The 60,850-nt window shown below is 34.5% G+C and overlaps 3 protein-coding genes across 3 annotated transcripts; all 3 read right to left on the reverse strand.

The window, feature by feature from the left end:
- Window positions 1–5,822: 5,822 nt before the first annotated feature.
- On the reverse strand, window positions 5,823–41,262 carry LOC117326619 (receptor-type tyrosine-protein phosphatase alpha-like). Its single transcript, XM_033883379.1, has 23 exons — window positions 41,167–41,262; window positions 38,818–39,018; window positions 35,660–35,905; window positions 20,214–20,303; window positions 19,895–20,023; window positions 18,842–18,959; window positions 18,294–18,436; window positions 15,685–15,872; window positions 15,109–15,196; window positions 14,601–14,677; window positions 14,114–14,150; window positions 13,722–13,819; window positions 12,411–12,539; window positions 12,158–12,303; window positions 11,398–11,533; window positions 10,530–10,676; window positions 9,803–9,902; window positions 9,317–9,390; window positions 8,651–8,776; window positions 8,017–8,133; window positions 7,579–7,736; window positions 7,271–7,406; window positions 5,823–6,475 (listed from the first exon to the last, which is right to left on the reverse strand). The coding sequence occupies exons 1-23, from the start codon at window positions 41,243–41,245 to the stop codon at window positions 6,407–6,409; spliced, it is 2,832 nt and encodes a 943-aa protein (XP_033739270.1). The 5' UTR covers window positions 41,246–41,262; the 3' UTR covers window positions 5,823–6,406.
- A 3,552-nt stretch (window positions 41,263–44,814) lies between these two features.
- On the reverse strand, window positions 44,815–47,956 carry LOC117326372 (receptor-type tyrosine-protein phosphatase-like). Its single transcript, XM_033883095.1, has 3 exons — window positions 47,805–47,956; window positions 47,509–47,644; window positions 44,815–47,096 (listed from the first exon to the last, which is right to left on the reverse strand). Exons 1-3 carry the CDS (start codon window positions 47,924–47,926, stop codon window positions 47,028–47,030), a joined length of 327 nt encoding a protein of 108 aa, XP_033738986.1. The 5' UTR covers window positions 47,927–47,956; the 3' UTR covers window positions 44,815–47,027.
- A 178-nt stretch (window positions 47,957–48,134) lies between these two features.
- Window positions 48,135–50,201, reverse strand: LOC117326620 (receptor-type tyrosine-protein phosphatase zeta-like). The gene is made up of 5 exons (XM_033883380.1): window positions 50,114–50,201; window positions 49,632–49,705; window positions 49,006–49,131; window positions 48,282–48,398; window positions 48,135–48,152 (listed from the first exon to the last, which is right to left on the reverse strand). The coding sequence occupies exons 1-5, from the start codon at window positions 50,199–50,201 to the stop codon at window positions 48,135–48,137; spliced, it is 423 nt and encodes a 140-aa protein (XP_033739271.1).
- Between the last annotated feature and the right edge of the window lie 10,649 nt (window positions 50,202–60,850).

A 60,850-nucleotide genomic window follows, 5' to 3' on the forward strand; every position in this document is an offset into this window, starting at 1 on the left:
CAGCGCGAAATATAAATAAACTTACTAAATACTAGTCACGAGTATTGTTGTGTTATATGATAGGAGAATAAATCATTTACCAAAGACGATCTATTAATAGGAATATCCTAATCTAAAAATAGAAAATCTTCCCTAATACATTGGAAATATGAACATTAGTGTTTAGATATGTTTTTTATATTTAGAGCTGTGTTTTTTGTTATTGTTTTTAAAATGTTATCAAAAATATTCATAAAAAGTAAACAAATGTAATACATTTGTATGTATTTAAATATATTATATGACAGATATACCTCAAAATATTGTGTTAATACTTATATGATAAATGCACCAGACAAAACATCAACATATTGAATCGCTCAATACTAACTTCTCTAATCAGGAAGTAATCTAATCTACTTCGCATTTTGTAGTATCAACTATCTACCTGTACGTCATTTTGTATTTACTACATTCAGTTCGTATTTTAAGTACTTACTTTCAGATCTGACAGTATTTAATACCATGAGAATGATCAGGATCACATCTCCTCCTAACAAAATCTTTCTCGTCGTCATTCTGAGTTTCATGGCGACTCCTCATTAACCAGGAAGTAAATTGAACATTGCTTAAGGTTCAATATTGCTATTTCAAATATATGTTTGACAATGTGTACCCTATAATAGCTACACGAACGGGTTCCGAAACAATGGGTTCAATAGCTGTATAAACATTGTACTTCCTTGTAATGCAACCATACGGGTATATACACACTCAGGCAGAATTCTCTTTACATTAGGCGTGCATAAAAAAACTACTGGTATTTAAATATCGGGACATTTATGTTTAGATTTCAATCTAGCCTGTCATTATCATGTCCTTCTTGATACTGACCTTGACAACTATTTAACATCTAACTGTATACGGTGATATTATATGCGGTCGGAATGTACAAACACAATATCTAACATTCAACTGAATACAGCAATGTTAATTTTATGAATTTACTACCGGATGGTACTCAATGATGAACGTGTGAGAAATAAACACTATCGATGGTTATAATAACGTATAGTACAGGTTTATATTCTAAATGTATCAAATGACAATTCTTATTTCAAATAAAGGGAGGCAACTCTTCATAATGTAGTCTTGTACTTTTAAAAGAGTGAAATAAAATTCGTTTTGATATTTACACTCTGTGTTGCGTTTTCCTATATGTCGTTAATTAAACAACTTAATGTAAATTTACCTTACAGAGTTATGTGATTACTGCCATCGTATTGGCGACAGTCTATCAATTCAGTATTATCATACTGCTTTTGTTATCGTATGATACTAACCTTCCGATTTTCAATTTTCAAAATCACATTTCTCGCGTAATATTTATTTCAAAAAGAAATTGTATACTTTTTTTTATCATTACTGTACATATTATATGGATGTATCAATTTAAACGGACGTGTAGAAGTATTATCAATGAGTTGAATGCCATTATTTGCACAGAAACGGTATAATATGATATACGGTTGTTTTACTTACAAGGATGTAAATCTTTGCAAGTATTTTATCACGTAACTATTTACATAAATGTTAACAAAAACAGTCCATACACATGTTTCTTAATGAATACAAGTACTATTTTCTGTCAAACGGCTCTTCAAATCTGTACTATGTGAACGAGATAAACGTAAACGAGATATCAGTAAAATACTAGAACGTTGAAGATGACTTCTTCAAACCCAGGAGCTGTTACCGTTAATCACTGCTAATTTCAAAGTATGATTGTTCTCTGGTGTTTTAAGAATGCATCCAACAGGGGCTAGTCAGAGAAGTTCAGGAAGAAAATATGTATTATTCGAGTCGAATGTTTTCAGCGTGTGATACCTGATTAAGTGCATAGAAACGAGGGAGTTTTTGTATTGAGAGTTATGAATTTTATTTGTTGATCCTGATTTTCACATACCTTTGCTTGTGAAGTAATTGTTTATCAACAATTTCTATTGTATAACATACGAACTATACAATTCCTTATTTCCCATATGATAAAAATGTGTCAGTGTCAATAAATACACAGAGTTCAGAGTATATTTGCGCCTTTTCATCTGTTAACTAACATTGAATTTTGTTCTAAATGCATTTGAATAAAGATAATAATAATCATAAACTAGATTTGATCAAGATCAAAACACGGGATTTCCAACTAGAAAATGATCGCAGACATGTTCTCATTCTGACGAACGCTTTTGTACGTTTTACCTACGAGTTCTCTTCGTTTTCTCTTCGCTTTCCTTCTTTAACCAATCTTTAAAATAACATTTTCTTTCACATACGAAGAAAATAAACCGTTTAAAATAATTTGAAATTTTCGATTTTGTATCATTTGACCTCCGTGAATCGTGTATCTCATACCTTGTATCGTGTTTACTGTACTGTGAATCGTGTATCCCGTACCTTGTATCGTGTTTACTGTACTGTGAATCGTGTATCTCGTACCGTGTTTCGTGTTTACTGTATTGTGAATCCCGTCCATGTATCATGTTTCCCGTATTGTATAATGTATCAAGTAACATGTATCGTGTATCACATACCGTGTATCCTGTAGTGTGTATACCGTACATTGTACCTTGTATCGTGTTTACTGAACCGTAAATCGTGTATCTCGTACCTTGTATCGTGATCATGTTTGTCATACCGTGTATCGTGTTTACTGAACCGTATATCGTGTATCCCTTACAACGTATCGTGTATCCCGTAACGTGTATTGTGTATACTGTACCGTGTATCTCGTACCAAGACCGTGTATCTCGTATCAAGTATCGTGTATACCGTACAGTGTATCGTGTATCTAGTACCATGTATCATGCATACCGTACCTTGTATCTCGTACCAAGTATTGTGTATACCGTTCCGTGTTTCGTGTGTACTGTACCGTATATAGTGTAGCTCACTCCGTGTATCGTGTTTACTGTATCGTATATCGAGTATCGAGCATTTTCTTCTATAGATGATCAAAATAAACAGATTTTAAAAGAATTTAAAATTTTCGTTTTTTGGTCATTTGACCTCGGTGACCTTGAATGAAGGTCAAGGTCAGTGAAAAGCAATCGACTTTGTAGCCCTTTATACAAGCTATCACTGTGCCAAATATCAAATCTGTATGTGTAAAGATAAAGGAGTAAACAGAAATTAAGTGCATTTTGGGACAAATTTGAATTTTGGCGGGAAAACCAACATTTTTCAAAGTGCCATTTCTACGTCATTTTTCATCGCACGACCATAAAACTTGCACCGTTTGTCTTCATTAATCATGCACTTCGTAATGCAATTAAAAAAATAACTCATTTTGAATTTTGAATTTTTGACCTTGACTTGACCTCGCGCTTAGACCTTGACCTTGACAAATTTTCTGATAACATATTTAAGAGAAAAGTGAGCCCCACCAATGTTCTACAAGAGGCATTGATTGTTCAAGGGAAAAAACGAACAGACAAAGAACCTGATTCAAAAGAAGTTTTGTTTTATTTTATTTTTTTGGCTTATTTGACCTTGAATGAAGTTCAAGGTCATTGAAAAATAACTTCTTTTGTAGCCACTCTTACGTTCTATGGTTGTGCCAAATATCAAGTCTGTATGTGTTTAAATGAAGGAGCTGAAAAAAATTTAGGCATTTTTGCTAGATTTTTGAATTTTGGCGGGGAAAACTTTGAAATTTTCAAAGTGCCATATCTCCGTCATTTTTCATTCGATCACTAAATTTTTTTCACATTCCAACTCAGTGGTCCATGCTCTTTCATTTGTTATTGTACAGTTAACTCGATTAGAGAATTTTATTTTTGACCTTACATTCAACCCATAGCGAGGTCATGACCTTGACACTTTTTCTGATAACATGGCTGAGAAAACGTTAGCCCCGACAACGATCTGCATGACACACCGAGCGAGAATGAAATAGAACGATCGTGTATGAAGTTATGGTCGTTCAAAGAAAAATCTGTGTTTTGACCTGTGACCTTGACCTTTGGACTAATGATCACCAAAATGGCAGACAAATCACCAGTTCGGTTGTTCGGTATCATGTACTGTAATACAAACGTTTTATCTGTGTGCGTTTTTGCTAGAAAGTGTTCACAGCAAGTGTTAAGAATAATAAGAATAATAAGAAAAAACATAACAATAACAATAGTGATTTCCATCCGAAATGGAAATCCCTAATAATAATAAAAAGAAAAAACATAACAATAACAATAGGAATTTCCATCCGAAATGGAAATCCCTAAAAAGAACAACAACAACAAGAACGAAAACAAACAAAAGAACAAACAAACAAAAACAAAAAACAACGGAAAATGCAATAATTCAGAATTGTCAACTTTATTAAATTGTAATAAAAAAAACAGCATCATTTATAACAAGAGGTTCATGGGCCTGAATGATCACCTGGGTTTTGATATATTTCAGTCTAGTTGATCCATTTTATCACTGACCATCAGGTCGTGGGGGTCGGTCGGGGTCAAAATGTAAATACCATAAAGGTGTCATCCCAAACTAGGTCGATTTATTTCCAATTACAAATCAACAAGTGATGCCGTTAAATGTGAGTTTCCTATATTAAATTACAGTAATTTATTGATAGTAACTATTTTACTCCCGTCCCAGGGGACACTATTTTTGACTCCGTAGGTCCTCGGGGGATCTGGACAACAACAATTCAAAACTTGGATGGTCTCTAGTCACGCGAAGTTTATTCAGAATTTCATTTCATGTGTTTCAGAAAGAACGGAAGACGTACGACGTATGGCGATGGACAAAAGGCGATAAGAATAGGTGAAAAATAACAACATTCCTCATGCTCCAGTAAGCTTCCAAATAGCGACTTATAGAGACCAACCAACCAATTGATTTCCCATAGACTTTAGTGTTAACATTTTCGAGTATTTCATTAAAATTCTTGAATTCAATATGACAATTATGGTTTATAACAAAAGTTTAGGGTCTGATATAACACCTAATCAAAAAAAAGTTGGGTCCTTCAGCTCAAATTTTCTCCAGGGTAGCCATTTTGAAAATGGGTGAATTTCGCAGTAAAAATTCTCAAAAATCTTAAATGTTTACCTATTAATTGTTATTACCTGAACTTTTGGGAAAAAAACCAATCGGACTTACGAAATTAATATCAACATTTCTAATTGATAGTTTCCTATCAGGCTACATATCTATTTTCTCGCTTCATAACATACAGGCCAATCAGTGGCTGCCAGACATTTTATCCTTGGCTCAACTTTCTATACACAGACGCTGTTTCAAAAATCTATTTTTTCAATTGGTTGGTTGTTCCCTATCAGTGCAATATCATGTTAGTCTTTTTGTAGAATATTAATATTGGATATTTTGATATTGTTGATAAGTACTCATTTTCATATTCTGCTTTATTAATAACAATAAACATGGGATGAAGCGATTGTCAGTCTCCGTATAAGTATCAATTCATTATTTTGAAAATTAAATATACTATAGGTACGTCAAAACCATTTTTCATACTATAAACACAGCGATGTATATGCCATTGTCACAAGACAAGATTTTCGTTTGTCTTGATAATAAGGCAACATGTCACAGACTTTGTCCTTGGTGAAAACTTCATGTTAAATAGATTCATATAACAATATATGGCACCCAGCAATTTATAATCAGAAAAATAGGTTTATGTAAGAAACAATCCATGAAATTCTTATTTCAGTGAGAGGGGGTATGAACAGCAAAATATTAGCACAAGAATACATAGAACATTCTTATTCAGAGCGATCCGCCGTATATATAGAGCTGGGTCGCTGCATATGGGGAAGAAAAGCAAAACAAAATAACAATAAAAATACACAAATTAACAATGTAACGCTGCAATAAACCTTCAATCTATTTAAAGCAAAATAAAGTATGTTTGCAATATACAAAAATATATATAACAATGTAAAATAATAAGAAAACGAATGAGATTCAATATCAGTCAAAAAATAACAAATAAAAACATCCCACAGAAAACAAAAAATTCCGTACACTGGTAAAAGTGATATGTAAAACATCAGTATGCATATATACAACATAATTACTTTCTAACGAAATGAGTGAAATCCATGATAGAAGAAAAAAAACATTGCTATTTGTTTTGATTAATTGTCGTCGCGTCATTGAAAAAAAATGCTAGCATATGGAAAGATTCAGGTATTCACAGGAAAATTGTCACGTTCTGCAAGCTATGGAAGCTAAAGTATATACACATCGGTAGTGGTATCCAGGTACTCATTAATCAGTTCATGTACACGTCGTTGGTATCCAGGTACCCATTAATTACTTCATGTGCATGTCGGCGTTATCCAGGTACTCATTAATTACTTCATGTTCACGTTGATGGTTTCCAGGTACTCATTAATCAGTTCATGTACACGTCGGTGGTATCCAAGTAGTCTTTGATCATGTTGTAGCAGGATTGGTACTGGTCCTGAAAGTTTAAATTTAATTTCATTTGATCGAAAATAAACAGTGAGTCATTCCGATGATGATGATAATAACACGCCAAAATGTTGGGATAGGTAAATACATTTTCCAGACCGACATAGCAACAAGGTTGGCAACAACAAAAAAGAAGAAAAAAATGGTTTGTCTTCATCCGATGCAAACGACTGAAATACCTTTTCTATAGTATAATATTTATCGCTGAACCTAATTACATCTTATGCTGATCAATGGAAATGGATACATGACATAACATTAACCATGATTTGACTAATATCCGAATTTAAGATTAACATAATATTTTTGAGGTAAATAGATTATAACTGTAGATACAGGTTGATAAATTATTTATTAATAGTAGTGAATTGTGCTAAATAAAATGTTCACAAAAAAACAACAAACAAAACAAGCAAAAAACAAACAGACGAACAACCAAAACAAAAACAATAATTATAAATTAAAAAAAGCCATACTAAAATTTGGATTATACCTTAATCAAGAAAACCGCCAGGAAAGCATAAGAACAATAGATGGAAATGTAATGGAAATAACGGAGTCTCTGCTCTGATGATTCTAGATCAGTTACTATGGGATGTAATATTCTCCAAGTTAGAATCTTGGTAGTAGAACAATTGCAGCATTTATTATTAGGTTTAAAAAAGGTTGACGTTCGTATTGAACAAGAAACAAATTCCTAACGTAATCATGATGGCGACGAACATATTATTGCTATCATCGACTAAAGCTCGTCTTTAAGCAGTGAACATGTCAATATACGTACAAAATTGGTCACAAATGCTGGACGTCGCACAAGCAGCTGACGTGAAATCTGAAAGATATCTACTTCTTCGTCGCTCTTCATTTGGTCTCGGGCATTACTGATACAACAGAACAGCCCACTCTGGGAATAGCCATCACTGAAACATCAAAGCAGCATGATTATATGACGTAGAAAACAAAATAAATGTCTCTCACATCCTTAACAGTCGTTGATAATGTTTGCTGACGTCTCACAAAGTATATAATACTAGGTATATTCACTGACGTATAAAGTATAGCATAGATAAGTATGAAGGTAAAACTACATACCGACACATGACTATTGTTGTCTTGGTATCGTCCGATTTGCGTCTGCTGTCAACAAGTTCCAGTAGGTGAAGCAACATGGACGAATCCTTGGGGGCTGATGATTCTCTACCCCATCCAGTCACGTGGAACACTCGAACAGTGGAATTAAAGCTGTTCACCTGTGAGGAATACATTCCAAATACCTATATTTACATGCAAAATATAATAAAACTGAAATGTGACACTACCAGGACTTAGAAATAGCACTGCTGACATAGAATATAACAAAACAACGTCTATTAAGATATTTCCAGGAAGTCATTTATATGAATGTAGGATAGAGATGACCTGGGCACCGAATGTTGTTAAAGACTGAGACTCACCCTTACGAAATATTTAAAGGAACATTTATTTATTTATTTTGTATCATATTATAATATTATAATATTTATACATTACCGCGTTTTCGATTGCAATTTCAAGCAAATCAACATTTGCTATCGTTGAAGATTTCCCCCTGTGTTCCAACGTAAAATCTCCGATAGATTTATCTTCGTCTTCACTTGGAAGCCAATTCTAGGATAGGTTAAACGTATGATGTTAAAATGTAATGTGATTATATCTTGATATATGGATTGTACAGTCCAACGAGTGCTCAACTATTTTATAGTTTATTCGCTTAAACACTAATTTACTGGACAACATGCCTCAATTTTATCGTAAAGAAAATTCTTTGAGTGTTACAAGACCATGGCACATGTCGTGTGTTGGACCTCTGTGATGTCACACATAAATGACATCACAGGTCACTGATGCAATACTACCACCGACTGAACAGTTTGGAATATAAAAGTTATACCAATATGAACATTCTCAGAGATAGACTTTTTAAAAATCCGTTTTCAGTTTAAAATTTAATGATAAGTTTTCTTTGATTTTGTGAATCAAACCGGCCACAGACTGGGGCCCATCAGAATATATGGCTTTACGGTAAATTATTGTGTTTGTTAAATCTCAATATCCTGATTTTGATAGATGAAATTAAAGATGAGAGTATCTACTTTGGGTAATATTTGTGTGGAAATACACGTACAATCTCTTCCGGCTGGATGATGACTATTGTCTGACAGCTGTGGTCCATTATCATCGTCAACAGATCCACCACGGTGTCCTCCAGAGGAGTCTGTGTGACGATGTACCCAGATTTGGATGTATAGGACTATGTGAAATGATAAACACATATCTTTGACATTATACATCAGAATGGCAATTTTGACAAATTTCTTGTAGGCAGAAAAAATGTGAATGAAAGGTTCACCCAATATAGACAGAAAGAAATTATAGAAAAAGCCCCAATAAACAGGTGTAATTTCAGCAACGAGATTCAATGGAAGAAAAGAAACCTTATATTGTTTGATATCATAGAACTTCAGTACGTTTAAATTAGCTGTAATACCATTCATATTAATCGCAATGTTTCCCCTATTGACAAGGAAAAGTAAGCATAATCCACCAAAAATTACGAATGCATGTCCTCATCTATATTATTGAATAATATTACAAAAGGTTACAATGACCTACATGCAATTATCAATATAGATTTTATTCAACGATGCTTTGTTATCAATTCAAATATTCACCTATCAATCATATATAGACATAAATTTAATTTTGCATCATTCTTATTAATTAACTATTAGTTAATCAATTAACACACATATGCTAATCAATCGATTAAAACCAGATGACAGATACTTACAGGCACTGACACTGCATTGATATAATCCGGTCTACCAGTAGCCTGTGATCGAAGGTACGCCCTGAACTTGTCAACTGAACAGAAGCATCATTTCATTGTCATTAACACAATTTTATACTACATATTAAGTACTCTCGTCGATTTTTCATTATACATGGTAGTCTATGACCGGTTGTGTAATGTGGAGAAAGGAATGTCACTTATCGCTTCAATTTTCGATAGAATTATATACAAACATGCCATAGTTCATTAAAAGTAAAATCATGAATACATGTAAAGTTCGTGTCACAAAACACGTTTGAGATTTGCTTCAGACTACAGGTAAAACACAAAAATATGAACTATCGTCAAATACAATGCTTACAGTGATTACATTGATAACTATCCGAAGATTCCGTCGTATGAGGGGATAACTTGATGAATTAGAGATTATCAGAGCTACATCAGTTATATACCTATATTGCGTCATGTTTGATGGATTTTTACCTGCTAGGACAGATAAGGTCCTGTTCTTCATCTTGTTGGATGGTAGTAAGGCGGCTTGGTAATCTGTCTCAGTGTAAGCTGGTTTCATAGACTGTGTCAGCTAAACACAATGTTTGTTGTAAGATTTATATAGTGGTAAATATATGTAATGACGCGAAGTAACACTCAATGTACGCGTTGGAAAAAGATGAACTAAAGAAAGAATTGCTTAAATGAACTGTTGGTTTAAAATCGTCAAGTTACTCAGGAGACGGAGATATATATAAACCTGTATTATGCATGGTGTAGGTACACCACACAAAACAACCTCTTTTTCAATGAGGTATTGTGTGTTGTAGAAAATTCTACGTTAAATCTCCTCAAAGTGGGTACATACATAATTTTCTTTCATATGAATAACATTCTTGTAAGACGTATCTATCAGTGAACATGTAGACTGAGACATGAGGTTAACCTTTCAAAAACGAATATCAAAAGACAGATCTCGGCAATGTTTTAAATAAAGTTTCTTTCTCAATTCAAAAACTCTCCCTCATACGATTCCTCTATATATAAGTTTATAAGCTCAGATATCAATAGTAATAATAACAAATTTCCGTTGTATTCAGTGTACTCCTTTAACAATAATGTACTCTTTTCAAATATTGCTATTTTGCAGTTCCCTTGGCTTTTTTAATGATATCGAATGGAAATCAAAATTATACATTAGTGGAAAATGTGATATTACCTGGAATTCCTTTCTTAGCTTTGTTTGGTTCGTTGGGCCGTCATTGGAGAGAGCAGTAAGTGTCGTGTGGTACTTCATTCTTGGAATCAGGGTGTCTGGCATATCGAAGGCTTCGATAAGGAGCTGGTGTACAGCTATGTATTGTTCCTGGATAAAAATATGTGTAGGCATTAAGGATATTTAATATCATCTCATAATTGCTAATAAGTGCTGTACATTACAAATGGGGTGTATTTCGCTAAACCTACGACACGCATGAAATGCGCCTCGGATGTAATCGCGAAATGATGAAGGATTTAATCGTGGGAATGATAAGATTTCTGTTTGTCAACATCGTTGTTTAGTTTGATAATATGACACTCTTGGAGACACTTGGATAATTTTTCTGTACAAGGCTGATTTTATGTAAGAACGTACCAGAAAAGGCACTAAAAACCTTGCGAAATGTTTAAATTTTACCTACAGATATGTTAAAGATGTCATATCTTTAAATAGACGAAAAAAATGTGTATGGCAGTTGTCGATGGTGAATTACAAGACACGCACTCTTTTAGGGCCCCTGGTCTTATTGTGTTTTTCAGGTGCATCAACGCAAATTTATATTTTGTTAATATTCCCCAATGTGGATTTGATGACAGATGCTCGTACGTTCTTTTGGGGCATTTTTGAGAGAGAGAAAATATTACCCCCCGCCTTTCTGAGTAATTACAACCTAACTTCGTGCTCCGGCCAGTACTGAACATATATATTAACATTACATAGAAATATGAATGGCTAGGAATATATAAGTATTGTTAAATAAGACATTGGCATATAATCTGAAAAGTATTAAAGCTATTTCATAAAAAAATAACAATGTGTTACTTACTGCAGTTTGAACCATATTGATCCTATCCTTCCGCATGGTTTTTATGTATTGCATGACGTCAATGTGTCCGAATTCCTTTCCGTATTCAAGGAGAGCATCCAGGGCAATGAATGTTCCAGTTCTACCGATACCAGCACTGTTAGATAATCATTTAATTTATTTATTAGCGTCGGTGCACATCAGATTTAAAACATGTGATACAATAAAAATAACAGTGAAATAATTTCCTCCTGACAACAACCTGGATAACTTGATAAACCCATTTTAAACAAGACATGATTCGCGACATATACTGGAAACCAATTTAGAGACCACAGAACCAAATCAAAAATAGATTGTGGGTTTTCCCTGTTTTGGCAGATGATTTGATAGGAAGTTGAAAGCATCGGGGCCTGCTGATTGCATATTTTCATGTGTGGGCTGGGCAATACATTAATTTTTTTCTTATTTTTAATTTTTTTTTTTTGTCAGTGGAGTTAATCAAGTGTGTATTTTTTTGCAAATTTAGGTGATTTTTTGGTGCTGCAATTCAATACAATATGTTGCCCCACATATAAAAAAAGTTCAAATTGGAAGAACTTTTAAATATTCTACTTTCAGGTTTGCGATATGACATTCTTCAAAAGTGGAGCTAGTGGACCAGTGCTGAAACTCCTTTTAAGCAGAACAGTGGTAAACGTTAACCTTATCGTCCATGAGAAAGCATTTGGTTCCGTGGTTCATTAAGAACGAACGGTTGATAAAGGTCTCTTCTTCTTACCTGCAGTGAACAACCATTTTCCCTGTCAAGACCGTCTGGTAGTTCATCACGCGGCGGTGGAAGACAACGAGTTCATTTGGGTCTGGAGTCCCGTGGTCGGGCCACGTGGTATAGTGGAACTGATGTATCTGACGTACTGACTTCGTCTGAATGAATAGTTAAGAACATTTAGAATAATAGTGATCAATGTGCATACATACATAAAAATGAAGTTTGACTTTTCTAACTGTTGGTATTTCAGCATTATCTATACCTTCTTTTCTGATACTGTAAGATCGCGGATGACGTAGAAGGCATACGATCTTTCTCTGTCCATAGTGATGCTGAAAGTTGCCGTGGTCAAAGGTTCTCCCTCATCTGGCCAATACTTGTCGCACTTCGGCTAAAATTTGGAGAGAGAAAATAAGATTGGCATTGATGATCAAATCGTTCAACTTAGGATTAATCTAGAATTTTTTATATCATATCTATCGACATTTCATCTTATTTGTGTTCTCTGCCCATTTTAAACAGAGCAGACCTAACGGTCTCCACTCCACGGTTGAAATATTCCTCTAGTCCCTCTATACTAGACAGTTATCATACCTGTCTCGTCAAAAATATAACACAACTATGATGTTTAATATGTATAGTTGCCAACAATATATTGTCTCAACAACTATCTGACTGCGCAAATGCTAACAATCAATTTGTTTTCACGTTCAGGGTTAGAAACGAAAGATAAAAATGATAAGGCATTGATTATATGAAACCTCTTAACAATGATCTACTGTGAAGTATAAATTATAAGGAAATATACAACAGTGGTTCGCTTCTCTCGATAAAGAATTTTAAAAAAGACCTCTAAAAATGTTTAATACTTGCGTCTTCTTAAAAAACATGACATTCAAAATATTGAAATAAACGTGTATGCTGTGAGCTCCGGGACTAGAATGAATACCTTACACATCCCCTTATCACTGACTCGAATATCTCGTGCATAAGACAAACATCTTATGCATATCCAAGAATATATGTAAATGCGACTGGTCGTATTTGGTCAACGCCAGCGCAGGAAATGATATTATGTTACCATCTCTGTTCCGAGATCGCATTTTTTAGTTCCTTTGGGTAGTTGATGTATCACTATTTTTAAAATAGCATTTTCATTCAATAATTCAATTTCAAAGATTGATTAAAGATTGGTCCCCACATTTGTTTGCTCATTACTTGTTCCCCGAGAAATTATTTAGTAAGTTTTAGTTTTCCTTGATTGTCTAAGATATAACCTTACCTTGATACCTTATTTGTAAGCTAATTAATTTTTTTATTTTTAAATATTAAAGCCTACCAACAAAAATCACCTCTAATTTTTTCGAATAAAATCATAACTTGGCAATCCGTTACGTATACTAGTAGAGTGAGCATGACAATACCCGAAATGACATTATCCGAAATAGGGTAATACAATCATTAATAGTGTACTGTCGTTGTAGAAAAACAATGTAGATATGACGGAAACTTTCTTTAAATGCAATCATTGTATATCATAAATACAATTAAAAGTGTTACAAAATGTCCATACCCTTCCTCCTTCTATGATATTTGTCAACATGACAATTTTACCGGTCTGCAGCTGCCATATCATCCGCCAGAAATCATTTACAGTACCGGGCCTTGGTCCTAAAAATTAAATATAAATATACAGATGTTTCTACAAGGACATACAGCGTGTCTTTATTGTTATTCCAGCTAGTTACATTAGATTTTTTGTATTTCTTAACGTAGATGGCTGTATGAGAGAAAACCATCTGCGATCGTGTGAACCTATTTTATGAAGAAATAAGAAAACAAGGTACATGATATTTTTTTGAATGGAATATTTTATTATAAACGACTTAATTTCAAAGGTTACTAAGCATTAACCGGTGTTACAACTATGTGTAATTAAGTATTCTCTGGTTCACACATGCTTACCTTGTGTTGCTACGTATTCCGCAGTTTTTCTAACACTCTGTAAGATATGAAAAAAAACCATTGTAATATCTAATAGTAGCCTTATCATAATATATAATTAAAACATATTATATTTCATCATTTGATACCTCCATAATAAGTTTCTGACGTTTTGACGTTTGACAAATCGTTAAGATAAGGAAAGTGGTGTCAATGATCTTAAAAAAACCGGGCGAATGATGTTTTATATAAACTTGTTCAGTGTATAAGATTTATTGCATAAGGAATTTACAATTATATATATGGGGCAGCCACATTTAGTTACAGGTTGGAAGGGAAGTTTTTCCTTCATTTGTGGTATTTAGTACAACCTATACGCTTAAGTATGAGCGATTTTACTATTTTCGTCACGACTAGATAGAAACAGACTCATATAATTGACAATCAATGTTTAGTAAGTATTAGTTTCCGAGTTGTGATTCTGTTATCTCTCATTAACTATACTAACATCGATGTAATTGGCGTTGATGTAATTGGAGTGTGGATCTTTGTCAACTGTATCAAGTATCACACGGGAATGATCATCTGTAAAAGATAGCATGGCGATCCTGTATGGCAGATTTACAATATACTTTAACATTGTATAGAAAAAAGGATCGTCTTTTTCAAGTCATGAGTGAGCGATTTGTATAATAAAAGTGTACAACGACCTAAGACGGTTCGTCTATTGATAGAGCGCGTGTATACACGCTTCATATGTAAGCTACAGGTTCAACTTAGTCATAGCTTGACAAAGGGCTAAATCGATCTTGTGACGTTGCGACACCTTGAACACGTTCATTGTCTTTTGTACAAAGTAACATTTTGATATAGGAAAAAACAGATCGATAATTTAAATACATTTTAGTTCCTAAACGGACAAAGTTTATAAAAGATACATTATTATCATTTAATAATTGCAATATTATTTTATTTTCATTTTCTCGTGGATAATAATTGAACAAAGATATACTTACAGGGAAATGTGGTTTTAAATCTGTTCTTTGCTTTGTTTTGTTGTAACATTCCAATGGTATGTGCATGTAAAGCTCCAGACGGTATAGACTATTAACAGGAAAGGAATGTACAAGTGGAATCTTGTTTTTGTTTTTGTTTTTAGAAACGCAACAAAATTCATAATATAAAAAGGATTGTCCTTTGGTTTTTATTCGTTGATATTGACTTTCTTTTTAAATTACATATATGTTACTTTTAAAAGATGTTTCAGGAAACATGTTATTTTAAAACGATTGCTTATTAACCCTACTTATGAAGGAGACAAAAATTGAGATGATGTCAAACCTTGAATACCAAAGTCTACAGTCTGTTTTCAATATAATTTGTTTGTTATCTGTTTGTAATGTATCTTTCCTTACACGCATACATGTCATACAGTATGCAATATACTATTAATAAAGTCAATCATTTTCATAACATAAGTATAGTTATCTATTTCTTTTTCTGACTTCATTGTCTCGTTTGAATACAGCGTACATTACCGTATATCCTGTAAACTGTTTACACTTTGTTTTTGTTTTTTTAGATTACTGTACCTTGTATTCGTTCTCGAAAGCCTTGGCCTTGTTTTTCAGTTTTGTTTGGACAAGAGATTTGAGGCTGGAGACAGGAAATCCAACAGGACCGGTATTATAGTAGACGCTACCACTAGATCCGGGCTCTCTTCCTACCTCCTCAGTGTTAACATAAACATTGACTGTGTCCTCGTGTGGCTCGTCTGGATCTGTTATGTACATCACACATATACATTAGTTTCTGTACCGTGCTATGCACTACCAAAAGTTGTATATACTTTCCGCAATTAAAAAGCCCAACAAGGTAAGCTTCTCTTTCTCCGTTAAGGTTTAAAGTGAATGAATAGGTTATAGCATCCAGAAGAAATTGAACCTCTATATTTTGTACGTAGATTTAGGTTTTATGTTTAGGACTCTGTCATTAGTTGATTATTTGATTGTGTTAGTAACAAAATGCTTGTAAAATCTTGGTGTAATTTTTATACATATTTTGGAAAAAAATAGAACATACAGTGACGGCGATGAAGCATCTATAACATTATTCATCATATCTATTCAGATATTCAGGTTTGCAAGAATATATAAGGTTTGTTTCTTTCACAGAACATTTAATCTTAATTACCCCTGAACTGTATTACATTTTTACCATTGAAATGTTCATTCTAAAAATAATATATTTTCACTAGTGAAAAATATCACTTTGATTTGACTGATCAATGGTATTACTTTAAAACTACCCGGTATATTTTGCTATATATGTAATCAACAGAATATCTAATATTCTCTCATATCTCGCCATGTTGGATAGAGTTTGCCCATGTAAGATAGCTATGTAAGATAAATCTATCTTACATAGCATTTCACGCGCGCGGATTAATCTGCGTTCAAGGGGGACAACTCTCACAACGTCGTCTGCTTGTGTTCACATCCGACAGTCCTTAACCTCGGTGTCGGTTTTGAAACGTTGGACTTAACTATGAAAATACATACATTCTTAGATAAATATATATCATATCAGCAGTAAATCAATAGGGCTACACGGTTAAACGATTAGACGTTTCATCTGAGCGAACATATAACTCTGTTACTGTAGACTAGGCTTACAGGCCTGTTGTAACAGTTAACAGTATTACAGACTGGCCTACCCGACAGATTTGTCATTTGTCATTAAAAACATGTAAACACACACAATCACCTGGCAATGACAGGAAGTAAAATAAAAGCCATACATAAAAAAAAAGAAAAAAGAAAATGTCAAACGTCACAACCTATGAAACGGTTCTGTTTGCGTCAGCCGCTGAGGGGGCCCTGGAATTTGTTTACTCTACTGTACTGTCAGCAACTGTTAGGCCTACTCAGTAACCTGTGTATTTGGAAGTTGGGAATTGGCTCTTAAATGAACGAACATTCGGTAAAAATGACACCCCTCGATGTTCATATAAAAATATTTATTTTAATTGTAACTCAGAGTCTATATTTGTGTAGAGTAACCATGAAAACTAACTGCCATCCTAGCCTTTCAATATGATCATCGTTAGCCTATCGACTGACCTACCTTCGTCATTCCATCAAGACAACCGGTTAAACACATATAATCCTATGTCACAGAAAAGATCGAATACTCGTATAGAGTCACTGTTCGCTGGTTCACACACGAAGTTGCCAAAATCACAGTGAATTTAAAATTACCAGCCACGAAACATCGCCGCGTCATGGCGATCGAGATCGACATCACTCTCAATATCCTTGAACTATGAATGGAATTCCAATGACAGTCGTGACGTCATGCAGTGACGTAGTATTTTATAAAAAAAAAAATGACTTGACATTTTAAAGTACAGTGTGTCCTGTGAAATGATTAAATATGTCGAGGTGCAAATCAAATTAAATGTGAAGTTGGAAAACTCATTTCAGCGTTGGCTTTCAGTATTGTTGATAGAACTTCTTTTTCTCGGATGTTGACAATTTGATCACGGCCACGTAAAAGTCGGTCAAGTTACGGTAATTTTTATCGGCGAATTGTTCATTCGTTCATCACTTAACCACAAAATGAATGAAATTTGTGTGCAAACATAGTTTGTCAAAATAGGGTATGATCTTTCAGAATATCACAAGTATATTTAGTAAAAAGTCAAATAAAGAAATTAAAAAATGGAAGAAAATGGATGGCTGAGGGACACTTTCGCCAGAAATTCGGTAATGATATGAGAGAAAAAGACTCTTTCATTATGTGTGTATGAAGGATAGGGATATTCCACCCTCGGGATCACAAAATGTGGTAAAACCCTCGGCAAGCCTCGGGTTTCACCACATTTTGTGACCCCTCGGGTGGAATATCCCTATCCTACATATACACATATGAAAGAGTCTTATAGTATATTTTGAAAAATCAAAATATTAGCCTAACTCGTGAAATATATTTGCTATTACTGAAGACACTGTTAGATATTCTCTATGTCTATCATAGCAATATCGAAACATGTTTTTATGATGTCGATCGTGAGCATTGGTATTTGCTGCGCATATTTTTTGCAGGTGGGTATGTGAGACGAAGGGATTTGAGGCCAGGATAATAGTCTCCCTTTATTATTTTTTCTATGTTTTGTTTCTCAAGATGAAACCTGGATCACCTAATGGATTACTGTAGTCGTTTCTCTCTGCAACTCCAGATTTGCCAGATGGGTCTAGCGGTTCGTTGTAAATGGTCTTCTTGTGTACATTGGAACGGCCGATATCAGTAAAGGATTCCTGTTTACCATCACTCTGGCGACGTCTGTGGAAATATGGCACGAATACATCGAATATCACAAATGTATAAGTATGAGGCTCCTCGTGCAAGATGAACTTGTTGAATAGTGTGTTTTAACAATGCACTTTCATCAATGAAATATTTTCAATAAAACTGTGACTCTCGAAATCGATTAAAAGGGGAGAGGGTCAACACATTGATGGGTGGAATGAAACACAGGAGGGTGAGTCTTTTTCGCTTCTTGGAAGTGTCACGTCATCAAAAGAGGAATCGATGTATAGGTTATGTGTATTGTATATAAATATATTCTGCTATGCAACCATATTTGTAGAACAATTTAAAAACTCTCATATAAATTATTAATTATGTGTAAATTGTACATCTTAGCTACATGTTTTCTACATCTCTATAAACATTGATATATATTACCTTCTGACGATGATGACAATAACAATAGCGATGACAGCTACAGCAATCACCCCTGCTATAGCTCCTACTATTGGCCCAACGTCTACTGGAGGTTGACTTTCGGATTGTTGGGCTTGTTCTGTTACAGAGAAAAATAGCATTAAAGAATTTTGAACGATTTCAAACACCTAACAAAAATGGAAATACAGTACAAAACTTCATTGTCGAACTATTTATATATTAAAACAGCCGTTTGCAAGCTGGAATATATATCATTCTACAAACATTTGTATTCGACCTAGCACTGATTTTGCCTATTCAGCGTACAAGAAGTCAATTGCATTTGTGATAAATAAAATTTTACATTGGTCTTCTCCGTATTCAGCGATATTACAACCCCGAGTGTAAAAGTTTTGCTGGTCAATAGGAATCTTTCCGAGTGTTGCCGAGCCGTACTCTTCTACGAGAGTTGTAATATCCTTCGGACAGAGCGATGTTTTATTAGTCTAGCGTTCTTTAAGATATGTTGATGTGAAACCTATTCACCGCATAATTGTCAGTGTCCTATGAAATCAGTCGGGACATTGTTACAATACATACAATGACGACGCTATCCCACTGTAAATAGCGGCATACCGTGTACTCGATGTTTCCCCCTATGCCGTCTGGGATAGAGTTTTCGTATCCTTAAGAACCACAGAATCGCCCTAAGGAAATTAATTTGTTTGCTGCATAAAATTGTCTTCTTCCTGTGTGGTTTGGTTTTGTTTGGCTTATTTTGTTTAACGTCCTATTGGCAGCTAAGGTCATTTAAGGACGGCCTCCCGTGCTTGCGACATGCATGCGTGTGTCGAGTGCGTATGTGTGTTGTGGAAGGCTGCGGTATTTTCGTGTTAAAGTCTCCTTGTGATAGGCCGGAACTTTTGCCGATTTAAGTTCCTGTGTGGAGCTGTGCTATTATTTAACTATACATTTTGTACTAATGATGCATTTTTGCTGTCGTTCAGGAGTTGCACGTGTTTATCTTTACTTAACTGAGAAGAAACGCATAGGTAGAAATAAAAATACCAGTACTTGTATTGCAGAATTGCCCTTTGTAGCCAGGCTCACATTCGGTCGCGCAAGCACCAGTGTCCTGCATACAACTACTACAATGGCCGCAGGTCATGTTGCATTTCACTCCGTATAAACCCGCCTTACATTCTGTAGAAAGTCAAAGAAAACATGATTAAAGCTTTGCGACCTTTAAGTAGCATGCAGTCATAATGTTTTTTCATTATAAGATATGTGTAACGTAACAACAGCACTATCATAACTATGGTTTAAATGATTTGCTCATCATTTGTTCATTTCAATATATATTTTTCTACCAACACTGCTATAATACACTTACCCGTGCATTCCCCGCTCAGCTGATCACACTCAACACAACTGCTATTGCATTTCATCGAACAGTTTGTACCGTGAAATCCTCCAGAACAACCTGGCAATTAAATAACGTAATATAGTGACGAAGATGACAATAATTTTTTTGTAGTTGTATGTATTAGTTTCTTAAGACGTTCAATTGCCTCTCATTCCCTTCACGCCATAAAATGAAAGCTCTCCAATGATCTCGAGTACATAATGTAACAACATTAAACACCCAGCAGTGTTGTAATCAATCGTTATAACGTAAATTAGGATATTTGGATTGTGGTTTTCGAGTTAGGGGAAAGCCGGAGTATCGGATGAAAAACCATCGACATACGGTCAGTACCAAACAACGCCCCACGTAGATTTCAAACCAACAACCCAGAGGTGGAGTGCTAGTGGTAAAGCGTTGGGATACCTTAATTCGGCCATCGCATCCCGTCTGACATGAAAGCGTCAAAATTTAACAAACCATGTAAAAACGTCGTCGGTTTTGAAATAATAAATGTTCCGGGCGCACCGTTTTTCGGCTTGGTCCGTCTGATATGAAAGCGTCAAAATTTAAATCACCAAATTATAACGTCGTCGGCTTTAACATACCGAATATTCCGGATGCACCGTTTTTGACTTTGTAATTGGGTAATTATATATAATTTGACTTTACTTCCGTGAACACAGCAGAGGATATCTATCGTCCTTTTGCATAAAGTGTGCCGTTTTATCATTCTTCAGTAAGGTATGGTTCGTAAAATTCGTATTTGTAAAGTTTCTACTAGTGACATTTCATTTGCTGCTTGTATAAACACGAAGATACCTTTTCATACAGCTTCGTAACTTAAAAATTTTCGTAGCATTTGTCTTAGTCAGATTTAAGATTAGCATTTCACAAAAACTCCGTTTCTTACGAATGTTCGTAAGTTTGACAAAAACCTTGCGCAACTTTACGCCATACCTTTCTGTAGGAAAACAATTCGAAATCGCACGCAAGCATGGCCATTTTAACAGAAAATTACGCATATTCGTAGACTGGATCAACAGTAAGTTTGTTTTAAGACAATCTAATTAAAATCTAGATGGTCATTCTCACTACGTTATTTGAACATCTAACAACATCCCAGAAGGGGTCACGTTCTTATGACCTTGCACGGTCTTTGTTAATGGATATATATATATATGAATATATATTGAAATCATTTCAATGTTTGTTTTTAAACGAAATTCTACAGTAGACGTCGTGGTTTGTGAATAACCATGACTTCAAAAGCAATCACCTAGTAACGATAATACAAAATATTGTTTAACGGCGTTCCGAGGAAAGGATTCCATTTTACCTACGGCTCAGATACCAGAGGTCGGATAGTTACATGGACGTCAGAATAAGCCAAAATTTGACACAGAAAGTACACACACCAAAATAAAAACACAATATTTTGACAAAAAAAAAACAAAAAAAAACGGTAAAATTTTCCGACACTAAAATATCCCAATTTACGGTATGTATATTGCAGCCAGCAAAATCATAGACAGCACATGTAGATGTACATCAGTACATAAATTAATTAATGTATTTGAAAGCTACATGTAAGTAATTGGACAGCTAAAGGTGCGATATTGAATGAGCACATACTTCAGCAAAGCAATATCATGAGTATTTATCAAATGTGACACAGACTTTTTTTGTCATCACTCTCCAAGTATATCTGGCGTGTACATGTGTATACCCAGTGTCAGATTTCCCCTAAACTATAATTGTTCCTTTAAGGTTAGAATCACAATTTTTACATCAAACATACATATATATGTATACATATTCGAACACTTTATTGAGAGCGCATAACCTGCATTAATTCTTATTTCGATTTTTATCATTATCACAATGACACCAAAATCTAATCGAGCTTATTCCTCAAACCTGTAATGCATCAATTTGTTTAATGTAGCATACATTACCTGCTTTTAAACAAATTGATGTAAAGTTATAGGTACTCCTTGTTGCAAAACTTGTTACTTTTTTAATCGAATGTCTAATGATTTCATATTGAAAAAAAAATTCTTCATTAATAATCATTCGCTCAAACCGTATAAAATGGTCAAAAAGCCCAATATTGATTTCATCGACTAGAATATATTTTTCGGTTTAGATAACGAGTACGTTTCATTTATTGATTAAAGGGAGTATTACTGAATTGGTCTGCGTATTTCACATTATATGATATAGTAAACTGTTATTTACCTATACAGTCTCCTGAGTCCCTTCTACACAACGTCTCATTACAATTTCTAGGACAGTCCTGATCACATTCATTACCGTACTTTCCAGTAACGCATTCTGAAAACATAAAAAAATCATGATTGATAATTATTTGTTTGCCTGATATTGCCATTTATCAGTTTCAATTGCACGAGTTATAACACGTTATCGTTATTAGTAAAGACGAACTAATTGATTCAATGAAAAATGCCATGTTCTCAAACTATTGAAACGCCTGCTCATGTTACCAGAATATTGAAATTTGTGCTAATGACACATATATATTTTCGATCATCATAAACATGAATCACTCATACGTAATATAGCTATCAAAAAAGAACGATATCGTATAAATCAATAACAGCCTTGAACATACATTTTCTCTTTTAAAGTCAGTTTTAGTTCAGATCTTAACCGATCTCATGATATATTTGCAATATCATTCAGACATGGTCGTTATTGATTAAACAGTAACTCACCTGTACAGGACCCTGTGTCCCGTTCACATGTGTCCTTACAATTTCCTGAACAGTTCTGAACACAGTTAGCACCGTACTTTCCATGAGAACAGTCTATAAAATATTATATTTCTCAACAGCAAATGGTACTTAAACACATATCATCGTTGTGTCGTCATTTGAATGTCACAGAGTTATCAACTTAATTACCATAATTAGTTAAACTAGTGTATTTTTTTTAATAACTCTCATGTATTCTATTAATAACTCTCATGTGTTATATTAATAAATTTCTCAACAGATAATGAACTCTCCAATATCAAGACAAAGAGGCTGTACGTTCAAGTAAGATATAAGCTCATTATTGTACACGATAAACAAGTTTGGCTTATACTCATTACGTTGATGACTGTAAGGCCTGCATTGGTATCACTGTGTTTAAATATGCAATACTATTATCTAATTTATAAAGTTGTTGCTTACCATGACAGTTCCCGTTATCTTTCTCGCATAGACTATTCAGGCAATTTCTAGAACAATTCAGTTCACATTTGTCCCCGTGCTTCTGGGGAACACAATCTATAAAAAATGGAAATAAAAGGAAAATCATAATTATTAATGCATCATATCTGAAGATGGACTTTCATATGATAGGTTATCCTCGTTGTATCTAACTTATTCGTTTTAGTCAAATGTTTATTGAATATTGTGGAAAGGTCCTCATACTTGTGTATATGAGAATATGTGTAGTCAATCCTGTATAGTGATTACACTGATTTTCACAGGTAAGTTAGGACTATGTTACTTGTGATTCTAATCTCAAACCCAACGTAAGGTCACTGAAGTGTAAATGCATTGTCTCAAGTAAGTTCATCTGTTTGTGCGGCCATTGCAACCGGAGAAAGGGACCGATCAAGAGGCATTATGTCCATAAAATGCGGGGAGCTGGGTGCTCCAATAGTTTATTAGGATTGAGTGTCCTCAGGAAGCCTACAATGAAGGCAAGTCTACAGTATCGTACAAGTGGAAGGTAGTATATGGAAACTGCATAAATGCAGAATAGACAATTGGTGTGTGCCTTGGTCCAGGAGGTGCAGTGTTGTACATACATTTAAATAATTCGAAGCAGACTGGAGATAACATAGAAACGTTGTGCTCGCAACTTGAGGAAGGGACTGTCATAGCACGGTTACGTGGGTAAGTTATATAAGGACAACTATATATAATTATTTAGTTATGTAGGTGATATAAATGCATAGGTGTACTGTGTTATATAGTCGCGTTAGTGGTTATGTTAGCATTGTATATGTTGTACATGTAGGTAGCTTATTTCTTAAAATTTTGTTTATAATAAATATTTGTTTGCATATATTTCTGTGTTGTGAAGTCTATCAGCTGATAAGTGAGCCGGCCTTTTTTTTCTCTATCAATAAGCATTTGTCACGGAGTGCAATGTATTCTTCAATGTAACAAACGTTGATAATGCATTTATTAACGAAAATAATATCAATGGATTAGTAGAGGCAGTCAATAGTATATACTATAGTAGACTGTTATTTACCTATACAGTCTCCTGATCCCTTTCTACACAACGTATCATTACAATGTTTAGGACAGTCCTGATCACATGCATTACTGTACTTTCCAGCAACGCATTATGAAAATATAATGCATAATAGATCATTACTAATTTTTTCCAGCTATTGCTTTTGATAATTTCTATTTTCATCAGTTATAACATGTAATAGTTACCATATCAAAGACAAATGTATTGATACAATGAACAAATACCGTGTTCTCGGAATATTGAAGCGTGACAGACAGGCACGTAATCGATCATCGTATTCCTCAATCAATCATTCGAAACATAGCTATAAGACAACGATGCCTGCCATACACTGTACCAATAATCGCCATGGACTTTGATCTTATTATTTTTATGAAATATCAGAAATATTATTCAGTCATAGCCGTAAGATTATTTTGGTACATAATATCTTAATTAAACAGTAACTTACCTGTACAGGATCCTGTGTCCCGTTTACATGTGTCCTTACAATTTCTTGAACAGTTCTGTTCACAGTTAGTACCGTACTTTCCAGAAACACAGTCTGTAAAATATAATGTCGCAATAGAAAATGATACTTCAACTCATATCAACGTTTTATCGTTATTTGAATATCTTAGTATTATCATCTTAATTTCTCTAACTTGTTTAATACAACGATGAATAAGGTTTACAACCACACAATTATTAATTTTTTTGTATGATTTTGAATTATAAGTATAATGATAATCATTACCGAAGATGTGTCACTGTCATGGACGGTGCAAAGCAAAAATCCATTATTTAACTCCTAGATGAATTATAACCTTCTCATACTAAATTTATATAAAGAGAAATATCGTTCGGATACAGATAAATGTAGTGTTTTATTTATCATTGATTCAGATACTTGATAATAAATAGAGGATATCTAACAGTGTCTTCAGTAATACCAAATATAATTCGCGAGTGGGGCTAATATTAAATAATATCAAAATATAAGCCACACGAGTGAAATATATTTGGTATTACTGAAGACACTGTTAGATATTCTGTTAATCACATTTTTTATCAACGAAAAACCTACCCCGTATGCTAACTAGGCCTACAGCGATAGTTTGTAAACAAAAAAAAGTAGTACCCCCTGTCCAGGTGCTGACATATATGTCGGGCTTTCTGATTGGTCAATTATTTTGGTATTTTCTAATCATTAATTTGATTGGTCAAATCAGCAAAAGTGATATTTTTCACTAGTGAAAAATATCACTTTTATAGAATGAATAATTCTTGATATTTCACTGGTAAAAATGTAATAAATTGTTATAGTCTCTACATGATAATGTTCAATGAATACATAAAGCAAATAAATGAAATAGGTCATTCAATGAAATATTTTCAACACGTAACCTGTGGCAGCGTAAAAGACAAAATTTCGACTGAGCTTGTAACGGGACAAATACATACGACAGAGACCATCGTGCAATCTTCATCAAAACATGTATTTAGTATTTGTTATATGTGAAAACAATACACATTATATAACTATAATCTGTCACAGCAGTTGAACTGTATTGGCGAACACACACAAACAAACATTTAAAATTTATCTCGATTTATGATATTTTACAGATAACAAATCTTTTAATGCATGCTTTTCTGACTTTTCAAAATTAACGGTCTTAATCGTTATATTTCATATTCCAAAATTAATAATTATAAAATCACGAATATGTTCGTAAGTTAGAAAGCCGTAACTCACCATAACATTCCCCGTTGTCTTTCTCACACAGTCGGTCCTGACAATTGGTAGAGCAGTCCTGTTCACATCTAATGCCGTACTGCCGCGGAACACAATCTTAAAGCATGTAAAATAACGATAACTTCCTTCGTCAAATATGTGTTCTTTTATTATCAATATTTCCTTATGTATCTTTGCCATTAATGTAAACACTGCCTTATTTTGTTGGATGCATTAACCATGGAGTAAGTAGTGAGAATCATATCGCCACTTGACCACCACATTATAACACATTTCCCCGTGACATTTTCACGCAGCATTTCCTAACAATTTGTAAGGCAGCCATAATCGCATGTTTTCATATTTTTCAGGAATGCATTCTGAAATCATAAGAACCTTCCCAAAAATGACTATATTAACGGATCGGACTGATCGCTTCCTTATTTCATTCCCTCAATATCACCATTTTGATTATTATCTTCATTTAATAATAAGCATAGTAGTTGGATTGTTTCCGTGTATAATGATTACACCGACTATAAACTGTAACTCACCGACACAGTTTCCAGTGTCCTTTACACACAATGATTGATTGCAAGTTTTGGGACAGTCCTGTTCACACGTACTATTGAACTTCCCGGGAATACACTCTGAAAATATAAGAGTCCTCTTTAACTTTTTCTTATAACAGACATTACGGCTCCTATCATTTATACAATAGCAAATACATAGTGTATACATTGTACAGTTAAAGGAATCGTTAATCCTTAATAAACACATTGCGATAAAACAAAAATTACGGAATAAACAGCCTTTTGATCGCAGAGATATTGGTATTATAATTATCACCTAGATTTCGCATTCTCATCATTTTGCTCGCACACGCTTTCAAAGTAATTTGTAGACCAATCCTGGCCACAAATAATGCCGTAATCGTCAGCAACGCAGTCCGATAAAATCAAACTAAATATAATTGTTAGCTTCTTAAAATATGTGTTTATTGGTACTTGATATGCGATCATTATGCATAAAGTTATCACTTTGAATATACTGTACATGTACTTTGATTCACTTACATAAGAATATCTTATAAACTACGTTTTCTTGCTGACTCGAAAATTCCCTGTCTAAATTTTATATACAATCCTGTTCCTTCCATTCTTAATGTTATTGTGTCAGGGTTGAATTTTAAACTTATTTGATTCCAAAACGACGTGATAATAAATGGAAACTACATTGTGTTGCTACCTTGAGAAATTTCTCGATTAAGTCTTTATACAATCTTCTTACTTCCATTCTTAGTGCTATAAATGGTTGCAGTCGTATTGAGATAACGGTTAATAAAGAGGAAAATTAATGGAAAGCGTGTTTGTTTCGAAGAATTTGGTTTGGTTTGGTTTCGTTTATTTTGTTTAACGTCCTATTAACAGCTAAGGTCATTTAAGGACGGCCTCTTGTGCGTGCGACATGCATGTGTGTGGTGAGTGCGTTTGTTTGTTTTTGGAGGCTGCGGTATGTTCGTGTTAAGTCTCCTTTTGACAGGCCGGAACTTTTTTCATCAATCTTGAATATCCACGTCTTAAAAAAAACGTCTCTTCTTTCAAAACTTTCTATTTTGCACTTTTTACACTAGCATTATCCGTTTCAAATAGAAGATCTGCCTTCCTTTGTATGTTATGAAAAGAACATAATTTTGAAATATCCCAGAGGTTATTTTGCTAAAACGACAACTAGATTCTAAGAGGAAATACGGAATTGCTCGGATAATGAAATCAGAAGAATTAATTTCTGGTCGACAATATCTGTGTTGAGTTTGTGGGCAATACCTTACGGCAGACTATTAGCATGAGCATTGGAACAAATTGTAACCCTCTCTGGGCCGACTTGTGTTCTGTTTTCAATCGAGGTTGACTATATTTGAGACCTTATCAGAACAGGTAGCAGATAACTTGTCAAGTTCTTCCATTTTACCTTTACATATACTGACGATAGGAAACAGATGTACCATGCATAACTTTTAATCAAGGAAACTACAGACAATTTGCCACATAAATAATGTACCTCGATCTCTACATGGAACGTAACCGAAAGGGACAGATTACTAATAAGCTTTACCTGCCATACAAATTAAGTTCATATCCTTGTTAAGTCTCATTCTCAAAATGAGAATTAGGGTGGTGACAACGGAACAATCAGGCATGTAGAGAAGCATTATATAGTTATAAATGATCATGTAATAATCTTTGATTCACCTGTACTGTGTCATGTGTCCTTTCCACAATTGGTCTGACAATTCCCAGGACAGTTCCATTCACATTAAAAGATTTTGTCATTTCCTCAATGGTATCATTTTAACACATAACGATTGTCATCCTAATAGTATTCTTCGAGTCTGAGTCTTTGAATGTACTTTCGTTTGTATGTGTTAGCTGGTTTTAATTTTTTAAAGTGTTATTTCTATTTAAAGTAATCAATGGAAATACTTCTTGAAGAAATTATTAACCTCCTCCTTAATATAATCTTAATTCCTTACAGAAATATTGTCTTCCAAAAATGAAAAAGTTAGAAACTGTTTCTCACCCTCACAGTTCCCACTGTCTTTCTCACATAGACTCCCCAGGCAATTTGTAGAACAATTCTGTTCACATCTGATGCCGTACTTCTGAGGAACACAATCTGACAGCAAATATTGATATGATAATCATCTGTTCATGATATAGGTTATGATATCAAAATTAAGAATTAGTTATATTGACCATATAAAACAAAGACCATTTCGATTGAAAAGTCTTATTTAACCTTTCAAAATAAACAAAAAAAAATGCAACTAACTGTACTTTCACTCAACAAGATCAATGTTACAGTATAAAGGTAACATGATTGCAGATACAAATTCATATTTGTTTTGTTTACATGAATTGTACAATTTCTAATGGTTAATCTATTAGTTTTAAGCGTTAAATTAAGATTATACAAAATGTTACATCGGAACTATATATGAATACGTTCACTGAAACCCCCTTTAACATTCAATCTCTAATTTTGACACTGGTTCAAAGTTCTGAACTTTTGTAAATGTTATTTGTCATATATATGACTTTGTTTAATGAATAATTTTATTATCATAAACAATTAACCTAGTATAAAAATAGTAGCAACGAAATATCATCGATGAAGCATATTGCTATGAAATGTCGAATCCTGTGTTTACTATCAATATAGACTTGAACCGTTCTTGAAGTATTTGTTCGTTTTAATTATAAGTCATCTTTTAGAAGAAGTTGTGAAGCTGTTATATAGGCAAACATATACTGTAACATTCTCTACTTCTATGAAAGTGCACTTTCTATACGAATAATGAGTATAAATCTAGGCCTAAATTCACAGTACATTTATAACTACTACAACAGAAGTTAGCTTGGCCGTATTTAGCGTAATGGGAAGAAAAGAACTAATTCAGGCGCGTTATCCTATTCGTGTATTAAACAAATACCGAAATAAGAAATTTATTTTTATATAAGGTCTTTGATAAATGACAGCCCATTGTATATTGTTCACAAATTAGAGATTAAAGGAAAGCATGCATATAGATATGGGGTAAAGAAGTAATTATAACAGCATGGAAATAAAAATTTCAAATTGTCGAAGCAATCCGCCCCTTTGCCAAGACACAAAGAATACAAATAAAATAAACCAATATATAAACAGTACTAGAAAATACAGTAAGACTAGTATTTTTGGTAATAGTTGAAATAACAACCATGAATCCTTCCGCTGGCGTTGGCTAACGTAACATGTTCAAAGCCAATTTCTATGATGGAATGCTATGTTACCAACGGCCAAGACATTTGAAAATATCTCGCGCGTGCAAAATAGATGTATATACATACAGTGTGTTTTACGTTTACCGTTGATTTGTAACATAATGAATAACAGAATAAAACGAGAAAATACCAAAACAAATGCCAGTGTTCTTCGAACAAACATTGTCTTTACAATTCTTAGGACAATTCGAGGTACAGTTGTCGTCATATTTTCCTGTGAAGCAATCTGAAAAGAAAGACAGTTTCATTCGATGTATAGTTCACTACTATGGTCACCTTATATGGATTGAATAGATTTTTTAAATTTTCATTGCGGCTATGAATACCAGTAGCTAGCTACATATCCCGTGGCGCGCGGTTCATATATTTACATAACCTTGATTTAAAAAAATTTTATCGAGAAAACGAGAAATTTTATTAAAAAGAAAAATTTTGGTCATGTATACGACGAAACGCCAAATTATTAGAACAGCCGGGAGATCCCGCCTATGCACCACGCCATTGTTTTAATGTCGTTCCGCATTTTCCGGTCTTTTGTGTTTAATTTTGTATAAAACAAAAAGAAAGAAGTATTAAAGTAAAAATAATATTAAATACAATCATTCAATTCAAATCATATTTATTTTATGTGAACAAATTGCAACAAAAACACAATATTTTCATAATTGAAAGGCTGACTATTTTTTTGATGGCGTATTAATATGACCCGATTAATCAGGTGATTTGCACGAGAGACAATGTTTTCATACGGTTTTCATAGTGTATTCATGGTCAAAAGTTTGTTGTTTTCACTTGGTATGTTCATATCAGCAAACCACATTAGGAATGGAAATATATATTCTTGTGAAGCAATCTTTAAAGAAGGAATCCATTCGAAATATGTTTCACCATCGTGCACTATGACACGATTGTAATTCACATTAATAATATAACTGTTTTTCAAAACTTGGATAATTGTTTTTTGCTTTACTGCATTTATAACTGCATGATGGTTGTCATATTCAGACATGCATTAGAACGGAAATGTATTTTCATATGTTTCGCCTTCTAATTACTGTGAGATTGTCACTTTCAGTTCTGCAAAAAATCAGATATCAACATAATCATATATTGCACGAGATAATACTTAAACTATCCTTTAAATGACAATGCTGTTATACCATATATAATCACAGTTCCTGATAATGCATAGCGTGAGGTGAGTTTGAAAATCGTTGATATGCCCTATTGCACTGAACGTCAATTCATCTAAGTTTGCCAAAGACATTTATAGCCACATTGATAAAATACCTCTAGGCAGAAAACACATTGGCTTTACCTGGTTAAGTTAAATTGCCTGATTTTGATTGCTCAATCAAAACTACCGTATAATTGGTTTTTGATTCGCCGGCTTCCTGTGATGGATTGTCTATCTAATTACTACTTAATTAGACTTTGTTTGGAAGGGAACAGAAGTTATTAATCTAGTTTCTCCCGGCATTACTAGTACTATATATATGTGTAAAATTTAAGATGAATGAATGACAAAAATCTATATCAAGGAACCAATAGTATAAAGTAATTAGATACCGGGTACCATAATGATCTACCCGTGAAACATTCTTAATTTCAGAGGAAACTAAATTTTCGAGAAAAAAGATTGATCTGATTGTACATGTATCTACATATTCTAAATGCCTTTGATAAATCAAGTCATCAATTAATCGTTCTTGTTGCAAGTTCATAGCATAAGTAGCGCATTATGAATATTTCTGTAGTGTGTAATGGACATATTTGTATTTTCTTTTTTTGGTATTGCATATGTAGATAAATAATGGTAGCTTACAGAAACAGGCACCTGTTTGCGAGTTACAGTTACCACCATAACACGCCCCTGGACACTGATTGTTACAGTGTCCGTCACCGTATCTCCCTTCTTGACATCCTGTTGGAAAAAGAAATAGAGATCGTTAGTACTCACAAGTGAATTCATTTCCTTTTTTAACCAGATAGTTTTTGAACTGATCATCATCCATAATACCCTGATAAACTGTATTATATAAGAAACATAGCATAATACTACCCCATCACAATATTTAAAATCTTTAATTGGGTACAACGTAGGAACACTTATATTGTCAAACCAATTATCCCATTGTTTTTTATCAATTTGGAAGTAAACAACAACACAGATGACCGGATAGCTGTATTTAAATTTTAAGGTCCTTCTTGAAATTGCAAGAGGAAAATTACGGCAATTTTACTTCACGTTTTAGTTACGGTTGGAAATATACAGCCTGGCTTGGCAAACATAAAAAAAGACTTATAACCATTCTGATCAATATTAAACTAAGTGAAAATCCAACATATTTTCACACCTATCCAATAAACCCCAAATGTATTCTTTCAGGTATACCTACTGCTGTTTTACCCTATTTAAGTGATATTTATAATTACATCACTGAATCATTAAATATTATATTTTGGTATGTTTAAGTATTAGAGCTATCAAAAATAAGCTGCTTACATAATATGTACGTATACGTTTACGTATATCTGGACGTTTATGTTACGGAACATTCATTAATGTATGAATCTGAGACATGTTTCATTATTTTTTTTCATAGTCATGCAAATCAACATTAATGATTTTAAACTAGGCAGGCATTTACAGGTAACAACCACGTTTGCATATGTGTTTTCGGCTAGGCTCAATATTTCATGGTGGTGGGACAAACAAGTTTTAACCTATCCAGTTCTTTATTTGTACATAAGTTATACAGTTCAATATTCGTTACAGTACATATTTACTTCCGTTTTTCGATACAACCTCGGTGTCGATCGGTAAAAAGCGTGAAGCATGGCGTGATTAGCGCGCATGCTATTCAAACATAATATAGACAAAGACGGTATTCCGGCGGGAACACAGACGGCGCTTCCTTCGGCTCTCAGAGGGTATATACATCATCTGCTAGCTTGTTAGTTAGACCAGTTTAGTTTTGACTCCTGAACAAGCAACAAAGACCAGTAGGTACGGGTTACGACGATTTGAAGTGAGGTAGCAGACTGTATACGTAGCTGAGCTTGGTCTGAGTGCGACAGTGAAAAGTGAGGTGTTCCAGCTGGTGTGTGTGTGTGTGCTGGTCAGTGTTGTATGTGTTATGTTCCATTGAGCGTGCAGACGTAGTCCTAAGACAGAGAACTGGGTTTTAAGAAAACTGTAAATTGTATATCAACGGTCCTCCTCACATAGACGATACTTTGCTATAAGAAAGGAAATATTTAGTGTTGTTTAGATTATAGGTAGTGAGTAGCTATAGGTAGAGACATTTCTCCCTCGCTCTACATCTATTTGATATAAGTTACCTTTCCTAGTTAGTTCTGCAGAAAAGGGTGCATATGTTCATATTATTAAGACCATTTTTTTTAGCAAGGCATGCTCAGAACATATTTTTGTATGTATCGGCAGTTGTGAGCACCCACTTAGAATACAAATTGGGGATCCCAAAAAGTAACATGAGTACGAATCCCCTGCACGTCATTAGTTATTATTGTACTATAGACTCCAGCGTATATGTCAGTCATCATAACGAGAGGGGCGGAGCATTGGGTCCATGTGCCATTTTATTTATATTTTCTTTATATGTATGCGTATACCTTATATAATACCGGTCTATATATGGAGTTGCTACAGGCGATACGAAGGTAGTACGTTTTTACCAGACTAGTCCAAGAAATGAATTTATTTTTGCATTAGAGGTTGGAAATTTTTTTTAACAAAGGTTTCTTAACTGAAATAGATTAAGTAATGGTCCACTAGAACAAATAAAGCCTAAGTCATTCATTGCCTGGACTAGACAGGCTGTAACAAAGTCTAGAAACACCTGTAAGCTAAGCTAGTTTATACACAACACAACAAGCAGTATGAAAGGTCAAAAATTTATTGAATGGAACCAAAACTTGTTCAGGCTCATATTGATGATCTAAAATGTTTGACTTTCTCAGGAGCTGCTCATTCTTACAACTAAATTATACAATTAAATTTGACTCACTACTAAGCCATTCAAGAGAGGAAGTACTCTTAAGCGATTAAAGAGCAGGTTGCAGAGAGATCTGGACTCCTGAGCGATTCAAGAGAGGAAGTACTCTTAAGCGACTTAAGAGCAGGTTGCAGAGAGATCTGGGCTCCTGATCGATTCAAGAGAGGAAAGTACTATTAAGTGATTTAAGAGCAGGCTACATAGAGATTCTCGACTCTTGTGCATTTCAAGATAACTCTAGCGATAAAAGTGTAGGCGAAAAACTATTGAGTGATTCAAGCAACACTAATAAATGATCAAGACACCCAAACTCTAGAGGGAATCAAGATGGAATGATACAAATTATTACAATTAAAACAAACTACATTCTAAACTTAGTGATTAACTATAAGGTATAAGTTGTAGAATTCCTCTAGGAATAAGCCTAAAATTGAACTTAAAGTGACAATAATTTCGGAGTGACATACATTTATTACTGTGAGTGATCATGAGAGCCTCCATAACTAATCTGTACTAAGAAGAGCAGCCCAAAAACAGTGTGACGACAAATGTAAAAGAATAAATTTTAAAAGACACCGGATGTACAATGAGGTGCTGCGAGCCGGCTGCCCCAACCTGAATCAGGGAGGTAGGTTTATCCAATGCTCAGACCAGCTGGCCAGGTGTTGTCCTACCATGAGGCCTAATTACCCCTAAAAGAGCCCGAAACAAGTTTAAAAAAAGAAATATATATATAATAAACATATTAAAAGTAAACACATATTATGAAAACAACATATATACAAGAAAAGTACATGCATGTATAATAAAAACAAACAACAGTATATGAATATTAAAAAGGTATTTTGTACATTTATATACAAACATCAGTAAAGAAACTGCAAATTCTTAAAGGTGGAGGTGGGGCGGATGGCGGAAGATGAAATAAAACACTGCTGCTACGAATAACCACACTGCCCAAGACTGAATGCAGGGGGCGCTACCCATATAATGTAATTTCATTGGTCAACCAGGTCACGTGATCGATAAGCGCGAGATTAGAAATAGGTCCTTATTTGCATAAAGACTGCGACAAGGTTTTTCAATGTTGTGTATAAACAAATATTTAGTAAACCAAATCTACATGTTGATACCTGGATCAGCCTTCCAAAGCAACGTTCCATCAGTGTTTGCTTTTGAACATTTGAAACCCGTCAAGCGGTGAACATATTCAAACTTATGAATGTTCCCTTAAATAAACGTCCTGATTTACGCATGCGTATACGTTAGCGACTTATTTTTGATAGCTCTAATTATACACTCGGATGTATACGTAACAACACTATGTGAAAACGGAACTAGAATAGAGATCTTCTCTGTAGTTCGATCGGTTGAGCAGAAGATTAGTAAGCTAGCTGTCCTGGGTTCTATTCCTGGCAGAGGGGATGATTTAGATTCAATTGATAATGAACTCTGTTACGTTGGTATGTACAGCAGATTCAGGCTAGAAAAAAACATATAATATACCTTTTAAATAAAGAAAGGATTGTGGTTATACACCAGCTCACCTGATCATTGATTTAAGACAATGTTAAACAGAATCATACTCACCAAACACCTGTACCTCACATAACTCCAGAAGAGAGTCATTACTATACCAGCTGTATCGTTTTGGGTTGTTTCTATAGTTGTACACAGTCACATACCGACCTATTTGCAGGCACTGGTGTGTTACCACCAACTGTACAGCATCTCTAGTACTACTAGTGTCCTCGTAACAGAGAACACCGTTTGGTGGTGTGCTAGTTGTATTGGATGCGTAAAGCTGGTATCCTGCCAATCTTTGCTGAAAATCATCTTGAAAGAAAACAAAAATCCACAGGTAGATAACCATTTTAAAAGGCATGTATGAGGATAACTGTGAATGTAAAAGTCGAATGTTACCAATCCAATCTTACATCATAATTGGATTGTTATTTTTGAAGTCATCTAGGGTTAAAAAAAAACAACAATTTTCTTCGCATCACAAAGATAACTTTCTATAGGGTGGTAGGTCATATTTGATACATCACGTTCCCGCCATGCCATTCTCTAAAGGTTATCGGTTACTGGTTCTCGTACAATTAATCACTGGCAGTGAAAGGGTTATGTTGGATACTTCCAAACGTCACAATGAATACGTATATAATACCCAGGACATATTGCAACTTTGATAAACCAGAGAGTGGTCAGGTGTGAACCCACTTAACGACGGACGAGGAGGGAGAAATCGAGCAGACAAAACTGACGTCTTGGAAATACATGTTTACATTCTGACTATATCACTTTACATTTTATTATCCAGTGCCCATCGCTTTTAACATGTAACACCTTTAGATACACTTTTAGGGTTTTGAAGTATCAGATTATGTTAAATTGGGTCGTCTGCCAGACTAAAGACATTGTCAATTCATACTCAATTTCAAACAATACTCATCAGACGTATGTATATATTCCACATTGGATGAAATCACTAGATATAAGATAAGTATATAATCTTGACAACAGTAAGGAACTTGTCTATTTGTCAGTCTGTCTGTCTTTTTGTCTGTTGTTTGTCCGTCTGTCTAGTGAGTCGTCCTTTTGCAGAAGGAAATAGTGTGTTGTATTGTTTAAAGAAAATGTATCGGTCGCTTTAACCGCTCTAAACAGTGAATCATTAATATAAATGTATTTCAAGAAATACATATTGTACACTTAATGCTTTGAATTTCAAATTATGTTCCGTATAGATAGAATGTAATGATATACTGACAGAATTCACATAAAAATGTATCACAGTAAAGGGAAATATGGGCACAATGGTCAACTCCACATTTTACATGCTTTCAAGTATTCTCAACAAGTATGCAAAAGTCAACATCAAACGAAAAATCAGAAAACGGCAAGTACATTGGCGCAATACATTTTTAGATACATTTTACTACACTATATAAAACACTGTTGGATACATTCTAGTTACAATACAAAACTCTGTTAAATACACATTTTTTCACAATAAATAAGCTTTAATTATCTGGAAAATATTAAGGAGCTTATCAAAACAGGTAACATATACCTTGCAAACATTTTCATTTAAGTCTATAGATAGTGTCGATGAGTTTTTTTTTAAATGACACATATACTCTATGTAAACCCGAAATCAAGAACACCAAGACTCTATGACATCAGCCGCTTACCCAGGCTCTGCTAATTACGTAACCAGCAAAAACAACTCAAAATTATTTGTATGACAATTTGAATTTCTCAATTTGTAACGTCCGCTCTCCATAAACACGGGACGTGAAAGTTCTTTTGGGATGGTTGTGTTGCGATAAACATAATTCAACACAGGATATAAAGTTAACTTATATTTATTAATCCACATGAAAATCCCAAAGGTATAATCTAATCCTATGAAGTTTAATCCATCTTCCACACTATCGCCGGCGCGTTCACACTTAACAGTTCACACACATTCAAACAAGTCAAAAGCTACATACTCACATTCGAACGGCACTCAGGTCCGTTTAGTCTGAAAACTATTGGAGAACTCCCTATGCAAAACGCCGAAGTCTTTTTATATCCCCCAAGAGTTAAATAATATGTATAAATTGAAGATGTGGTCAATTGACCAATCCTGACCTTTAACCTGAAATACAGGCGTCTCTAAACCCCTATAACGTCATTTCTAATTATAGCTCTAGGCACTGACCACTGGTCCAACGGACCGTGCACGTGTGCTGCATAATAACGACTGACTTCCAGATGCTACCGTTTGGTTATTTGACAGACAACGAATGAAGAGTGTAAACCTAAAACGGGTTAATTAACTACTTTTCTAAGGGAAGCAACTCGAATAGATTTGGCTGACTATGGCGTTTACATGGGCTTTCTATACTAGGTAACGTTGAACATATAACATGTAATACTTGTCTTTAAATAAAACGTACCTACTTAACTCTTAAATATCCCTAATGACATATGATACAACCTATCTATTTCCTAGTTCACTACAAATTGTTGATTATTCTTTTCTACATGTATAATGTGACATCCCAGGTTCCAATACCTACAATTCTAATATATCCAATGTTTAAGGACTTGTTTTCATGATACCCGTGACGGTTGTCGAATGCTAACGAACAAATACATAACGCTAGACTTCTCGAGATGTAGGTTGACGGTGACAATGGCAAAGTTGAAAAGTCGTAATAATCATCTCATTTGGAATTATATTGCGTTGTGCCGTATGAAACCAGCCATGTGAACTGTTTCCCTTTTGGTTCAGTGTTCATATCGAGAGTTTCACACAATTAAATCGGGCCTAGATTTATATGGTGTTGTCGACGAGACCGAAGACGCTTAATGGCCTGGAACTCGTACTATCATTCTCTTGTAATTTTTAAGGGTCTCAAAACAGAATTTGTTGATATTTCCTCCTCATTTTTCGACTTTGAGTTACCATGGCGGTTCCGCTATAACATTGAAACCCTCTGCGACTGTTGTTAGCAGACCGAAGATGTCTTGATATTTTTGCTTAAGAATAATTTATAAGCATAAATCACTATTCTATTTTTACTGTTCAAATATTGTTTGTGTCCTAGGGATATTAGCTAAGTATATCGTACCATTACCAAGTGACCATTATAATAGAATGTGTTGTTTAGATGGGTTTTATTATGAGTGTGATCTTATCATATTAATTAAATATGAAATTATATCATTTGTGGTAATGACACTAAACTCACTTCTGTAATATATTTTGATCCTAGTTATGGTCATCAACTCTCCCAGATCAACACGCCACCAGGCCGTCTTGAGACCTTGCCTCGTATGTGTACAACAACCAGCATCGAAGTCTGTACAGTTGTCCACAACTTTACTTGCTACATATTTAGGATTCCCCTGGTCACTACTTTGAACTGTTGCTTTACTTAGGGCGACGTTACCTGCAATAAATGAAGTATTAGTTCATACCTTATGAATTGAAATTAACGATGTTCTGACATATCTAATCATATAATCTTCCCTTGCCTTGAAGATGTGATAAATTATAAATATTCCAATATGATAATTTCCATCCTTCTATATGTGTTACAATAATAACCCTCCTTATTGCATTGGCAAAACCGACTATTTTGGTAGATACATGCACATTAATGGTATATGGATATTACCTCCCATATCAATTCACGTAACATTTTGAATGTATACAACAAAGCATTCTAAAATCATTTATTAACCATTCATTTAGATGGTTTTTAGTACCAATTTATATTGTTGACATATTCAGGTGAGGAGAGAAATGTTATGTGCCCCCGTTCATGTTCAAATTCTCAGCGAGTTCATTCTGTTATCTTCTATTGATAGCGCTAATGAATTATTCCAGGATAATATTCATTCAAGGTTTATTTTCCTTCTGAAATAGCTCCAATATAGAAATGTTACAAGACAAAAAATAGATAACACCTATAAAAGACATATGTGATGCATGTTGTGTGATAGGTGGTGAATAGTCTGTAAGCGCTGTAAAATCTAGCACATACGTACTCGCCACACGCATGCATTTCGCACGCATGGCAGGCCGTCCTTAAAAGACCTAAGCTGTTGATAGGACGTTAAACAAATGAAACCAAACCAAACCAAACCAAACATCTTAAACCGAAATTCCAATATGATATATTTTCTTCCGCATTTTTCATGAAGTTCTCTCCATACTACATTGGGGATATCCAACTGTTTTTGTTATCTGAATTAACACGGTTGGTGTATAACATCACCTGTCACATTCATTCACGACACGATTAAAATGCATAGACAATATTACGCAACGTGTAAGTCTCTAATAATCCATTTACTAGTGTCTATTTCAGTACCATTTCCTATTTCAGCATATCTCCCTGTTCAGGTTCAAAATTTCAGCGTGCTGAAACTTGATAGAGATTTTAATATCTAAGAAAGGACAAAAGGTCAGTTAATGTGTGTAACGAAATGAGTTGATATAGTTAAAGAAATTAAAATAAATTCAATACGTGTAAATAAAACCGTAAGTATCAGAGGAAGCCTTCAACATTCAACTCGTTCCCTCATGAAGGTGAAGGGAGAACGTCATTGGAAAAGGAGTATAAATATTTCATTTGTATTTGGGAAAAGGAGATGACTGGTGGAGGGACGGAGAGTTAAGGGAGTTGGGAAAGCAGATATCACAATAGTGAAGGACTGATAAACTGCCGACCAATGTCACACAACCTGAGGTATGAATAATCTTTACAAACAACATACAATAGTATTGTGTTACATGGTCGAAGAAACTAATATTTTATACTAAACCCGGGATTTGCGTGTTAACATACAATAACGTTGATTCTAAAAATAAATCTAAAACAAATAAACTGGAGAGATAAACATTAATGCTAAGATGTATGTGTATATAAATTGTCTGTATTTATATAACTGACCATTAAGATTCATACCAGGAGCGCTAAAAGTGCCAATAAAACATTTTTGAAAAGTAAAAGTTTCTCATAGTGTTATGTGCACCGGGGGTACAACGGAGCGGTCATCCAAACAAAAGCTCGACGTTGCTATATGTTCTTCATATCAATGTTTTAATTTCTACAAGTTTTTATATACTTTCCGTCGATATATGAAATCATATATACTTTTTTGTTACTGTTGGGCCGATGACAATGATTAATGCTATACCGATAAACATGTATCCATGGTGATATATATCATTGTCATTACACATTATCGTTTGTTGTATCTTGAAAGGGACTTGTGAATAGGTCCAAGATGTAATTCATGTAAAGTAAACAAATGTAGTATATTTGTATTTAAAACATTTCGAAAATTTACTACAAAACAATAACACTTTAATATTGAAACAGTCGTTAGTGTATAAATAGTTACATGGTGAATGACATGGCGATCCTGGAAGTGATTAATGTCAGCTATTACGGAATAACATACTGAAACACTAATTACCGACCTGTCCAATCAGGAAGTGAAATTACCTACCTCAAATTAAGTATTATTAACTATAAACATGTACGTTGTTTAGTTTTACTATTTTCAGTTTGTATATAAGTACTTACTTTCAGATCTTACAGTATAAAATATGACGAACAGGACCAGGATCACACCCCTTCTCAACAATATCTTTTCCGTCGTCATTCTGATTTTAATGGCGACTCCACACCAACAAGGAAGTTAAATGTACAGTGTTTAAGGTTCCTGTTTCAAATATCAAATGACTGTTTTGGACGAGGTGTATTTTATAATGACAACACCAACTTGTTCCAAAAAATGAGTCAATAGCTATTTAAATGGTGTACTTTATTGCAATACAGCCATACAATATGCACACACTTTCAGATTTCTGCTAACACAAGGCGTAAAAAAACTGCCGGTATTTAAACCACGAGGTTCAAATGATTGCAATCTAGCTGGTAATAATTCCTTTTTGTAGGCTGTCGATTTGACAATGATTTGTTTTATTTCTGCTTTGATTTTAAAAATCAAGTGTTCTTGCCATGATAATAAACGATTCTAGAATAAACAACAATATTATATCTTTAATTATGAAGTTGCCCTAATTGTTCAGGCCTGTCTATCTATGACATTCTGTTATCTGATCTGTGTTTAGATATGTTTGATGTGCATGTGGATTGTTTCAGTATCTTATATAATATCTAACTGTATACGGTGATTGTCATACAGTCCTCATACCTTTATATATCATGATATGTTAAGTCAATCGAATACAATGATTAAATTGTATCAAAGGGTTTGATTTCGACAGGTAAGTTTACACTTTATTAACGCAAACCCAAAGTAATGTCACTGTAGCTTAAAGCATGTTTCTCATGTACGTTCATATGTATGTGCGGCCATTTCAACATGAGACAACCACCAGACTTGTCACTCTACGGTCAAGAGGCATAACTCCTCTAAAATGCAGAGAGAAGTGGGTGCTTTAATAGCTTAGCAGGGCTGTATACCCTAAAATAGCCACCATTGAAGGACAGTCAAGTGTACAATGCACGTAGGAAGCCGAATACAAATAAATGCAGTATAGACATAATCTGTGTGCTGTGGTCTAGGAGGTTGTTTTCAGAAGTTGTGTGACTGGAAGTTGTGTTTAAGGACCATATTCCTGGAAGCGTTGTGTTCAAGAGCTGTGTGGTGAGAAGTTGTGTACTTGGAGAGATGTGCTCAGAAAACATGTTAAGTGCTTGGAGAGCTGTGTGCTCAGAAAACATATAAAGTGCTTGGAGAGCCTTGGGCTCAGAAACATGTAAAGTGCTAATGATATATGTCATTGTGTATTTTATCAGAATGTTAAATCGTTAGAGATATCTTCAAAACTTACGTTTATGGAGTTTTAGGTATGCTAAATATATAGTCATATCCAGTCAACTCCGTCACCTGAACCTTGTAGATTACCATAATGAGTCTGGAAGTCTTTTGCCCTATGTAACAGTGATGGGACATTAGGTGGCAAGATATCCAAAACAATATACTACCGGTACAGTGCTTTACATAAACCATTGAAACGGGTTGGAACCGACAACAAAAGCGTCGTGCGACTTGAGGAAAAGACTATGTCATAACACGGTTACGCGGGATAAATAAACTTTGAGTTAAAGAGAAAAACAATAATTCATTAATTAAATAGGATATATGAATTCATTTGTGTAATATTTAATTAATGAATATTTGTTTATATTTTCTTCTTTCTCTAGTCAGGAAGTTCATAAATGTTTACATGTTCATAATGAGGGCAGCCTTTTCCTGTTTTCAGTTTATATCTTACTTGTAAGCACTTGCTTCCAGATGAAGCTGTATTAAATATGAAGCACTCCTTTTCTTAACAATATATGCGCCATTTCTGAACTTAATGACGTCTCCACACTAACAAGGAAGTAACATTTAAATTGTTAAAGGATTAAGATCAAATAGAGGTTTGGACAAGTTGTATTTTGATATGACTATACAAACACGTCTGAAACAGCGGTTTAACCCACCTACATGTTTGTGAACCTGATACTACCCTGTAATACAAGCTTACAGGGAGTACACGTCTGTTTCCAGTAGGCGTGCATAAACAAATGTTAAGTTTGCACTCTAGATATTCAATATCATTACTAGGTTTTTACCTTGCTATTTAAGTCTGGCGATTTGACAATGATTAATATCCGTGCTTTGAAATTAAAACACTACTGTTATTATGAAACGTACTAAATTTCAAAACGCATATTTTTGTAACATTATAATATATAATAGCTAACTATATACGCTGATATTAATGTGCGTTCGGATTGTAACATACTATCTAACAGCTAACTTTATAAAGTGGTATTAATTAGCGTTTAAATTGTACCATTATAATAGCTAACATATCACTGTCGGAGAAAATATTTGAGATAGGGCATGTTTGGTACCGTACTTTAATTTTTTCCCCACATGCATATTTCTTATAATAAAGGGAGGCAGCTCCTTATATAGTAGTCTCTGTATGTCTAAAAGAGAAATATGTTTTGATATCAACATTATGTGTAATATTTGTCTATATGTCGTTAGTTAACCAAATTCAGGTAATATACCTTTAACTGTTTTATTTTTATTGTCATTACCGTTATGATAACTGTCTGTCATTTGTGATGCGCGGTAAACTACAGTATATATTAAGTCTAGTTGAAAACGTCACTTTTGTCCACGTAGGACCCTAAGGGGTGGGGACTTTACATTTCCAATAAAAATGGCTGGTCTCTAGTCATGAAAAGTTACTCAAAATTTCAGTGGGAAATCGTTTCATTGTTTCTTAGAGAAGTTGAAGAGGTAACCTGTTTACGAACTGACGATGCACGACACATGACGACGGACAAAATGCTATTAGAATTAGTCACTTGAGACTTCTTTAATGAAAAATTACAATATTCTTATAACCCAGTTAGCTGTTTAAGGCGAATATTCAGTGCAATTTCCTGTTAGCCTTTATGTAGAATATTAATTGATCATACGCTTGTCAGTTATCGTGTAAGCATCAGTTCAATTTCAACAATCTTGTATTGCTTTTCAATAAATCAAATGGTTGACTACAGACAAAGCCTATGTAAATCCTTCCAAATTATTACAACAAAATTAGCATTGACATGTATGCAGTGGTATCCAGTATTACAAGTAAGAGGGGATACTCCAATTTATTAAAAAATGTAAAAGAAATTTATTACATCATTGATGTTCATACCATTGATGCAGATTTTCTGGTGAGTTGCTACGCAAATTCCGAGGGCTACAGTTCTTGTTTGTAAACATGTCGACCATTTATCCAATGGAAAGTCAAGACAATTCGTCTTAAAATCTGCAAATCATGTATAAATTGGAAGATACCCCGGACAGAACCTTGTTGGTCTACTGCGTTTACTTCCGATGAAAAAAAAAGTCAGTTGATACTCGTTATTTTTATTCACAAAGATAATCTTTCAATCTTTGTAAATCTTTCCCTTTATTCCCTAGCATCGAGTTATAACCTAACTTTGAAAAATAAACATGATAATAGAAAATGGAAAAAAAATATTTGAATGTTGAACACACCGTTATAACAATTATAAGTAATTGATGTTTTTTTTTTTTTAATATGACAACATGTAATCACGGATTTTTTTCCTTGGTCTAACATTGATGTGAATTAACAAATACATTCCTATAACACTGTTTTGACGTATACGAATAGTTGGAAATAAAAGGTAAAGAAAATTTAAAAATCAAATATGACATTCAGCAATTTACAATAAGTAAAATTGATGTATATACATTGTAAATCAATGTAACAAGTATAAGCAGGGTTATCAACATGGAAATATAACAGTATCGGAAAAACGTAGTTCTTACTCCAGTGAGAGTAGTGATATAAAAGTATATTTAGCGCAAGTAGAACATGATTATTGGTAGTGATTTACCTTATAAAGACGGTCATCGTTTATATTTGTATAATAAGATATGAGGCAATGTTACTTGGCTTAAAACCTGTAATGCAGCATCGCTCAGGATAAACTTGATGAAAAGCCGGTCAGCACATTTCGTTTAATTCTGATAAAAAATTACAAGTTAAATAAAATGAATGTGAATAAGATTAAATATCTATTAAGATATATTGATAGAAACGTTCATCTGAGAGCAACAAATTACAAACACTGACAAAAAGTGATAGGTCAAACATCAGTTGTGTTAATAATTCTATAAAAATGTAATTGGCTTATGGTTTTATGAGCAACATTTTGTCATCTGATTGAATACATGACTTAGTTAAATGTTCCTCTGTATAACTAACAACACAATTACTTCCTAACGATAGGAGCGAGATGCATGATAATTAATGGATAAAACAATCAGGTTATGTATATGTGAACAGATTGGTTGTCGTCGCGTCCTTGACAAAACAAATGTTAACCTATAGGATTCAGATATTTACAAGATAAAATGTTACAATCACCACAGCAAGCTAAAGTATATAAATAGTTTCCTTGGATGATTCAGCATTTTCACTTCATTGTTAAAACTTAATACAGCTGTAACATATCGCTGTTTACTACGGAAACAATTCTAGAGTATGATTCTTCGGTAAACTATTAAAGCGAAAGCAGTACATTTAAAAACTTTCCTTATAGTCTGTTTAAAATACATGTTTTCAAGTACACGGCGATGGTATCCAGGTACTCGTTGAGCAGTTGATGTACACGTCAGTGGTATCCAGGTAATGCTTAATCAGTTCATGCACACGCTAATGGTTTCCAGGTACTCATTAATCTGTACAACTACATGTCAATGGTATCCAGGTACTCATTAATCAGTTAATGTACACGTCGGCGGTATTCAGGTACTCATTAATCAGTTCATGTACACGTCGGTGGTATCCATGTACTCATTAATCAGTTCATGTTCACGTCGGTGGTATCCAGGTGTTCATTAATCAGTTCATGTACACGTCGGTGGTATCCATGTACGCATTAATCAGTTCATGTACACGTCGGTGGTATCCATGTACTCATTAATCAGTTCATGTACACGTCGGTGGTATCCAGGTACTCATTAATCAGTTCATGTACACGTCGGTGGTATCCAGGTACTCATTAATCAGTTCATGTACACGTCGGTGGTATCCAGGTACTTATAAATCAGTTCATGTACACGTCATTGGTATCCAGGTACTCGTTAATCAGTTGATGTACACGTCGGTGGTATCCAGGTACTCATAAATCAGTTCATGTACACGTCATTGGTATCCAGGTACTCGTTAATCAGTTCATGTATACGTCGGCGATATCTAGGTACTCATTGATCAGTTCACGTACACGTTAGTGGTATACAGGTACTCATTAATCAGTTCATGTATACGTCGGTTGTATCAGGGTACTCAATGATTAGTTCATCTACATGTCAGTGGTATCCAGGTATTCATTAATCAGTTCATGTATACGTCGGCGGTATTCATGTACTCATTAATCAGTTCATGTACACGTCGGTGGTATCCAGGTACTCATTAATCAGTTCATGTACACGTCGGTGGTATCCAGGTACTCATTAATCAGTTCATGTACACGTCGGTGGTATCCAGGTACTCATAAATCAATTCATGTACACGTCATTGGTATCCAGGTACTCGTTAATCAGTTCATGTATACGTCGGCGATATCTAGGTACTCATTGATCAGTTCACGTACACGTTAGTGGTATCCAGGTACTCATTGATCAGTTCATGTACACGTTAGCGGTATCCAGGTACTCATAAATCAGTTCATGTACACGTCAGTGGTATCCAGGTACTCATGAATCAGTTCATGTACACGTCAGTGGTATCCATGTTTTTATTAATCAGTTCATTTACATGTCGATGGTATCCAGGTACTCATTAAACAGTTCATGTACACGTCGACGGTATCCAGGTACTCATTAATCAGTTCATGTACACGTCGGTGGTATCCAGGTAGTCTATGATGACGTTGTAGCAGTATTGGTACTGGTCCTGCATTTGAAATAATTTCATACTTATCGAAAATGCATAAGATACACACATTATGATCATTATAATTGCATAACAAATTAATGGGAAAGGGAAATTACTCTTCCATACCAGCTAAGCTAAGACTGGAAATTACAAAATAAGAAAAGATTCCGCGTCATCCAGTCAAGAACAAACGCGGATAATATGCCTCAATTGAGTAAACCACAAAGAAAGCAGAGGGCAAATGCAATAGAAACATTGATAAATGGAGAATGGAGTATCCCGGTAAGATAAGACTTTTATAATCAGTTTGATAGAAATATTAAACAGTAAGTCAATTCCCAATGCAATCAGGACCGCCATGAAAGTATCGATATTATCAACTGAAGTCAAAACAGTGTTCTTGGAGTAGTTGAAATGTCAATATACGTACAAAATTTATCACAAATGCTGGACGTCGCACAAGCAGCTGACGTGAAATCTGAAAGATATCTACTTCTTCGTCACTCTTCATTTGGTCTCGGGCATTACTGATACAACAGAACAGCCCGCTCTGGGAATAGCCATCACTGAAACATCAAAAGAGCATGAATGATATTATCATAATAAGCACAGACTCAAAAGCTTAATGTCTTTCCTCCATATCCTCAACAACCGTCAATATCAAGAAGAATTTGATAACGTCTAACAAAAGTATATTATAGATAAATATGAAGGTAAACTACATACCGACACATGACTATTGTTGTCTTGGTATCGTCCGATTTGCGTCTGCTGTCAATAAGTTCCAGTAGGTAAAGCAACATGGACGAATCCTTGGGGACTGATGATTCTCTACCCCATCCAGTCATATGGAACACTTTAATAGTGGTATTGAAGCTATTTTCCTGAAAGGAATCAATTCCATTTAGGAAAGACATATTATTTGCATGCAATGGGTAATGGCCATAACCAAAGATTGCAGACTGCGATTATAAGTATGATGGATAGGGATTTTCCACTTAAGGGGGGTGGGGGGCACAAAATGTTGTTAAAAAACGAAACTGTCTTTTCTGCAGGCTATGCCTTTTCAGACTCCTTCATATCAGAGAAATAAACATGTTCATTTATCAGTATTCAAGATAGCATATATTTAGCCAGAATTTTTGAAATCAGGATTCAACAAGACACATCAAAACTTAAGACACTACAAAACATCCATCTTACCGTGTTTTCTATTGCGATTTCTAGCAAAGCGACATTTGCTATTGTTGAAGACTTTCCTTTGTGTTCCAACGTAAAATTCCCGATGGATTTATCTTCACCTTCCCCTGGAAGCCAGTCCTACGATAGGTAGAATGCAATATCTTCTGATATGGTCATATACCAATATGTGTCAGGCAATACTAGACTTCTTGATAACTATTTTACAGAGTTCATTTCCTTAAACAGATGCCAGACAATATTTGCTTTTGTTTCATCACAACGAAAATGTTTTGGAGTATGACAGGCCCATCTCAAAAAACCATGTGTTGCTCCACTGTGACGTCACGAACAAATAATGTCACAGACTGTAACGTCAATGTAATCAAGAAAAGTCTTTCAAAAATAACATGTCGTAATGAAAGCTAATTTTGATGGTATTCAATAATTTGTTATGTCTATGCATTCATGTGACAAGTTTACGTCAGTATAATGAATTAACCCCATATTAATTTGATGTTACATAGGTACTTTGTAAGATTTTATACCTTTCCGGTTGTAATTTTGTAACGTTTTAAATGAAATGGTTGTTAAGTCAATTACGTAATGTTAATGAAAACCACTGTCACCAACCTGCAGTTTGAAATGATTCTATGATACCAATATGAACAGATGAAATTACAGTTTTTTAAATAAAGTGCACCTCGAGCTTCTTCGTTGCGTTACAATTGTATGGAAATACACTTACAATGTCGTCCGGATCGATGATGACAATTGTTTGACAGTTGTGCTCCATTATCATCGTCAAAAAATCCACCACGGTGTCCTCCAGAGGAGTCTGTGTGACGATGTACCCAGTTTTGGATGTATAGGACTAGGTCAAAGGAAAACGGAATAATTGCTTGCATGTGAATGAAAGGTTGATTACATGTGGGAAGCAATGTAAGAGTGATCACTAGGTATGTGTACTGGTTTCATGTGGTAATACTGTCACAGACATTTAGTGAAGTAATCATAGAGGTAGACCCAACATAAAATCCTTCAGGACTTCAGTATGAAAAATGTTAACGTTAAGATTGACTCTTTCACAACATCTCTAAATAATCTCATAGCACACTTTTTTTTATTCGTATCAGCATGGAGATATACCACTAGTTCCCTTATCGTTGCGTAATGCATATCCTCCGTTATATCATTGAATGGTGGGGAAAGGTGACCAAGTACAAGATTTGATCTAAAATATCACCCGTAATCACTTTTTAACGAGCAAGTTCTTTGATTCTGATTAACTTACAGACATACATAACACACACATACTAATTAATCCATTTCAACAAGGTGAAACAAATGCCACATAATACGCATATTACTTACTGGCACTGACACGGCATTTATGTAGTCCGTTCTACAGTCAGTATATGATCGAAGGTACGCCCTGAACTTGTCAACTGAACAGAACCAGAGGAAAACATCAATCACAATATTTCCTTTCCTTTAACAATTTCTGATAATTCATATGAAGTTAAGAAGTCGAATTTTAATCATACATGGTAGTCTATGACTGGTTGTGTAATGTAGAGGTTTTATGTTTTAAAAACATGCAATTCATCACTACAATTGTTTAATTATTGTACATTTCCATTGCAATTATACTCTGTTTCACAAAACTCGTTTTAAATTTGCTTCAGATTTAGGGTAAAACACGAAAAAATTTAACTACCGTAAAATACTTTAATTTCAATGGTGATTGTTCAAGGAAGACGTCATTTGACGAGAGAATTTTGTGAGTTTGAATACGTTTGCCAAACATTGCTTCATGTTAATAGAGTTTTGATTGGAAAGAGGTTATTTTTTACCTGCAACGACAGATAAGGTTCTGTTCTTCAACTTGTTTGATGGCAGTAAGGCGGCTCTGTAGTTTGTCTCATTGTAAGCTGGTTTCATAGTTTGTGTCAGCTAAATGAAACGTTTGTTGCAAAATCATTGAGTGATATCTTTGTAGATATCTTTTTATGTAAACTGCAAGTAAAATACACGTATTGATATAGAGACCCTTTTCTTATGATGTAGAAAAATAACATAATTTTACGTTCTAGAAGTCTATATTTCAGCAACAGGTTTATTATCAGAATTCTATTACAGAAAATGCCAATTGTATTAATAGTAAATTTTCTCTTGCAATTGTATTGATATCAAACGGGAATACTCTATATAGAATTAGAGAGTACCTGGTATTCCTTTCTTAGCTTTGTTTGGTTCGTGGGGCCGCCATTTCAGAGAGCAGTAAGTGTCGCGTGGTACTTCATTCTTGGAATCAGGGTGTCTGGCATATCGAAGGCTTCTATAAGGAGCTAGTGTACAGCTATGTATTGTTCCTATATAAATGAATGAATCAGTATTACTGGCATTTAAAGTTTCATAATTTCTACACGAACTTCAATGTTATAGGTTTCATCAAAAGATAATCATAGGGCCAGGTGTATCGTGTGTGTTGAAATTGCACAACATATTTCTTTATTATGTTATTTTTTATGATTCTATCTTTGTCACATGTACATGCAATGACAAATGTTTAAATAACTTATTTTCTTGCAATTTTTCGTAAGTATGCATTAGGTGTTCATCAGAATCTATTATAAAATCTGCATGAATACTGGAGTGCATTTTCTACACCTGGGATGTAAAGATGAGAATAATAATTTCGTTTAGTAACATCGTTGTTTTTTTTTATTATACGACATTTCAACAGATGTAAGATCTTACCAGAAAAGGCATCAAAGACATTATTTATATATATGTTGACGATCTTTTAATCGAAAAACAGGTGGGTTGATCATGTCGATTCATATGTTACCAAAATACACGAGTTTAAAGTTTTTCAACTCTTCAAAAACAACCAATTACCTCGATCTTTAATTAAAGCAATGCCAACCGGGACTATTGAAAAAATAAGCTATATGAATTTTTAATATCTAGCAAGTAACATTCTTGCACTCGTTCTGGTGTAGCTATTTGTTATCAATGGTCTAGTTGTCATTATCACGATTTTCGTGAACAATGTCGAGTACTGACGGAACAAAATACACAAGGTTCGAGAGACATAATCTCATGATATACAAATGTAGTCAACATACTTATTTCTATTGAAGATTATTTTATATCCAGTTGATACCTCCTGAGCAAATAGATGAACTCTACATAGATATACGAATGGCTAGAAATATAAAAGAAAATATTTTGAAATGAGACATTTGCTTAAAGTATTCAAAATATTATCAAATTTTATTTAAACAATATAGAGTTCATCACTGTGAAACTTACAACAGTTTGAACCATATTGATCCTATCCTTTCGCATGGTTTTTATGTACTGCATTACGTCAATGTGTCCGGACTCCTTCCCATATTCCAGGAGAGCGTCTAGGGCAATACATGTTCCTGTTATCGCATGCCAGCACTGCCAAAGGGTTCAGGCATTAATTAATGAATTGAACAACGTCAGAACTAACATAAAACAGATGATGCGATATCGTCAAAACTCAATAACATAATAACAATACAATAGCAAAGCGAATGAATAAATAAAAAAAAATAGGAAAACGTCGCAAGCCCCTTTAAAACGACGAGCATGAAGATATACTGAATCCTGGAAGAGTTCATTTGGGTCTGGAGTCCCGTGGTCGGGCCATGTGGTATAGTGGAACTGATGTATCTGACGTACTGACTTCGTCTGAATGAGTAAATTTGATATTCAGAATTATTGATATCATTTATAGTCATACATATATGAACACATTTAGTTTGGCTTTTCTAACTATTGCTATTCCTGTTTTATTTATACCTTCTTTTCTGTAACTGTAAGGTCCCGGATGATGTAGAAGGCATACGACCTTTCCCTGTCCATACCTGTGGTCAGTACCGGGATAAAGAGTTTGGACACCTTAACTACACGGCCACCGCGGCCGGTCTGACATGGAAGGGCCAAAATTTTAAAACACACCAAATCATAACGTCGTCGGTTTTAAAAATACCTAATATTCCGGTCGCTTCATTTTTTGGCTTGGTAATTGGGCAATTATATGTAAATTGGATTTATTTCCGTGACCACAACAGATAATGTTTATCGTCCTGTTTGCATAAAATGTGTCGTTTTATCACTCTTCAGTAAAGGTATGGTTCCTAAAATTCGTGTTGGTAAAGTTCGTACAAGTAAAATTTCGTTTGAAATGTAACCTCTATACATTAATAAGATAGTAATCCATTTCGAGTCAAAATGGCAGTGTATTGTTTAGGTATTTTCAATGATATCAGACGGTTTTCCTCCCCCCCCCCCTCTCAAATGTCAATTGTGAAAATATAATTTTTCCTAGTGATAACAATTATTTATATTTCCTTATTCAGTTACCTTTATAGAATAAAGTATTGTTTAAAATAATTAGCTCCTTAACTTCAATAATGCCGCTGTTCTAATCGAGATAACTTAATTCCATGATCGAAATATGTCTGATTGAGACATTTCACTCACTTCTGTAGTATATTTTGATCTCACTAATGGCCATCAGCTCTCCCAGATCAACACGCCACCAGACCGTTGTTTTACCAGGCGCCGTATGTGTACAACAACCTCTATTCAAGATTGTATCTATCAGTTATCCACAACTTTTCTTGCTACATAATTATCTCCCCCAAACTCACTACTTTGTTCTGTTTGTTTATTCACGGCGACGTTACCTGCAATAAATGAAGAATAAGTTGATACCTGATAAATTAACGATGGTTCTGACATAACTGGTCACATTATCTTTCCTTACATTAAGATATGATAAATAATTTTACCTTAACCGCTATTGCAATATTATATTTTTTTATTACGCCAATCTATATGCCACACCCCCCCCCCCCCCCCCCCCCCGCCGACTGTATTTGTAACTCAGTGCACATATGATTGAACTTTGCTCATCAGCGAGTTCAATTTGTCATATTCTATGCATAGACAGAGCGTTTAACTATTTATAACAACATAAATATAATCTAATAGATAAAAAAAACTAATATCATGAAATAAATTGATACCAACATGTATGTATAACCATGTAACTTCTTACTTAGATCCAAAGTACAAGGACAAAAATGCAATCAATATCAACAATTGGTTAAAGATATCTTTGTTTTTGTACGTTTCTAATTGGAATGTAATTAATGATCATTTCATAGATGGCAATAAACTTTTTTCTTCAAATAAGTATTATATACATTTATAGAAGTATATGCCTGCGGTATTTCACAACAATATTAGTGGTTGTATGACTGAGATTTAATATTATAATGAACCTGAAAATAGTCCCAAGAAATTATTCATGCAATGTTAATCTCCCTTCTGTAGGAGCTCAAAAGTAGTAGCAAAAAAGATATTGTTAGTTTTTGAAATAATTACACGATGAAAGAGCCGACTATCCTGAAAGTGATTACTGTTGGCTATTACGAAACAAAACATCAACGTATTGAAACACTCATTACTGACCTCTCCAATCAGGAAGTAATATAACCTACCACGTATTTAGTAGTATTATCTACATACATGTACATCATTGTGTATGTACTAGTTTCATTTCAGATATGACAGTATTAAATATGTAGAAAAAGATCAGGATCAAACATCTTTCTACAATACTCTTTCTCGTCGCCATTCTCAGTTTAATGACGACTCCACATCAACAAGGAAGTTAAATGTATGTTATTTAATGATCCTGTGTTCGATTTTCAATAGAAGTTGGCACAAGGTGTATTTTTCCAAACAAAATTACATACTGGTTCCGGGACACTGCCTTCAACTCAACAGCTATGTTAACCTTATACTACGCTGTTTTGTGTGCACCTTTCTGTTAAATATCCAATGCGTATGTACTAGGTTTAAATGCCTTCAATACGTCGATCCACAGGTACACATATGTAATTAGTATTCTAACGAAGTGCTGGCAGTATTAGGAGTGCATAAATTTAACGCTATTCAACATTTACAGTATCATATCAAGTTTTACTGAAAAGCAATGTCACGAACAGTCAGGGTCAATTTGAGTAGAGGTCTCTTTGTGCTAACTGGTGACTTCCTGACAGAACAACATCCGGGAGGCCCGTCGCGTGCCATCAAGAGCAATTAGGGTAATGTGTCTTGCCAAAGGCGATTGGACTCACATATGCATACTTGTTGTCATTTTAGCGACTGGCTCGGTTATGTTTTTTTCTTCATGTCCTGCATTCAGTATGTGACACAGGCACCCACCGTTCGCTATTTACCTTCTGAATAGCTTGTACAATACATTGCAGCCAGTTATTCGACACACTGCAACATTATACCTACACACAAGGTGATGGAGTTCTTTCCGTATAGAGTTTACCTCTGAACGCAAACATTTTCAATTTCTCTGCAGGCAAGATGGGTAAATTAACACATTAAAGATATTGTATTTCTATCTTTGAACATACAAAAAACCTGAGCACAAGTTATCCAACATATGATAAGATAATTCCATAGAAAATAACATAACAACATACATTTTGCAAGATGGCATATTTACATAATTTTAGAGAGAAAGAGAGACAATGATTTTGTGTCTTCTATTAATGACCATGTCTTTATGACGTCTTTGTCTTCCTGTCTATGATCATGTCTTTGTGTCGACCATGTCGTTATGTCGTCTATTCATGACCATGTCTTTGTGTCGTCTATTTAAGACCATGTCATTGTGACGTCTTTTTATGGCCATGTCTTTATGTCTTCTATTTATATTAATGTCGTCATATCGTCTATTTATGACCATGTCTTTGTGTGGTATGTTTATGACAATGTCTTTGTGTCGTCTTTTAATTAACATGTCATCGTGACGTCTATTTATGACCATGTCTTCATGACATATATGTATGACCATGTCTGTTTGTGTCTTTATTGATGAACATGTATGTGGCGTCTATATATGATCATGTCGTTCATTTCTGATACTATATGTCGTCTATTGATGACCATGTCCCTATGTCACCTTGACGCATACTTTATAAAAAAAGTCGAATTTGAGGAAATTAAGTCAATGAAGAGATGGGTGAAAATACAAATTTAAGAGACTTTAAATTTTTGTCAATTTTAGAATTCGAATTAAGATTTTAGTCAATTTTAGAATCCGAATTTCAACTAATAACGACTTTTTATTTTGCTTTATTAGTTAAAAACTAAAAATGTTTGGCAAAGTGGCACGATAGCAACACACACGGGTGGTCGGCTGGTACACTGATAACGTACAAGTACTTGGGTGGTCAGGTTACACACTCGCACTTCCACCCGGGCTAACAAGATAGATTAATATTAATTATTGTTTTGCATTTTTGGTATGATAACCAGGGTATATATTTCATCTATTAGTTTTATGAATACAACATGTTTATTTGATCCTGATGACATGGAAAGCGAGGACACGTTAGAAATATCATTACGTTTACTTCCGGCGCTAACATTGCGTATGATATAGAGCTGTATTTGTGTGCTAAGCTACACGAATACTGGTAGGCAATCCACATTATACGTTCAAAATGAAAAACATGGTTCACATTACAATTAAAAAGTGTTAACAGAGAAACATTAATAATAATAAAGATAAGTATGGCGACATTCCAGTGTTTGTTGAAATACCTGCTATGTTAATGTTTTCATAGAGGATAAACACTATGAAAATTCACATTCATCAGCACTTTTATATTCTTGTTTCTCACTTTAACTTTTTATTTATTTATTCATTTATTCTACTTTTCTTTTTCTTTATTGGATAGGACGGTGAATTCCAAAATTTTTCTGCATGAGATGATTTCATATTACCCTTCTGGTAACGATACATGATTGTGTTGTGTACAACGGAATGTTTACCTTAAGGAAGCAAACGTGTAAAATAAACGCGTAGATTTTTATATGCAATGTATATATGAAAAGTGTCTCAACTTTGCGCTGTAACTCTCGAATCAGTCCGAAATAATGACATCCTAATTCGAGAACGCTGTGCACGGACTTGTCTTTCACATTCACATAACCCCAGTCAGACTTGTCCGTGTAATATCCTTTAGAAACATCGACTGAGGTGAACAGTGTTTTATAATTCGTAAACGTATATGTATAAATATTTTTTATGATATGAATTCGGATAATGATTTTTCTTAAACCAATTCCATTTTTTAAAAGAAAAAATCACCTTTTTATGGGTATTGAATCTACAGACTGAGTCGCTTTAAACTGCGGGAAACTGAACACCCATGAGCGAAGGGCAACAGTAATAAAGATCTGATTAAATCTCGTACATGCGATAGTTGTCCCACTTGTTTACTGTGATTTTCTTTGGCTATTGTTAATCTTGTCAGTCAGGTGATGGCCGCTAGGTGGCGTGTTTACATCACACGAAGAAGTGCCGTCACCAGCAGGCGTCTGTATTAAAATGGATGCTTCTACCTGACGCCATGTACCGATACATTTCCTATGATTAATTGATATTATTCGACTAAAGATATTTGTGTACATCTTGTTTTTTGTCTGTACATTGGACTGTTTTGTTTGACTTCATGTCTGTCATTTCGGTAATTTATATAGTGTATTAAATATCGATGTGGAGAATCGGGTACAATAAGCCGGAATACCTTACTTGACATGTTATTAAAAAAAAAAAAAAAAAAAAAAAAACATAATTCATTACACAACACGTTTTTCCTTTTCCAGGTAGCATTGCTTACTTTTTGATAACATGTGAAAGGTCCAATGAGAATTCAATCAACTATTGGTGGAATTAATAATCCATTAATATGATTTACCAAGATTTTGTCACCGACCAGTTCAACTCTTGATATATATAGGTATGTGCATTTCTGTATTAAACACTCTTTTAACATTTTTTTGCAAACTTGACATGTTATCCAAGTGTTATCCAAAAATATGTCAATACATATGGTCTCGGCTAATCGTAGTCATCATTACAAGCAAATCCATATTTTCCTGCAATACATTCTGAAAATAAAACATAGATATTCATTTTTGACTTCATACTCTATAGATATTACCTCAGGACATGTATTATCTCTCCAGAAACACACCATATAACGCTTATTGGAATACTGAAGCTTAAGTTTACGGTACTGTTTGGATTTCAGATTTATATCAACCTAGTATACATTTATGTTTTTAGAACATCACTACATTGCTTTGTTTGTTTATTTATTTTTTTTTTCGGTTTAAGGTGTTATAAATTGGCCTTGAAATCAGCAAAGGAATGTCTAATCTTGGCATTTCAATATATGTTTGGTTTTATCCGGAACATGACGGACATTAATAAAAAATCCGAATCTACCAGACCATGTAAAATGTAGTCCGCTAATAAATGGGCATTTTAACCGAGTAAGACACACAAGTTAGCTTATAGAAAAATATCTTATAATCTTTTAAATGTCAAACGTCGTCACTACGAAATTTACCCAAAAACCATCTTAACTTCCATGGCGGATTGAAGTATTTCCTTACTGGTATAAATAGGGCTCCACCAGACCAGCAGGCTCTCCAGCTCGCTTGGACGACGGAATACAGTATTACAAAAAGGTAAATAAATAACAGTGACCAAGCTGAATAAGTTTGGGCCTAGCTGCATAAGTTAGGATTCCACTGTTGTACCGGTATCACGTATCGTTACAGGGTATCACAGTACAGGGCGGCGTACTGTGTTACGGTGACTGTGATAGGTTTCGGTTTGGTTTATTTTGTTTAACGTCCTATTAACAGCTAAGGTCATTTAAGGACGGCCTCCCGTGCGTACGACATGCATGCGTGTGGTGAGTGCGTATGTGTGATTTGGGAGGCTGCGGTATGTTCGTGTTAATTCCCCTTGTGATAGGCCGGAACTTTTGCCGACTTATAGTGTTACCTCACTGAAGCATACTGCCGAAGACACCCAAGACTGTGATAGGTACCAAGACAAGTGTTTTGGTAAACGGGCCACTCGGTCAAAGTGTGTCTCGGTCAAGTTGACATGAACACATGTGTGTTGCGGTACAGGGTGTACAAGTGTAAGTACATTGTGATACAATAGTATAATATAGGTATATGTTGTATTTAGGCTATCGCAGCGTTAAATATTTACCCGGCGTAAATTAGGTAATCGTTACATATTGAGTCGAGCAAACGAAACTATTGTGATTGCAGCGCTGTCGTGAACATTAACATTTAAATGTTTCGTTTTGTACTGAAATATACAGGTAGATCACATAATGAATGTAACAGATCACCCTTGATTTATGAATTATCTGCCAGTAATGATGGTACAGTGACTCAAGAAAGGGAGAATACTTGTATCCTAGACTTGAATATTTAGTGTTAAATTGAGGTTCTCAAAAAATATCAGTATTAAAAAAAATGCTTGAGTATAGATGCATTGTAGTATAAATACACATTTTACCAAATGTTTTTGTTTTCTTTGTGTTATTATTAGTCTTAAACCTTCAGTTGATAAGTCACCTAGATACAATTATTTAGTATGTTGTCAGAGACAACAACTGACAAAAATAGTATTCATTAATGCACCTAATAACAAAATGAAATTAATTAGTAAATTCTAAAACTGTTTTATATTATGGATCAAAACATCATATAAATAACAAGGAAGAATGCTTAACTATCATGTATTTTAGTATCAACTACATACATGTTAGTCGTTTTAAATTGCCTAGTTTTAGTTAGTATACCGTCAGATCTTGTTGTATTAAATATGGAGAACAGGATCAGGATCATATACATATATCTTCCTGTCAAAATTCCCATATTGCCTTTAATGACGACCCCAAATCAACAGGGAAGTTAATTGTACATTGCTTTAGCTTTATCCTTGCTAACGTCATAGGCAGGTATTAAAACGCCTACACATACGGGTTCCGGGACACTGCCTTCAACCCATCAGTTATCTAAACTATTCACTAAGTGTTGTATCACCCGTTGTATTCAATTATGCGTGTACTAGATATACAGGCTTACAGGCATCTCAAATAGACACAAGCTAACCGACACAATGTAATAGTTTATAAATACCCGAATGCTTAAATACCGATATAGGCTATATTTAGTTTGTAATATAGCTAATCATTATCATTTTTTCATTATATTTCTATTTTCCTAAATTAATTCCCCTGCATCTGCAGATAACGACACTCACAAGCACTACTATAGCATTTTGTGTGTCAGATCAGATGATTCCGATTTTTAAGCAACAAAGAAAAACGTGTGTGACAAAGTGTGACTGCAAAATTCACCCCAAAAAACATCTTAACTTCCATCGGGGATTTAAGTAAGTGTTGGACATATGTTAAGGATACCAAACGGATTACAATGATGTATTGTTAAGAAAAAAATACTACTGTAGTGAGTCGTAAGAATTGTACCTGCTGGTCCCATTGCATGATCGTAAAAGGCGACTAATTTTGGGATCTTATCGATTCTCTTCTTTCTGAACGACTTTCTTCTTCCTATTTTCTCCCTTGACAATGCCTCACTTTTGACCTTTAGTTGAGCGTTCGCTCCTGTGAGGAAGGCTTTCGGTTCTGTCCCTAGCCGAGACATACTTTAAAAGTCTTTAAAAATGGTTGTTGCTACTCCAGCTTAGCGCTCAGGATATTTGGAGTGAGACGACTTGTTCGCCCGTTGTCAGTATAATGTGACCGCCTGGGATGTCCTGCTTGGTGTCTTCGGCAGTATGCTTCAGTGAGGTAGCACTATAAATCGGCAAAAAACCTGGACTATCACAAGGAGACTTCACACGTACATACCGTAGCCTCCCAAAACACAATTGTGCACTCACCACACACATGCATATCGTAAACAAAGGAGGCCATATTCATGAAAAACCTACACAAAATATAAGAAGTAAGTAAGTTCATTCTTAACTGTTTTCGTTTCCTACGACCAAACCATACGTTATCCCGGTAAAATATGCAGCTTTACAACTTTAATTAGAAGTTAAAACAATAAACTTTATTCTGTTCTATCCAAACAACTGTGTTACTGAAAGACCAAATGTTCTGTATATGATTTATGTTAGATAATGTTTTTCATGCGGTAAAACAAACAATAGCAACACAATTTTCACCTTAATTTTGGTTTCTGAACACAAACAAGAGGCCCAGAAGGCCTGTATCGCTCACCTGGTTTCATGAGATATGAAACAAGAATGATGCTTAAGTAAATTTGTCGCTGGTATTGCTATGTCAATATATATCCATAAGCATTTTATATGGGTACATGTACATTGGTTTTATTTTAATACTAAAAATGCCAAAAGGTGCATTAATCCATGAAATGAAATTGACTTTTGGCGCGACCCCATAGGGATGCTACCACACAAATGTGAGTGATATCCATTGCTTAGTTTCAGAGAAAATCTTGTTTAGACCAATTGGCCCCTTTTGACCCTGCCCTCTGCCCCCTGGGGGTCAGCTCCTTCCTTTATACAATTTTGAATCCCTACCCCAATAGGATGCTAATAGTCAAATATGAGCTGTTTCAGAGAAGTTGTTCATATCAATTTAGCCAAA

This window comes from Pecten maximus, chromosome 4, assembly GCF_902652985.1.
Source record: "Pecten maximus chromosome 4, xPecMax1.1, whole genome shotgun sequence".
In the NCBI taxonomy this organism is placed as follows: domain Eukaryota; kingdom Metazoa; phylum Mollusca; class Bivalvia; order Pectinida; family Pectinidae; genus Pecten; species Pecten maximus.

Coding starts and splice junctions, on each gene's coding strand:
- LOC117326619 (XM_033883379.1), bottom strand. CDS start 41,245: ATGACGACGGAAAAGATATTGTTGAGAAGGGGTGTGATCCTGGTCCTG. Junction 11,534..12,157: donor AAAATGGTTGTTCACTGCAG/GTAAGAAGAAGA, acceptor ATTATCTAACAG/TGCTGGTATCGGTAGAACTG. Junction 10,677..11,397: donor TCAATATGGTTCAAACTGCA/GTAAGTAACACA, acceptor ATTTTTATCCAG/GAACAATACATAGCTGTACA.
- LOC117326372 (XM_033883095.1), bottom strand. CDS start 47,926: ATGACTGGATGGGGTAGAGAATCATCAGTCCCCAAGGATTCGTCCATG. Junction 47,645..47,804: donor ACAACAATAGTCATGTGTCG/GTATGTAGTTTA, acceptor TTGATGTTTCAG/TGATGGCTATTCCCAGAGCG. Junction 47,097..47,508: donor CAGCATTTGTGATAAATTTT/GTACGTATATTG, acceptor TTTCAAATGCAG/GACCAGTACCAATACTGCTA.
- LOC117326620 (XM_033883380.1), bottom strand. CDS start 50,201: ATGAAACCAGCTTACAATGAGACAAACTACAGAGCCGCCTTACTGCCA. Junction 49,706..50,113: donor AACCTTATCTGTCGTTGCAG/GTAAAAAATAAC, acceptor GGTTCTGTTCAG/TTGACAAGTTCAGGGCGTAC. Junction 48,399..49,005: donor TCATCGATCCGGACGACATT/GTAAGTGTATTT, acceptor TACCTATCGTAG/GACTGGCTTCCAGGGGAAGG.